This window comes from Equus przewalskii, chromosome 21 (genome assembly GCF_037783145.1).
Source record: "Equus przewalskii isolate Varuska chromosome 21, EquPr2, whole genome shotgun sequence".
Classification (NCBI taxonomy): domain Eukaryota; kingdom Metazoa; phylum Chordata; class Mammalia; order Perissodactyla; family Equidae; genus Equus; species Equus przewalskii.
The window spans coordinates 40,908,924-40,981,012 of NC_091851.1; the positions used below are offsets into that span (position 1 = coordinate 40,908,924).

General features: G+C 43.3%; 1 protein-coding gene across 10 annotated transcripts; it reads right to left on the bottom strand.

The window, feature by feature from the left end:
- Positions 1-7,970: 7,970 nt before the first annotated feature.
- On the bottom strand, positions 7,971-45,923 carry ZNF217 (zinc finger protein 217). Of its 10 annotated transcripts, none has more exons than XR_011531210.1 (8): positions 45,806-45,921; positions 44,331-44,423; positions 35,539-35,632; positions 19,623-21,387; positions 16,148-16,264; positions 13,433-15,381; positions 12,055-12,187; positions 7,971-10,151 (listed from the first exon to the last, which is right to left on the bottom strand). XR_011531210.1 is itself a non-coding variant. In XM_070589588.1 (8 exons), the coding sequence occupies exons 4-7, from the start codon at positions 21,013-21,015 to the stop codon at positions 12,078-12,080; spliced, it is 3,096 nt and encodes a 1,031-aa protein (XP_070445689.1). In that variant the 5' UTR covers positions 21,016-21,387; positions 35,539-35,632; positions 44,331-44,423; positions 45,806-45,921; the 3' UTR covers positions 7,971-10,151; positions 12,055-12,077. The 10 variants fall into 10 exon arrangements, 5 of the variants coding, with proteins under 5 accessions (XP_070445689.1, XP_070445691.1, XP_070445690.1 ...); XM_070589588.1 differs by having other exon boundaries at positions 13,906-15,381; XR_011531212.1 differs by lacking the exon at positions 35,539-35,632 and having other exon boundaries at positions 45,806-45,923.
- Positions 45,924-72,089: the final 26,166 nt, after the last annotated feature.

Sequence of the window (72,089 nt, forward strand, 5' to 3'; positions counted from 1 at the left end):
GGACCTTGAGAGAATTATGTTAAGTGAAATAAGCCAGCAAGAGAAGGATAATCTGTGTATGACTCCACTCATATGAGGAATTTAAAATTATGGACTAAGAACAGTTTAGTGGATACCAGGGGAAAGGTGGGGTGGGGGGTGGGCACAAAGGGTGAAGTGGTGCACCTACAACATGACTGACAAACATTAATGTACAACTGAAATTTCACAAGATTGTAACCTATCATTAACTCAATTTTTAAAAAAAAGTGTTCAGTTTTTCACTGTCTTAGAGAACATGCCTCTCGCATACAGTGTGGCAGAAGCTATTGTGCTCATCACCTCCCTCGTGACTAGAGACCACTTTGGTTCCAAATGTAATCAAATCCGCTTTAGCTAAATTCACAGAAAAGTCCACATTTTACAAAACTCACCTATAAACGGTAACAGCTGCCTGTCTATATGTTAAAAGCACAGACCTAGCTCAACCCCTTTACCAGTTATGGGCAAGTTAGCTAACTTCTCTGGCCTCAGTTTCCTCGTCTGTAAAATGGTGTGGATAAATTGGCCACCTTCAGATAAGGCAGGTACAATCTGCTCAGTGCACAGGAAACGCTCAGCACTTACCTATGAAGTTGGCGGGACGGAGCAATCTTCAGAAGGCTATACAATAACCCCATTTCTGGTAATAGCAATAGATAAATAGTATGGGCATAGAGAAAAATGAGAACACATAGATTCTGAGCTACTAAAGCTGGTTATCTTTAGAGGAGAGAAGTTTCACTTTCTGCACTATAGGTTGACTTGAGACTTGCTTTTTTATGAAGACATATTTGCTTGTCATTTTAAAATTAGGATTTTTTGTATTGTGATAAATACACACAACATGAAATTTACCATTTTAACCTTTTCTTTTCTTTTCTTTTTGCTGAGGAAGACTCACCCTGAGCTAACATCTGTTGCCAATCTTCCTGGGTTTTTTGTGTGTGTGTGTGAGGAAGATTAGCCCTGAGTTAACATCCGTACCAATCTTCCTCTATTTTTTGTATATGGGATGCCGCCACAGCATGGCTGATGAGTGGTGCGGGTCTGCGCCCGGGATCCAAATCTGCGAACCCAGGCCACCAAAGCGGAGCGCGCCGAACTTAACCACTAACCCTGGGGCCGGCCCCCCGTTTTAACCCTTTTAAGTGGAGAGGTCAGCGGCATTAAGTGCATTCGCATTGTTGTGCTACCATCTCCACGCTCCATCTCCAGAACTTTTTCATCTTCTCAAACTGAAATTCTGTCCCCATGAACCTCTTCGTCCTCCTTCCTCCATCCCTCATGCCTGGAAACCACCATCCTGCTTTCCGTCTCTGTGCCTTGGACTATTCTAGAGAAGTGGAATCGTACAATATTTGTCCTTTTGAGCAAAATTATGTTTTTTTAATGGAGCAAATAGGAGATGTTAAAGCAATTCATCTGTCGCCTGTGAAGCCCTCAACCGCTGTCCTGTTCCAGTTCTAACAGTGTGGTCCAGGGACCTCTGAGGGTCCAAGACCCCGCAGGGGGTCCACAGAGTCAAAAAGATCTAATTCTATGAAGTTATCTGACTTTTGCTCTCATTCTCTCACGAGTGGAGTTTTCCGGAGGCCACGTGATGTGTGATGTCACAAAAGACTGCAAGCGGGGCAGACAGGACCAGCCAGTTCCCTTTATTAATTAAGACACTAGCGACAGTTACAAAAACATGAAGCAATGCCACTCATCTCATAAACTATTTTGCTTTGGAAATTTTGTTATTCACCATGAAAAGATATATTATTTATATTAACATGTACTAGGTTTATTGTTGCTCCTCTTGAATTAATAAATGTTTTAATTCCACTTTAAATTCTAATATGGTAAATATCAATAGGCATAACCCACATAAACGAAAACTTTTGAGGACCCTGAATAATTTTTAAGGGTATAACAGGATTCTGAAGCCGAAAGTTTTAAGCATGGCCCTATTACGTTAACCTCTCCTCTGAGGAATGATGCTTGGGTTGGCACCGACCAAGAGAAGCTTTTTCTATACGTGGGTGACGTGTGAATGCCTAAAGTTCTCAGATGTGAATAACAGCGGTTTCCAGGCACCATCTTTAATCTCCTATAATCTGATTATCAAACTCTGCCCTCCAGCCGTCTCCACACTCTCCCCGACTCACACCTGGACAGCATCAGCCATTCAAACAGTCCAGAGCAAAACTCTCTTGATCCTGGGCTACCTTTCATTCTTCTAAAATACCTGCCCTACCCACACGTTATCCTCCGTAAAACCTTTACTCGGCACAATGAGGAATAAGAAATAATAAACTAACCAGTGCCGAGTGTGCATCACAGTTTTTGCTGCAGATAGATGGAAATGCTTATGTGGAGTAACTCAGTAAATAATCTCAAAAGTATGAGGCTATTCTGAGATAATTCTAGAAGAACACCTCTTTGTCATTAAAGGATTGCTGGGCTAGAATAAACTGTGTATAGATATTCTTTCATCCATCCACCCATGCATTCTAACAACAAATATTAATTGAGGGCCAAGGGTCTGGCCCCTGGCCGAGTGGTTAAGTTTGTGCGCTCTGCTTTGGCGGCCTGGGGTTTAGGGTTCAGATCCTGGGCACAGACCTACACACCACTCATCAAGCCATGCTGTGGCAGCATCCCACATAGAGGAACTAGAGTGACCTACAACTAGGATATACAACTATGTACTGGGGCTTTGGGGAGAAAAAAAGAAAAGAGGAAGATTGGCAACAGATGTCAGCTCAGGGCCAATCTTCCTCACCAAAAAAAAAAAAAAAAAAAAAAAAGCCTCCTGAAAGAGCACCAAGCTCTGCACCAGGCCTGGGGCTTACATTGACAAACAAAACAAATTTCTGCCCTCAGGGAGCTCATCTTCAAGTGGAGGAGACCGACAAACAAATGCACACCGTAATGGCAGGTAGTGCTGGTTCTCTGAAGAAAAATAATGCCAGATACAGAGATGGAGAAGGCTGGAAAGACTTTGGCCCAGGTGACGCTAAAGCACCTGAAGTCGGGGAGGAAGGCAGATTAGCTGAGATAAAAGTGTTACCAGGCATCGGACCTAAAAGAAGCTGCCTAGAAGTTTCCAGAAGGAAAACCAAGTCCTCTATGGCTGCAGTAATAAATGAGAGAAGGCTAGGGGAAGCCGGGATCAGGCCTTGTAAGCAAGCCAGGGCAAGAATTTGGGTTTTATTCTATGAATGATACAAAGTCAGTGGAGGTTTGAGCAAGGATGGGGGTAAAATTATCCCTATTTTAAAAGAGCTCTGGCAGCCATGTGCAGATTAGATTGAAGAAGAGCTTAAACAGGGAAGAAGGGAGACAGGAGGTGGTCGCTGTCATCTGGGCAAAAAGTAAATGGCTTGGTCTAGAGGGATAGCGATGGAGGTGATGGGAGAAGGCCGTATGTCTGGATACGTTTTGAAGGAGTAGAGACAACAGGTCTGCTCCTAGATTGGAGGGGACGTGAGAAAGAGGAGTCCTGGGTGACTGAGAGGGTCTGGTCCGTTCAGTGGAGTAGGGAAGACAGAGGCTGTGGCGGGCACCCGGGCGGAAAGCAGGCGGTGCGCTGCCTTCAGTTCTGGGCGAGTTGAGTTCAGACACCACTTAGGGACCCGGTGCAGATGTGGAGGAGGCAGCGGTGTGTGACACACCTGGGCTGGGGTGGGGGCGGGGCTTGAGCCAGTCCCGAGACTGGATGAATGACAGCTCTGAACCCTAGGGCCCTGACATTTTAGAGTCCATGGAAGAAAAAGGTCCATCTGTTCCTAAAAGCCCTACGTGGGGCCCATGGGGGTTAACGGGAAAATCCCTGGGGGACGGAGGATGGCAATTAGTCCATTGACAAACCAAGAAGATGCCTGTGAGCATGTAGCTCGGGGACATTTTAGTAATCAGTAAAATGAGATTACAGGTGCCGTGTGACGCTATCTTAGGTGACTTGGGATTCCAAATCGAACATCTAGGAAGCTGACGCGAGTCATTTCCCACTCTGAGTAAGTAAGAATGACCTGGTGTGCGTGTTAGAAATGCCCATTTCTCAGCCCTACTCCAGGGTCTGGGGAGGCTGCGGCTCGAAGCTGTGCCCGCTGATCCTGATGGGCACAGCCTATGACGCCTCTACGAGTTTGATGTGTGTGCAAAGGCGACTGTGAAATCTCACCGTGGTGAACAAGGGTGAAGGGCAGAAATGCAATTTTCTTCTTCTTTGACAGGACTTTCTATAAACTCACAGACTGGGAACCTTTTGTCACACCTGCCCCTCCAGTCTACTTCGCCCAGTTATCCTAAAACATAATCTGATCCCACCATCGGCCCCAACACCTTGCAAGGCCCCCAACTGTACGAAGACCAACCCCCAACCCTTACTGAGATCTCACGCAGCAGCTGACTCTCCCCCAGGCACTCCACACTCATCCCAGGTGCAGTGGTTCTCCAATGGGGACATTTTGGACCCCCGGGGACATCTGGATTGCCTGAAGACGCTTTGGGTTGTTACCACTGGGGGAGAAAGGCTGCTACTGACATCCAGTGAGTAGAGGCCAGAGATGTTGCTAAACATCCTACAGAGTACAGGACAGCCCAGCAGAGTGGTCTGGTCCCAGTGTCAGTAGTGCTGAGGTTGAGGCCTCTGCTCTGTAGCCCCGCTGGTCTCCATTCAGGTCTTCAAACACATGGAGCTCTTCCCAACCTCAGGGTCGTGTCCCAGGCCTTATTAAAGGACACTTACTCAAGGCTCAAGTGGCATTTGCACGGCCAACAACTTTCATCGTTTGGGTCTCTGCTTAGAACCTGGCCTGACTGTCCAGCTCCTGTGGATGCTCCATGTTATTCCCAGCCTCCTGCTGGATGCCTTCCACTGTTGTACTGTGTCCGAAGTGTCTGTTTGCCAGGTGTCCATCCATCTCCAGCGCCCCCCACGGAGAACGTCAGCTCCACGAGGGTCAGAATTGCACCTTCGGTTCACCAGCACCTGGCACTAGCACTAAGCACTTAGCTCCTGGTAAATGCTCGATAAACATGTGCTGAGTGAATAAAAACAGGCAGAGGCACCAACCTTCACCCTGCCAAATGAGGTTTTTTGAGTCACTTAATTTTCAGGAGAAACGTATGCTTTTTCATTCTTAAGAAAAAATTCATATAACAGCCCTAAAATCAGCCTGCACTGATGTGTATTGTTTGCTTCTTATATAAGAAAATGAATATACCTGCATGTATGCCTATCTTTTCAAAAAAGAACACTGGAAGGATAAATCAAAAACTAATTTTTAAAAAAGTTACTTTATACAAGGGAGGGACCAGGGTGAAAAGGATGGAAGGTCAGACTTCCTGAACATTCCTGGTTTTATAGTTTTGACTATGCAACTATGTTTTTACATAATAACAAAGTTATATTAAAAAGGGACAAAAGGGGGTGGTCCCAGGGCATAGTGGTTAAGTTCACGCACTCCACCTCTGCAGCCCAGGGTTTGCCGGGTCAGATCCTGGGCGCGGACCTACACATGACTCATCAAGCCATGCTGTGATGGCATCCCAAATAGAACTAAAAGGACTTACAAGTAGAACATACAGCCATGTGCTGGGGCTTTGGGGAGAGAACAAAAAAGGGCATAAAAAGCAAAGCAGCATCTAGAGCTGGAACACAGGAATCTAACAGCATAGTCATCGTTGTTGGCAGACCGCAGACAAGCAACGTCACACTCTGCAGTACAGTAACTGTGTTTCTTGAGTGGAATTCATCCAGTAAAGACCAGTGAACACTGGGCTCCACCCCCAGAATTCCCCATTCAGCAGGTCTGGGGTGAAAGCGCTAATTCACATTTCCAACAATTTCGCAGTGATGATGACTTTGCTAGTCTGGGACCACAAGTTGAGAAACACTACTATAAACGAGTGACACTATTTTAAAAAAAAGAAAAACTCTGAAAGCTTCACTTGGTGGTCATCTTGTGGGTCATACTGACAGACTTCACTGTCACACAGGATAAAGTAGGTAGGTCATTAATGTCATCAGGGACCCAGGGCTCAGAGAATCAAATCTAAAATCAAATAAGTAAACACACGACCTTAAATTTGAATTTGCAACAGCAGTATAATTCATTGAGGGTTTTTCTCCCCTTAAAAAAAGCGTCTATTGGGGCTGGCCCCGTGGCCGCGTGGTTAAGTTTGTGCGCTCCGCTGCAGGCGGCCCAGGGTTTCGTTGGTTCGAATCCTGGGCACGGACATGGCACTGCTCATCAAACCACGCTGAGGCAGCGTCCCACATGCCACAACTAGAAGGACCCACAGCGAAGAATATACAACTATGTACCGGGGGGCTTTGGGGAGAAAAAGGAAAAAATAAAAAGATAAATAAAACATTTTTAAAAATTTTAAAAAAAAAGCATCTATTTCCTTGTTCCCTACATCAAAATGGTCCAGGAGTTGAAGCAACCGTATAAAATGAGCACCCCTTACCCCCAAATCACCATTCCTATTTCCCATAAAAGGAACCCAGGAGCCTCAGAGAAATCCTGTCTCCAGGGCTGGGTCAGGAAATGTTCAAGATGAGCTCGGAACATCTTGTCATGGCAAAGAGCTAAGAAGCCTTCAGACTGTTGTCCAAAATACTCCGAGCCAACCTGAAGGAGCCCCGTCGGCCCAAGCCAGGGGACTCGGCATCAAAATGACACCTGCAACTGCTTCAAACACATCACGTATCTAATGAGCTTCTAACAAAAAATGCAGAGGTCCATTCACCAGTCATGTCTGGAAGATGCTGGGCACCAACTCATTCTCAAAGCTGGTTAATCCAGAGGGAGAATCATTTATCCTTTTCTGTTCAAGCTGTATTTCAGGGTAACCAAATAATCACAAGTGAGGTCACCTTTATAGAATTCTCACTAATAAATGCAGAAGGAATGATAAAACTTTTTTAAAAATCACTTAATTGCAACATTCCTAATGTTCACCAATGGCTGCAAAATCCAAAGAAGGTTGATGGGGACTTCCTAACGGCTGGCTCCTCTGACACACTGCTCAAACTTCACGTGACTACAGGTGGGAAAACCAAACATTCTGTGTCCAGAGGTGATGCAATAGGAAGGACAGAGCCCCCTGCTCCCCGGAACTGAGCTCAAATCTAGTTTAAACCTCTAGATTTAATTTACCACTTTACAGGCCATACAGAGGCTGGAGAAACAGGTTAGATGAAACCACAAATATGCAATAAACCCAAACAAGAACGTGAGAACTTCTATAGGACAAATGACCCAGTTTCTTCAGTAAATACAGTATCATGAAGGCGAATGGGGGTTTGATTAAAATAGGCTTAATTAACAAACCTATCAACTAAACCGAATAAGGGGGTCTTGTTTGGAGCCTGAGTGCACCTTTCCAACTGTAAGAAGTCACTTGTGAGATAACCATGAAGGCTGGCTATGAGAAACCACTGTCCACGTCAATGGTCAGTGAATCAGGAAAAGCCCTGATCTGTTAGAGTACATACTGAAGGATTTTAGGGATCAATTAAATCATGTCTGAGATTTGCTTTAAAATCATCAGGGGGTGGCGGCCGGCCCCGTGGCCGAGTGGTTAAGTTCTCGCGTTCTTCTTCAGCAGCCCAGGGTTTCGCCAGTTTGGATCCTGGGCGCAGACACGGCACCGCTCATCAGGCCATGCTGAGGCGGCATCCCGCATGCCACAACTAGAAGGACCCACAGCTAAAAACACACAACTACATACCGGGGGGCTTTGGGGAGAAAAAGGAAAAATAAAAATCTTTAGAATCCTGAGGGGAAAGCAGTGGGGAGTCTGAAAAAGATGGGCAAAATGTTGCTGATGAGCACATGGGAATTAATTATACTAATCTCTCAACTCTTGTGTATGTTTAAAATTGTGTTTATAAAAAGATAAATGGAACAAAATCAGAAACCAGGAACACAATAAAGACCAAGACCCGAGACTGCAAAACACCAAATCTATATTTACATCCACATATAATAACATAACTTTAAGCTGAAATATATCATAAATAAAACAAGTAATGTCTACGGTTTGACAACTTAAGTATCAACAATTAAAATAAATCAAACTGGAATGAAATAAATACACAAACAAAAGTCCAACGGATTGTACCTCTATTATATATGCACTGTTGTCACAAAGGAAAAAAACATACAAAACCAGTAGTATCCCAATAGTTAATACTGATGGACAAAAAAAATATATTTTGGAGTACAAGGGCTGTGGGACAAAAACTGATATTTTTATGCATTCAGAAATGTGGTTAGAAAGGAGAAATATGAAAGCCCCCAAAATTTCAGCATAACACAAACTGACTTGTTTTCAAATAGATTTGGTGATTTTTTTTAAAGACAGGTTTAGATTTCAGCCCTCTGTTGTCACACGTCCCCTTTGAAGATTTACGGTTACACTCACAGCGAGCTCTCTGAAACACTCATCGGATTAGACAAAGATCAAGTCAATCATCTTGCAAATGTGTTAATCTTCAAAAATAGGCTATAAAAGTGCAAAACTAGGAAAACAAAAATCTAGATTATGTACATATGGCTCAGCTTGTGAACAGGAAAACAGGTAAATAGTGTACACTTTCCTGATACAAAGCACTTCATTGCAATGCCAGCAGACTGATCTCAAATTAGGTCTCCCTTCAACCCAGGAGTTAAGACTTCTCTGTCAAGTACGCTTCATGTTGCATAATGAAAAGAAAGCAAAGGGAAAACAAAATCAGGATTCTTTTAGGACTTCAACCTTGCTCTAATGGAGAAGGGCAGGGCAAGAAAAATTAACAGTGCAAATTTATTGTTGAAACAGTTTTCTTAATAAAATATCTTGTGGTTGCTAAACCCACGTACTGCTGAATAAACTCAGCCACGGACAGGCAGCACATTAAGGGAACAAAAGTTTCAAACAGCTAGCAAGCCAGCTGGTGGCTGTCTTTGCTTAAAACCCAAATTGCATGTACACGGAGAAAAATGCTGCTCCTTCAAAACAACCAAAAATGGGAAGACGACCAAGGTCTGGAAACAGATGACCTCCTTCCCAGATCACCAGAAGGCTCAGCCACGCAGCTCCTTCCTCCGAATCAACGCGCCTGTAATCAACTTGAGTATGTCCACAGTTAACCCACATGCCAGACACACCAAGACTTCCAAATACAAACCTAAAATTCACCCAGAAACTTTCATTTCCTTTAAAATTGCTTCCAATATAAGTAACTCACACGTAGAATTTAGCGTTTACATTTTTATATACTAATTTACAAGAATGCCCAAAAAACTGAATTTTCCAACAAAAATGATTAATTTCATAGAAAACAAATTGAAGTAACTCTACATACAGTTTCGTACGTTTACTGGCTGTTTGGCTGTTCTACAGAGGAAATGCTTCTTTGTAGACACGTGCACTTAAAAATCCCACAAACCACCCTAGTCCCTAAGAAAAGCATCCAGAATCTGGAGTCTTCCACAGTCGACATGCCGAAATTTGCAATAAAAGGGCACCAAATTCAGGATGGTTGACCTCAATATATGCAGCATATATTTATAGAGGGTCAATACTTCCGCTAACAATTTTGTTAAGACAACAAATAGACTGCAGAGGATTTAACATAATACAAATCATTGAGAAATTTTTTTAAAAACATTTTAAATGAAAGAGCACAAATAGCAGAAACTGCTCAAAGTGATGAGCTACATGAGAGAAAAGAAATACACACAGGATTTAAACAAGCAGGTTTACAACTTACGTATTTACACTTTACCTGAGGTGCAAGCGTTATATACTTTCTCCCCACCCCACCCCCAACCCCAATGATTTCTTTTCAGCAGCGCTCAAGTATGCAAAAACTCCACTTCTTATTTGGTCAATTCTAAAAAAAATATTATTCAGGGACAAAATAGAGATTTCCAGTCTCTATTTGTGTATACCCCAACTGTTCCAACTATAGTTTTTATTGCTATTTGGTACAAAAGTTAACAGAACAACTTTACAAAACTGTAGTGTTCCTCATCTGTTGTATGTACAGTACAATCACAGCTTATTTCAGTAGCTTTCACCATTTGCCTTCTCAAAGGATGAACTAATTTATTTCATGGAGAGTACACACTTGTATCCATCAGGACCTACGGGGGGAAAAAAAAGTGATTAAGATAAAACTGAACACAATTTTTAAAAATCTTTAAAATACAGAATAGTAAACAAATAAATAAAACCGAAGGGCTCTAGAAATGCAATGGGTTCCATTTAAGCTTGAGTTGTGCAATGAAAGTCCTGGGAGACTAAAGGAAGGATGCTGGTGCACCACTCAGGAGATGCTACTATATACTTCAGGGTGCATTAACGAGACAACTTAACCAAGAATCAGAATTTCTATCAGTTACACTAAGTCTGGCAAAGGGAACTGCCACCTCCAAGAAACTCTGACAGTTGCTACCTTATGAAAGGAAATGTATGGAGTGGACCAGGAGTATTTAACAAAACAAATATAACCTCTCCCCATGAGGGTGCCTCAAACTTAAACATTTGCGGAGCCGACATCTATCGAGGTACCGATGCTATTCGTGGCACAGGGCTAGGTGCTGAACGCAGGTGATCTCCCAGGCTCAGCTAGGAGTGGAAGACAGACACGCAGCTGGGATGGCTGAAAATGGGTATGAACCACACGTGCAAAGGGAACATCAATGCGGAAGCCGCCAGCTCCTGGCAAACATTTTGCAGAAACGACATGTGAGCTGGTCCTGAAGTGTCAGAGGGAAGTTGTTAGGGAAAGAGGGAGCTGGAAGATGTTCCGATAGAGGGAAATGCAAGCAGAGAAGCCCAAAGGTTGCAGCAAGAGGCCAGAGCTGGACAAATAGCACAGTTACTATTTGCTATCTGCTGTGACTTGTATGGTGCATGGAATCTGTTAACTAATAATCTACTCCTTTTAACCCATAAACTATTTATTTTTATGTTTTAATGTAGGATAGATTTAATCTCACTGCCGAGATTAAATTAATCTCACTTTACTCCCTCTCATTTCTGAGTGGGAGAGAAGAATGTAGAACTGCATAAGGCTTTTGACCCATGTGTGTCCCAGTGGAAACGGGAAGGAGAGATTCCGCCCTGGACCATGAGCACTTCATCTCTGTATCTAGGGCAGCGGGCACTCAGTCAACAGACCACTCCATGACTACATGGTGGTGGTCTGACAGGACAAGAGTTATCCAAGAGAACGAAATTCTGCCCATGCGCTCCAATCTTTTCATTCAATTTATTGGTAAATGAGTCCTAGTGTAACTCAGACATCACACTCCCTGCCCTAACTTGGAATAAACTAAACAAACGTGCATACAACTGAGTGTTTTGCAGTTACTCGTCAGTTAGACACATTTGCCATGTGAACCAAAAAGTTAAAATAATCCTTCTATTTGCTCCTGTCTCCTCTCCTCCCCCAAGAGAGAAAGATTTACAAAGGCTTGGAACAAGCTCTTAATCTGGAGGGGCGGGACACAGGCTTGGGATCACGCAGATCTAGGACAAAAACCAGGAAAAATGCAGCCTCCGGCAGTTACATAATTCAAGTTGGTCTCCTCATCTGTGAAGTGTGCACAGGACCTCCCAACCCAGGGGTCAGGAAACGCTTTCCGTATGGGGCCAGACCATAAACAATCCCAGCTTTGCAGACCATGCGGTCCCTGTCACAAGTACCCAACTCTCCTCTTGTAGCACAGAAGCAGCCAAGACAACACATAAATGAATGGATGTGGCTCTGTGCCAACAAAACTTTATTGACAAAAACAGAGGACAGTGTGCTAATCCATGGCCTAAACCCCCTGCTTGTAAGGATTAAATGAGGTCAGATTTATAAAATACTTCGTCCAATGCCTGGCACAAAATGCTTAGCAAATTCCAGTTGCTATTATTATTTTTACCCTGAGAGCTCTGTTTTTAAACACCTAAAAAAAGTTAAACTAAAAGCAATTTTACTTTATATTAGATAAGTTATTTTCAATTAAATAAAAGAGATACGTTATATTTGCTCACCTTTCTTCCCCCAAAATAGGAAATCAAGTTTTTTTGTCATTTGGTCGATAATGTGCATTCCCAATAAAATTCTCATAGTTTCTCTTCTGTAGCATGCTGCTAGATAAGTGTTGATATGACACAGGCCTTTTTCCTGGTTGAAAAAAAAAAGCATAAAAGGGCATTCAGAATTAAGTTCAAGCAATTAGGTAAGACGTGTGTGGGCTGTTAGACGTCAATTTTTCAAAATTCCTAACCGTTATTGAGATCAGGACCCACGTGGTACCCATGTTCTAAAGTTACAGCTGCAATGTTTCTAAGTGCCCTGAAGGCATTTGTTAGCACAAAACTTTAAGTCACTAAAGCTAAAATTATCTAAGTAGTAGGTCGTCATTACTAAGAACTAAAAAGCCAAAAGAAAATGGCAGCATAAAATATTTGGAACCTACATGCATCATGAACCCAAACTACACGGAAGGAAAGAAAAAATATCAATTCAAAACAGGATTTCACTCGCAACACACAGCCTTTTCTCTTCCAGTAGAGACAAAATTTTGACCCATGTCCATTTTAAGCACCACGGGAGGAAAATGGATGCTTTTAATCAAAAGGCAGCAAAAATTATTTCATCATAATTTTTATAAAATTCACTGGAGTGTGTGAAAGCAACTGTTTCCTAATTTGCTGTCTCTACCAGATCACCTGGCATCGAGCTATCCTTGATAGAGGGGTGTCACCACACAGAATCTTTAATTTGAAATTAATACAAACTGAGAGGTTTTAAATGGATTTGATTCTTTGGGCAACAGAAATCAGCAGTTTACACCCAACAGAGGAAGGCATGGTGCTTTAATCAAGTTTGCCAAGCAGACTTGTCCCAGGACACTCTGATCCACCTTTCCACGCACACGTCTATGTGCCACAGCCTCTACGAAATGCTGCCATGAGGAAGCAGGGGCTTTAAAAACATCCCACGGGGACCACCCCATGGCCGAGTGGTTAAAGTTCCAGGCACTCCACTTTCATGGACTGGGGTTCGCAGGTTCGGATCCCCGGTGTGGACCTACTCCACTTATCTGCCGTGCTGTGGAGGCATCCCACATACAAAGTAGAGGAAGACTGGCGCAGATGTTAGCTCAGGGCTAACCTTCCTCAAGCAAAAAAGAAACAAGAGTAGGACTGGCAACGGATGTTAGCTCAGGGCAAATCTTCCTCACAAAAAAAATTCCATGGGGAGGATGCCAAAGTAATCTACAAGCGCAACAATTTATATATATATGGGGAAATAACATTGCTTTTAAAATTCACTTCATGTTTAACAAAGGCTGAAAAAACGGTATAATTCTAGAAGCCCTAATATCAAAAGCGCTCAAAAGATTGTTTCACCAGCAGTTCTTACACTTTCTGGTCCTGACAGGTCAAGGGTCTTCATGTGGCCCTGACTGAGCAGCCCCTCACGGGGGCCATGTGACAGGGCTGCATGCAATTCCGAGTTATCTAAGGTGTCTTTCCCGCTCAGAAGGAGTTCAGTCTAGCGGGGGTGGTAAGACACGGATGCAAGCCCCCGAATGCCCACTCCTGAGCGAGGCTGGGACTGAGCGTGGGCACACCACAGCATGCAAAGGAGAAAACAAGACGCGAGGAAGGCAAGTGAGCTGGGCCACATGACACTCGAAATTTCAACAGCAAGGACGAGAAGGGATCAGACCCGTGGTCCTCTGCCAGTCTGTCCATTATCACCCCACAAGGGAGAAAAGTTAGGGCAAGTTAGACACGCAGGAAGACGCCGCCATCCTGCGGGGCTGGCACGGCCGCGTCTAAGGCTGACTGTCTCGCCGCTCCCCCCGGGGAAGGCCCGCGCCAGCGCCGTACCTTCCAGCGCCGCGCCCGGGGCGCCCGCGGGGCCGCAGCCGTACAGCCCGGCGCCGCCGAAGGCCTTCGGGACCGGGAGCACGTGCGCGTCCGCGTCCCCGGAGCCCAGGAACCTCGGCTTGGGGGCCAGCACGGCGGGCGGCGGGCACACACAGTCCTGCGGCAGCAGCGACGTGATCCCGCGGACCACGTGGTACTTGGGCAGCTCGAAGCCGCGTCTGTAATTGGGCACGGGCTGCTCGTCGACGGCCGCGCCGCCCTTGGGCCGCTTGGGCAGCGGCTCCCCGAAGTCGGCCGCGCCCCGGCCGCAGAAGAAGTCCCTGGCGGCCGGCGCCCAGGGCCCGTCGGGCGGCGCGGGGAGCTCGGCGGGGCTGGAGCCCAGCGCGGGCGCCTTGGGCTTCGGCTCGGGCCGCTTCGTCTTCTCCGCGGCGGGAGAGGCGCTGGGCCTGCAGAAGATCTCGGCCGCCGGCCGGGCCGCGGGCCCCTGCGAGGGCCGGTGCGACTTCAGGTTACTTGGAGCTAAAGTGCTGGAGTCGATCCCTGAAGTGAGCGCGGCTTTGCCTGGCCCCGCGGGGCTCGGCTTCACCTTCTCCGCCGGCAGGGACTTGGGCTGCGCCGGGAAAGCAGGCTTGGCCTTGGGCTTCTGGAAATTCGACAAGGGAGGCACATCTTTTCCCAGTAAAGCTGGTGGGCATCCAGTACGTCTACTTCTAAGCAGAGACTTGCTCCTCGAGTTTTTGTGAATGTCGGGGTTGTACTTATGCTCCAGTCTCTGGTGCATCATTAAAACTTCTGGATAAAATGTCTTGAAGGTACAAAATGGGCAGGTGATACTTGGGATCAAACTTTTACTCAAGGAAATTGCTGGGCAACTGTGAAGAGCCCCAAGGGATAAATTTAAAGGTTTTTCTTGACAGTCCATGCTTGGCTTGTACTTGCAGTCCGGTGCGATCTCTACTTTCTTCTCTTGGTGGCCGACTTCCCCAGTGTGGGCAGTGCTGCTGTCTGCACGAGGAGTAACATCCACTTCTACCCTACAGAGAAGGTTATTTGCCTGAGGTTCAACTGCTGATTTCTTTTTTAACACGTCCAAGTAAGGAGGGGCAGGATTTTTGCTCATTTTGTCAGCACTGTCATCAGTTGCATTTTTATGGAAATCCTGAGTATCTCTGTGGACTGGTGAGAGGACAGCACTGCCCAGAACGTTCTGAAAGGCAGGGGCCATCCCCTTAAGCTGCTTTGCAGGTGGGCTGCCTTTAACATCTTTGGCACCATCAAAAAATCTTTTCAAATTTTTGGTTTGCGCACTGTCGGCGGTCAGGAGCGCCTCTTCGGTCTCCTGGTTCTTCCCATCGTTCTTGACTTCGGTGGCAATATCGATGTGCTTATCCTTGTGATGTCTCTCCAGGTGATACCGCAGAGAGGTCTTCTGGGCTGCAGCATAGTCACAAAATTCACATTTGTATGGTTTTTCACCTAAAACAAGAAATGTCACTATTTTACAGAAGTTTATGAAAAGCATCAAAATAGATCTTTGGAAACTAGAATCTAAGAGAGAGCGAACACAGGACTCTCTCCTTTTCTCGTCTCTATCTACTAATTTCACATCCAGGATTACCTGTGAGTTCTTTGCTTTAAACCCTTACTATGTGAGTATCTGAAAACATGAATACATCTTTAATTAAAAAAATAAAAGCGCACACTTTAGACTTAGTCTCATTTAATCTTCAGAATAGTCCTGTAGAAGTGAGTATTATTATCCTACTTTTACAGCTAAGGAAACTAGGTTGCTGACAGGTTCAATAACTTGCCCCAAGTTGCACAGCTCATGAGTGGAAGAGAAGAAATTCGAGTGCACACAGCCCCCGAAACCGTTATGCAGACTACAGCTGCTTCTACCATCCAAAGAAAAGACTATTGAATATAGTCTCATTTTATTCTAAATCATAAAAGTTAACACAAAAAAGCTGTGGCATTAAAAAATATTAAAGAGGTTTTTAATAAGATGAGTCAGGATACATTAGTCAGAAACTAAACAAGAAACCGACTTCAAAACACAAACAGTTCGCATTGCAGTGACACTGAAAGAATTAAAATGACAGCTGCAATCTGCACGCTACACATTTATTCTGCAGCTAGTCCAAGGATCTAGCAGAATCTCTGAACCAAAAAAAAAAAGACACAGAACCACATCATAATTCTTTGAACTAATACATGCTTTAAAAAAACCTAAGTTCCTTACCTGTATGCGTTCTGAGATGAATATTGAGGTAATAATTGGAACGGAAAAACTTTCCACAATAACCACATTCTCTCGAGGATGTTAGATGCTTTGTTTTTCCTCCGTCATCATTTTTATCTTAAAGCAGAAACAAAAATATTTATGTAAGGCAGCTCAAGTACACGAACAAGGCAAGCTGACAAATATTCTTGATAGAAGCATTTTTGGAAAGCATAAAATAATTTTTATGTTAGTGTTGGGGTAAACTAAAAAGGCTAAAAACACACCAAATGTTGTTTTGAGATTGTTTGAAGTTTTCTAACAAGTGTGCATTTTTTTTTCCTGAGTATTGCAGAATTTGCTGTTAAAGATTCAGCTCTTTGCCTTAATCACAAGAAAAGATCATTTTATACAGTGAAATGCACGGGCAGCTTTCTGTCCTCCCAACATGTCTGAGCCGAGCAGGACCTGGCAAACTACGCCGGACCTGCATGCCCTGGCTAGGACGGCCAGCTTCTTCAAAGAAGTAATTTAGAAAACGGAGCCAATGTAAATTGCCAATTTTCCCAACCACCAGGGAAGAATAAGGTTTTTTTATCTTAAGATCAGACAAGTGACCACTAGAGGGTAGCAAGCACAACTTAATCTTTACAGAAACTAAGTTTGGCACTGGGCAATCACCTAGGAAAGTTTGTCAAAATTTAGCAACGTTTTAGAAAGCAGATTGTATTGTCCACCAACACTCACAGGGGCAAAATATACCTGACAAACCAAAATTTGTCCCCAAATGACTATGCATTAAACTTTAAGCTTCCATCTCTGCAGGACGATCAGGACAGTGTATCTCGTGTGCAACAGAGTAAAGGTCCATTGGGACACTAATTAAAGGACGATGATACCACAAACACCAGCCTCCAAGAGACAATTAGATCCACTACAGTCGAGATACCTGCTCCCCAAAAGCGAATACTTAAGTTCTAGATAAACTTCCTCTTATCAGACTACATACATTACAGTATGACTACAACAGAAGGCAGGTCATCTGTGAAAATGCAGCATTACTAAGCTGGTCATTTTGCCTTGAAAACTGTTATTTCCAACTAAAAGGCCTCTTCCCTGCTCCTTCCACATTTTGCATTCTAGATCATTTACAGTTTACCGATTTTAAAAAGCAGCTTATGCGTGAACCTTGGCGAGCCTCCCCGTGCAGTAAAGAAAGGACTGCACCTTCTGTCCCCTAGACCCCTCTGAGGAAAATGTATCCGCCTTGCCACCTCTACGCCCCTCTGGACATTCTAAAACAGCAGGGACAGCCCTTGATCTCAAAAGGTATCATGAAGACTTTAAAAAATAATTTACATCAACAACCATCATTAAACCTATTTATACAAGTTGAAAAAAATAAAAAATACATTATTCTCTTTGCTTTTTGATCTTAAAAGGCAATCTAAAAATAGCCAGGTTGATAGTAAATAACACCGAGATACATCATAATCTAAATTTAGGAAAATCAATTCCCTAATACAGAAGGCGCAGCTTTCTTTCTGACAGCCACACCCAACTAGCTAGTTTATAGCTGGGCCTCCTCTTAGTGCAATTTCCTACTTCCAGCTATGTGTCAGGATTTATGGTATGTTGCATCATATCCAAAAAGTTGTGAAATGCCTTTCTTCTAACACAAAGGCCATGAAACATCCGCATCTACCTGCTTCCTGCTCCTTTGACATCACCTTTGCCTTTACAGTGCTGTTCTTTAGAAGACTGTGAACTTGTTAGAAATAGGCTGTGGAAATTATCCTTGGGAGGTGGAAGACAAGGGTCATGAGCCAATTTTGCAAAGAGGGAAATGAGGACAAAGAAAGGTTAAGCAACATGTACTCAAGAACACAGTGGTAGAACCAGACTAAACCCAAGACTTGGCGCTCCCAGCTCGTACCAGGTATTCTACGTGCCTGGTGACCAAGTCTTGTGCCCACACCACCTACTGGCAGAATGTGACTGACCATTTCTTGGAGGGCACTGAGGCATCTCCTGGGCCTCATTATCTCCCCATTATGCCCCTGAACAGTCCTGACACTAAAAGGAAATCACTTAGAAGACTAGAGGTCTGTGTTTAAAGCCTTTTTTATGATGTCATCAGGACACCATAATGTGTTTTCTAGACTTCTGAAAACTGAAGACTGCAGTTCGCTAATAAGCACTAGGGTTCCTGTGTCCCAGGAACCAAAACATTCTAAATATTTGATATGAAAACTACTACTCTCATATCCATCACATGATCAGAGAAAGAACTGGGCACTGGCTTAAGAGAAGAGTCCACTGTGTTATCTGGTCACACAGAGTTCTCAGAAGATACCAACACACAATCAAGTTACAATGAAAGGAGCAGGCACTTGTTTTAACTGAAGACCACTTTTGTAAATGATAATGTTTCTCTAAGACTAATTCACATTCTCATCATTCACTTGTTGATGAAGCAGGGGTTTGTTAACTCTTTTCAAGCAGCAGAATCCTTTATTCAAACAAAATCTTAAGTAGATATGAGAAGCTCTGGTTGAAGTGAGGGTGGGCAAGACGTGAACCCTCTGCCCTAGATGATGCCAACTGTGACTCAAGAAATAATACGTCAACAGGCCTTCAGTGATGGCTTCTGTTTCCTATAAAGCCCTGAGTACCTTAAAAATTTGACTGAGCAAATGAGATTTCTTAACATCTTTGGTGTGTTCACATTCCCTCTATTTCACAGACTTAGTTACTGAGCTAATTGTTAATGAATACCAGCCCCCCAGACATAAAGGACAGGGGAAAAGGCAGCAGCAGAGGGTGTCTCTAACAGTAATTTCTTGCTCTGGTTGATAATCACTCCCAGGAGCTCTTGTGACCACTAAAAATCCATGTGGAATAAATATATGAGAGCTGGGCCTTGACAGAGAGGGAAGCTCATTGCCTAGAAGGGTAACTTTGTTTTTATAGATAAGATCAGGAATGCCAGAAAAACTTAACTGAAGGCCAGGGTCTCTCAACCCTGATGCTACTGACATTTGTGGCCAGACCATTCTCTGTGGTGAGGCTGTCCTGTGCACTGTAGGATGTTTAGCAGCATCCCTGGCCTCTACCCACTGGGTGCCAGCAGCACACACACCCACACAGCTGTGACAACCCTAAATATCTCCGACATTGCCCAATGTCCACTGGGGGCACAACCATCTCAGTTAAGAAGCACTGCCTTAGACTGATGTGTAAGTTGAAATAATGTGTGTCCTTTGTTAGCAAAATAGAAAATCACAGCATTTTCAGAACAAGAAGAAACCTTTAAGCCTTTTAACTCAACCCTATTGTTACAGAAATGAGAAAATTAAGCCCAGAGAGGTTAACTGACTGACCACAGGGTGGTACCCAGAAGAGCCTGGACTCAAACCCAGCTCTCCAAACCCCCCAACCTGCCCGCCTTCTCTGGGATGCAGAGGAGGGAACGGCATGCGGTGGAGCAGCTTACCCAAATGGAGCCCTTCTGGAAGTCCATCCTCAGATCCATCTTCAGAGCCAACTTCACGATCGATGGCTCCATTTTCATCCAGGGTGGTGGTTAGGTCTGGAGAACACGTCCTAGGCTGCCTTCCATCGACTGCCATGGTTGGCGACTCAGCATCCGCCCTCCTGTCCTTCTTGTGTACTCTGGAGTGCAGGACCAGCTGGTGGTAGGTTCTGAAAGCTTTGCCACATTCGAAGCAATGAGTGGGCTTATCTTTGTTACTGGCTAACTTGGGGTCAGCATCCACGGAAGGCACTTCACCGTTAGAGTGTCTAGGCTTCTCCTTATCTTGTGAGAGGCCTGTACAACCACTTTTACTTGTTTTGGACTTTCCAGAACCTTCAGAATGGCTTTTACTCGCATTCCAAATTTCGCCGAGCTCTTCTTTTTCTGAACACGAGTCGTCGTTGTCGGTGCTTCCTTCCTGCCCGGGCTGTTCCTTCACTTCTCGGCAAACGGCAACTTTTCCCTTGGTGGCCAGCTGCCAAGCCTGATAGGTGGTGAACGGATCGAGCTGAGGTATCCATTTTGCGGGCTTCTTCATGGTTTCGGGGTGAGATTTTGGTCTTAAGTTAAAAAACTGCAGGAACTCTTCCCCCGGAGATGGCCTTCCCTCCTGCTGAGAGTCTGTTTGTGTACTGCTGGTACCGGAAGCAGTTTCTTTGGTGTGCATCTTCCTGTGATCAATTAGACTTTCTTTATTTGGAAATAGGAAGCCACAAACCATGCAGATTTTGTAAGGCGATGAGATGCTCTCGGCTGCGTGCTCCTGGACGACCTCGTTGATTGTGACTGGACTCTCCAAGCCCTGCTGCAGTTTGCTCTTGGCCCCCGATTTGCCAGTGTGTGTTCGCATGTGATTTTTAAGAAACCACGGCTCCTTGAATCTTCTTCCGCACACATTACACCCGTAAGTGAAAGAGTCCTTATGTTTCTTCATGTGGATCTCAACATCAAAAGCGACTCTAAATGTCTGCCCGCATACTTCACAGCTAAATTCTTCATTTTCTTTGCAATTCTTGTCCTTTGGAGCTTCTGTTCTCACTTGACTTTTATCAAGAGGGCTAAGATACTCTGCTTCAACACGCAAAACGGCCGGTTCACAAAGGGTAGGCCGATGCTGCACTAAGACATGTTTATTAAGATCTTCTGAATGTGTGAAGGTCTGGCTGCAAAACATGCAGTCCAAGGGCGCACAGCCTTCCATCCGGGCTACGTCTCTCTCTTGGGTAGCTCTGAAAGGAACAACCGCAGTCCCTTTGATTGACACGGCATCATCGATCTCCATTTGGGTGCCAAGAGAATTGCCAATAACTTCTGGTCCGTCCATATACACTAAGAGGGACTGAGTTGGCATGTTTCCTGTCACGGAAGGATTGTATATAAAACAAGAATCCGGCTGAGGAATTTCTGGAGTTGGAATAAGGCCACTTGTAAGACTTGTCACTCACACCCCCAGCAGCCCTGGGCTTCAAAACTAGAGCAAATATTTGTTATAAAAGTTCAAAAGAAAGTGTATATTCCTCCAACTTCTTCTCCTCAGAAGTCTTAGGAAGCTCAGTGATAGAGACGATCACCGGTTCTTTCCACAAAGCGGACAGACTCCTCAAGGCTTTGATTCAAACATGAGTCAGCACAAAGCATTAGTTCTCTTTGTCTCCATTGAGCGAGTGATTCAGTTGAGCAAGAAGTCAATTCCAGCAACCTGGAGACAAGGGATTTCCAAAACCTAGAGGAGGGAAAAAATAGCAACTGTTAGCTAGTCAGAGGAGACAGAAGGCTGGGGCAGATGACTCACAGTGGGCTTTTCCATGGAGCAGAGAAGGAACTTAATGCAACTGCTTCACTTTTAACTAATAAGGTGCGTCCTGTTAAACACGCGTTAATGAAATCATGAGCATTTTATCCCATCAGTACACTTCGCAAATCACCAGAATTTCATCCGGTCGAGAAACTTCAAACATGCCGCTTTAATGATTTAAATCTAAAATGTCAAGTTTCAGGACACAAATTGTTAAATTCAGATGACTATGTTTTAAATGCCTACTAAAATGCACACATGTATTCTTATAAACAGCCTCTACAAAGCTAGAGACTAAAAGAATTGTTAAAAATAAGATGACAATTAAAGCACTTCAGGTAAAATTTTAAAAGCCAGAGCTTCAAACTTCTTATATACAAACAAACACACAAGAAACACAAATGCCTAAAAGCACACTTGAAGATTACACACACACACACACACACACACACACACACACACACACAGGTCAACAACGTAAGCACACAAAAACAGGAACCTCTCCTGGTTCAGGAAATACAGACCACCACAGAACGGGTGCTCAGCTTGGCTGAGGGGAACCCTGATATATGTTGGTTCACTGGATATTCTAAACCTCCATCCACTGCCCAAATTCCAGTGTTCTTCTAACAACTTTCTGCCTTGGACAAACGTTGAGTAGGGCCTTCCTTGTCCAAGCAATAAATAAGGAAGTACAGACACAATTCACTTGTGAATGCACACATCTGAAATAAAATCTGCAACACAGCTGATTCAACACGGCTGAGTCTTTAATCAGAAAATGGACCCCCTCATTTTTTAATCCACCTTTCACATTATGCCTTGGCCAGGTGAAAAATGGATTACTTTATTTAGCTCTGCAGGCTCTGATTTAGAAGCTAATTTTCACTCGGAGAAGAATTAACCTCTGAAGCCAGTACCCGCCACCTCTATGGCAAGCCTAGGAATTGTTTCTAAACAGTCCCAACTCCTTTAACTGAAGTCAGTTAATTCCACCCAAGAAAACAAAAAGACAGGCAAACCACTCCCACCACAGTCAACGTTAAAACACACACTGCTTTACTTTCCTTCTCTCCACTTCCTCAAAGAGCAAGGGCCTGCAGGCTCAGAGAGGAGGGGGAAACATTTTCTTCCCCTTCTTTACACTTACGAAAAAAGAAAATTCTCATACTACTTGTTATCTGTAGTTTTGAAAAACTAGATCTTTAAGCTTTTCTAAATAAAACTGCAGATCAAAGATTAGGGTAAAGAAAGAAGGTACTGAGGTGTTTTATCTTAATGTCTTAGTCTTTTGTGGCAGTCACAATGGAGGGTAAACACATGGGCTGCCTACCAGCTTGGTGGGACATAATGGAACACTCTCCAGCGACCGGAGTTCTAGTCCCGACTAGACTAAGGCACAACCTTAAAGTCGCCAGCACACACCTCCCCTTTCTCTATCGCCTTAATGCAGACAGTAGAATTACAGGATCGCCCTCAATGTTCCAAAATTCTCTGGTTCCGGGGGTAGATTTATGGATAGACATACTCAAAAGAACATTTAACGACTATGCTAATCAAGATAATAAATGATATTTGGATATGTGACTGATAATTTAGGTTTCTATGTAGTCATTCACTCACTCAACAAATATTTACTGAATGCCAGTGTCCTGGGTAATATTTTAACTGAAGAATTAACAGCAAATATTCTGGAAAAGCAGTTAAACTCTGACAGCTCTGTTTTCACTGGCCAACAGCTAAATGAGAAATAGGGAAACAACTCAATGAATTCGACACAAAGCCACATGGGTTAATTTCAATTTGAATAAAGTTTGTCCTTCATTTGAAGTCCTTTCTACTTTTTGGTGCCAAAATACCCTTTTTTTAAAAAATGAAAGAGTAGCAATAGCAAATAGAGGGGGTTTTTTAATGTCCCAATTTGGCAAAATCAAAATTAGTCCCCCCTTTGCCAGACTTCATTATTATTATTAGAAATTTGACTAGTCTGTGACATTCTTAAATTTGGGAGAAGTCGACTTTTCCATAAATAATCTTTCCCAAGAAAACACTAACCCTAAACTCAATCTCTGGATTAGAAACATGATGTGGGGACATCCCTGTTATTTCGCACCCAGAGGAACAACCTGTACAGAAACGCCCGTCTTAGAAACAGTTTCGCTTCAATTTTTAGCTCTGAAATGTTCCAGTATCTGAGTTAATACACCATCAGCTTCGAACCCGAGACCCAAAGGATTGGTAAAGGGGGCACAGTGGGAAATCAGGAGAAAAAAGAGCTTCAGTTTTGCCCAGGAGAGTGACTAGGATGCAGGCCCGAAGATGAGAAGCATGTCCCAGGCCAGGAGTCTTCCTGCGTGGACAGATGGGGAAGACCACCCTCCCAGGCCAAAGCAAAGTGTTTCTTCCTGTAGGGAAGCTTCTGGGACAGATTCTGGCAGCCGTTAACTGTGCCCAACTGTCCTGAGCACGAGACTACCTCGGGTCACAGCAGTCATTACTACTCATCCAAAAGAGATGAAAACCCTAGTCAGATCCTAGGAGCAGAGACGCTGTCAGCCTGGCTCACCACTGCCCCCTAGTGCCTAAACGGGTCCCTAGCACAGGGCTGGCCGTCAATAAACACCTGGTGAATACACGCACAAATACTAAACAACTAGTACAGGTGTAGAATCAGCATGCATATCTCTGGCCACAGTCACCAACCATAACTGATCTGGTATTAAAATTAACTTGAATTTTCATCAAAACTTCTACATGGCTATCTATGGCTGCCATCTAACTACCATTCTCTGCAATTTCAAGAGTGTAATAAAAAAATGAATCATATTTAATCATACCATAAAGGTGACCAGCACAGGAAAACTGCATCCCTTGGATGTATAACCACTCTCTTTATTGACTCAACAAAACAAAAATGCGGGCCTGCTAGAAAATCTCTGCTAGCAAGGCCCTCAACTCTTGCCTTAGAAACTAGAATGGATGTAGACTAAAGACTTCCTTATACTATAAATCACTAACTGCATTGCTTAAAAACAATCTGCTAAACAAAAATCAAAAATCTTTAGAGTGATTGTAATAATAAAGACTTTAATAACAGAACTTACAGAAAATAGACATTCTAATTACTGATAACAAGTCACCATTCCAATCGAGTGAAGTGTGCACACGCGCACACAGCCTCCCCCGAACCTTCAGCCTTCTAGGCGCAGTGCACACGAGACCGACAGGACACCGATGGCACTGCTGATAACGTACACGTCTTGACAAAGAAGTGAAGGGGGAAAGGAGGAGGACATGATAATCCAACACCTACAGTCTAAGTGCTTTTAGTTTGCAGAAAAGTGAGCCTCTGAACACACACAGTTTCCCGAAAGGCACTTTGCAAAAATGTTTTTCAATGTCTAAAAAAAATTAAACCTTTACTCAGGTAAACAAGAGCACTTAAGCTTCAGCCATACACCCCAAGGCACCTAAGGCAACAGGTTATTTGGTACAATCTTCTATTTTAAGAAAATACTAGGGCTTCATTTATATTGTGATTAAGTAGAGACTGGTTTTTTTTAATTTACCACAATATAATCTTTGGGAAAAAAAAAAGTAGGAATCATATTGCTATAACCGTCTGAAGTGTGAGTCTGATGTTCTTGAGGCCATTTCTTGTTTTTGAAAAAAAGTAGACATTCGTTTGTGACTAAAGCTACCGTGAATTCCGCCACTACCTGTAAATCTTGAAATGAGCAAATATTACACATTTTACAATGCTTAGGGAAAAGCACAATAGTCTGTGCTTAAGCACACCAAATGAGAGGCAAGGACCCCTTGCTGACAATGGCCGTAACCTGGAAAGACTGCTCTGTATGTACAGATGGACTCGAACAGTTAACCTAGAGACAGCACCTCTCTACTTGAGCTGAACAGGTTATCTCACATCTCTTGATACGGAAAATTTATTACCATAGTATGGAGTGATAAGGGATTCAAAGTCCTCAAAAACTGTCAAAAACCCATAAAAATTCTATTTATAGCCAAGTAATTTGTAGCATTCCTGCAAATCTACTTTTTCCCCAAGTCACTTAAGTGTTGAAATAAATGATCATTAAAACATCCAACCTAAACTGCCGGCCTATGGGCAACTCACGTGCATCCTTTAAACTGCAAATTTATCTCCAAGACCGAGGAGGAAACCTAACAGTTTTTCTATAAATTTTCCTTCTATATTTTACACAAACTGTTTTTTCCTTCATCTGACAAGTGAAGAGAACTCTACATGGTAATCTACAGTAGGAATCAAAACCCGTAACTTTAAACCCTTCAACACCACTTCAAGGAAATCACCAAGCTCATGCCCAGGAGCTAAATAGGCAACACAAGTTTCCTGATAGAGCTGTGGAAAGATGCTGAAAAGTTCAGTGAAACACAAAGATTAAAATTTACAGTCAGTAACACAACTTCAACTCTTCAAAAACAAATGATCATTCAAAGGCAGTTTGGGAAGATCCTTACAGGACAAGAGTCTTATTTTCTTGAAACTGTATGTAAGTGCTCAGTTCTAAAAGGACAAGAGACCAAAGCACCATAAAAATATAATCCTATGAGCATATTTGAGTGTCATGATTAAAAACTCTGCCTGATTCATTCCAAATCAGACCAGGTCAGTTAAAGGATCTTACTGTGAACTTAAGGCACCACATATTAGCTTCAGTTTCAATATTAGAATCAATATTAACAGACACGGTGGCCTGTACACTGGCTTTTAAAATTTTCATCTTACCCTGAAAAGAGAACTATTTAAGGGAAATGAATTAAAAAAGAATCTTAATTAAGCAAGATCAAGCATTCTATCCATGAATTTCTAATATTACTGCTTAGCCAGTACTACCTTAAATATTTTGAAAGGATTTTAGACAGGACTAACTTCAGAGAGAAAGAGAGAGAAATAAAGATTTCAGCAAACTAAAAAACTGTTCTATCCTTATGGGTATTCTTTAACTCTCTACAAAGAAAACACTGAATGTGTCTATGCACACACGAATAACTGTATATATATAGATATACAAATAACTATAACCATTAGACATCACTGCCCTACTCACCTACACCTCTTTTTCCACAAGGCCAAACGATGAGTGTTCTTAATTAGGCCCAACTTAACTCACTTCAGATTAAATAGAAACATGGGCAACGCCTGTGAAGGCAGAGGTCCTTCTTTAGCCACATTCAAATACCCTCTCCCCTTCGCTGTGTTGAGTAAATACTAAAGTTGTACGGCTGGCCCTTTCAAGTCACCTCTTTGCTTTCAAAATTGAGGGGAAAAAGTCTCCTTTCAACTAACACATTAAAAATCACTATTCAGTAGATTTCTATACTGAACTGAAAAAAATGTATCCATTGGCTCAAAAAAAAAATTCTGGTATAACTCAACTGTTTTGAAGTTACCCTGATTTGATACAGGCAGGAAAAATAAAAATAAGTATTTCTCCTAATGCTGATTCAAGAACAAAACATACCTGGACTCTCCATCTCCAGTCCATATAACTATGTTTTAAATTCAGACAGTTTCCTGACACTAGAAACTAATGAACACCGACACACAAAACACCACACACACCCATCAAAACACCAGCATCTCACTCCAGGGCAGCTTTTCTATACGAAATGGAGGAATGTGTAGGTCAAGAACAACTTTGGTAAAGCTTAAGAACAAAGGCTAAGGAATTACACTAATTCCCTCATACAACTTACTCAGCTGTCTTTTCAGGTTTAGTAATTTTATTTCTCAACTTTATCATAAAATTACCAAACTGGCCCCAAATTTCCAGTAACTCAGTAATGTTGTTACACGGGACAGGAAGTAATGGGGATGTTAAGAACAGTCAGCCAACAAGTGTTCAAATGTAAAGTTTTTTAATGAGCATTCCAATGGTAAGCATAAAAGGGCAATTTGTGGTGGCAGCTGGCTGACAGGGGCTGCCCTGGATTTATCTGGAAGATAGATTTATACAAGAATTGAGTTTGCTCATCACGAGCTGCAAATTTTAGGAAAGAATGGCCCAGTCCCCCCACTTCCTCAAAGTCAGATTTCTATCTGCCCTCCTGGTCTCAATTCAAAATCCTTTGCCCCACATACCACACTGCAAATTTGCCTACCTATATTATCAGTTGGAAAAAAGAACCCAAATCACCTTATTCCTAAAAGCCAGCATTTCAGGAAAGTTTTTATATTGTGCCCAAAATGAGGCCATTAAGTTACAATGATCAAGTTTCCCTCGCCAGAATTTAAGAAATTTCCTGCTGTCTTTGTGTAATTCATTCTTTCTTCCATGTGCATTTAAACTCAACACCCCTCCCCCCAAAATCTGGAGATGAGGTGTACAAACCAAGACTCCTCCACTGTCACGAGGCCAATTTACATGCTGTAACTAACCTCTTCCCTATTTAGAATATTTAATATGATTAGGAGTCCTTTAATTCCAATTCAGGAGCTGTTCGGTAAACACCTTCTAGGTTTTTATTTTGTAATACCTCAGTTAATTTGAAAACTATTCTACATCCTCCAATTGTAGTCATTTACTTTAAAACCTCATTACATTTATTTTATGCTACTGGAATACTCATCAGTTTCTACAACTGTCTCATATTTTTCATTCCTACTCTGTAATTCTAAAGCTTGAAAATATACAGCCATTGCTCAGTACTTTGGCTTCATCTTCCAATTCATTTATTAAGTATACTATTTATTAAGCATTTATTAAGATTAAACTGAAATAGGAAATTAGGAATGAACCATTTAAAATAAGTCACATCCAGTAACCTCAAAAACCCTAACACACAGGCCATACTGGCATACACGAGACGGAACAATCTGAACCGAAAATTTTGTTGAGCAAATGGAAACAAAGCTTCATGTAAAACATAAAAAAAGGTGCAACCATTCATGGCCCTAAGAGAGTCAGATAAAAGTACATCTTTTTTTTAAAGTAGTAGCTTATAGGCAGTCAAGAGTCATTAAAACTACTCGAAAGTTCTTATCAACCAATATCATGTTTGCGACAACTGTGAGAAAAGAATGTAATTTTATAAAGTGGGAAAACAGCACATCTTTGGGGACCCCTGAGGCTCTAATCAAGCGATTCAGAATGAAGAGTGCTCTGGGGCTGGGGAAAGGCCTCCCTGCTGTGGCAAAAACATGCCATTTCATCATAAATGCTGTTAAGAGAGAGAAAAGTGATTAGCATTTATCTGAAGTGAGGAGGCGGAGGGACTCAGTCCTCGCCAGGCCATTATATTCCTTAATTATTTCATCAGTTTGTAAGTGACTTGATGATTAAGTCTTATTTTCAGATTTCCTCTTTGAAAGGACCACTGGAAGCACACACGGGCTGCGATTCCTCCCTGAGGTTTCACTGCCAAAAATGGAGGATCACAAAGAGAATGCAAATGCACCTCCACCTTAAAAGCAAGGCAAAGCCAAACCCTCCAGCCCTCTCTTAGTCCCCTACTACCTGGGGGAAGAAAAAAATCAAGTTATAATCAAAACAGATCCTTCAGGGTGAAGGGGGGAAATATTTTCAACAAATTTTATCCAACTGGTGTATTAGTTCCTTTTTTTGATTAAGAAGTGAAAGGGAATAATATGAACCCAAGACAACTGCTAAACTTCGATCTCACAAGTTATAAAAAACAGCCAAGGTCAGACTGCAGAGTGTTAGAAGGCACTGTGAAGATGGAAGGACTAAAAGAAGTGGACACAGAAGAAAAGTATGTGTTCTTTCCCCAGAAAAGTCATAATCTTTTCCTCTACTTCCTCCTCCAGCATGTAAATCAATGTGCAGTCCTGAAGGAGCAGCCTTTCTCCTCGCATCAAATCATTCAAATTCCACACAATCAGATGATTAACCCTATTCCAACAAGCCAAACAAACTATCAATTTGTCTGGTAGCTACTGACTTTGGGATTTTTAAATAAGTCACTGCCTCTTGAATTTCATACTTACATAACTGCTTAAAAATGGCAGCAATGGGGGGGGGGGCCTTCGACTAAAACACCAGGATTAAAAAAACACACACGGCTAGAGTCTTTGGAATACTTAACAAAACAGTATCTAAAATAAACAGGACTTCTCAGAAAAAGTCATCTACCATTAAGGACACACCTTAAAAGTTCTTAGCACACATTAACTAAGCAAGCACAAACTAGTGGTTTGACTGTTAGATTCTTCAGACAAAAAGTAATTAGGTTATTACTCTACACTTGTCACTACAGACACTGAAGAATTTTTAGAAACTCTAGATCTATTACTCAGTCTCAAAGTATGATAAAATTTAGTATTTTAAGTCTTATTTGTTATTAACCAAGGCAATCCATCCATCCCGGGGGGGGGGGGGGAGTACAGTAAGAAAACATTTTCAGTGTCCTTCTTGACACATACAAGAGAAGGTGAAAGGCCCAAGACCCCTACCTAGCCGCCAGGCCTGGCCGGCAGCTGTGGGTACCCGGCCTGCTCTTTTGTTGAGCTTAATCTCATGTCAACTCATTCAACCAACTCAGAAGCGATGAAGACATAATTGAATCAACCTGAACTAAATCAGACCGAGGCTTCTTAAAACATACAGCTTAATGGTTCCAAACGGTCTAGAAACCCAGCTAGGCTGTAGTATGTACATGGTCAATACCACACGACCCCAAACTGACCAAAGGACCACTGCAACCGCCATCTATTTAATACACGTTTAGGAATGTTCGACGCTTCAAGCCCTATAGGCTGATTCGGAAAGATAAATTGAGGCTCAAGGAATTTCAAAGGGGAACAGACCATTGCCTTCAACTGTGAAGGGGCTATCCTTTTCTTGGAAAACAAAACAAAACAAACCAAGAGAAAAAAAAAAAAAAGAAAAGTTTCTGCTGCTCCGAGTTTGAACTGGCTAGCGGGGTCCCAGAAGTGGCCACTGGTGGCTCTTTCCTGCTTCTGGAACTAAACCTTGTGGGAAAATTCCCCGCCTGCCCACCCCACCCCCACCCCACCCGCCCAAGAATGCGGCTTTCCGTCCTCGGTGGCCCTACCCTGAATCCTAAAATATGGGTTCCAATCCGGGACGGAACGCCTGTCCCGATCCCCAGGGTGCAGGTACCGGCCGCGCACCCCACAGGCCAGGTCTGCCCCCTCGGAGCAGCACCGCCCAGGCCGCCCCAAATCCTGCCTCCCGGGCCCCCAGCAGCGCCCTCCCCGCCCCATCCCGTGCCGCCCGCATTTTGGGGCAAATCAAAAGTGAAGAGGGCTCTACATCTGAAACTGCGCGGTTTCGCCACTCAGCGCCTCCTGGGAGAAACTTCCCTTTTAAAAAAAAGAAAGAAACACTTTTAGGCTAACATTTCAATCCCTCCTGCCCTTCATAGAGCTAGTTGTGCTTCCAGCTGGCTCCGGGTCTCCCACTAGAGCTGAGAGTTATAAAGATATTCTTCAAGCGTTTAGCGGTTATTTACAAAGTTTCAAAAAAAAAATCTTGAAAATTAAAAGGTGGAAAAAAAAAAAAACCTTATCACACACATCCAGGAAACGCAGCCCCGTGCACCGCCTGCTCCGGGATGGGCAGAAGACCGGGGCTCCGGGGGATGGATTTGGGGGCGCCCGGGGGGCTCCCCGGGTGTGAGTCGGGGTCCGCGGCGAGGCCAATCCCCTCCCTTGACCCCTATGGACGCGCCCTCCGCCCGGCCCGTGTGGACGGTCCCGGCCATTGTTTGCGGGGGACGCCTGTTAGGACGCATTGTTTTGGCTGTTTCCAACTTGCCCTGGCCCCTCCCGGGCCATCGCAGGGGACCTCGCGCCGGTCCCCTCCCCTCCGCCCGCCCCCCACGGGCGACGCCGCAGACCGGGGGACCTGCCCGGCAGAGCCACCAACTTTTCAGGAACAGCCCCCCACCCCCGCAGCCCCCGGGCTCCCTCCGGCCGGCCCCCCGCTGCCGAGCCAGAGGAGGGGACTCCCCGCCCCCGGCCATCCTGACTGCTCCAGGAGTGAGTGTGATGGTACAACACTGTGCACACCGGGGCTCGCCCGGCACCTCCTCGCGGGCGGAATGGCCCTGCAGAGGGTGGGGAGGGGGCGCCCGAGAGGAGCGGAACAGAGTGGGGACGGGGGGGGGGGGGCGGCCGGCGGGCGGGGATCGCCCGGGGAGAGGGCGAGGTACCGCGCCGGAGACTCGGGGCGGGCTCGGGGGGCCTCGGGAGGGGCGAGGCGGGGCGCCCCCTGGGGCCCGGCGCGGGCGGGGGCGCGCCCCCTTTACCTGCGGCTCCGGCTCCTCGGCCATTTCCTCGCTCGGCGGCGGCCGGGACTGAACTGACACCACACGAGCGAGCCGGGGTTTGAATGAGGAGGGAGCAGGCGAGGAGGGGAGGGGGCGGGGAAGGCGGAGGGAGGGGAGGCGACGGGGAGTTTCTCTCGGCCTTTTGTGCGGACACCTCCCGATTCCGCGCTCGCACCGGCCCCCCAAAAGGGACGGGGGCCACGGGGCCAGGAGCGAAGCCATGCCCCGGGGCGCCTCAGGGCCTCGCGCCTTGAAGACCCCCCCCCAAGAGGAGCGCCCCTCACCCCTCCCCACCCCCGCCCCCGCCCGGAGGATTTGGGGGCCGGGCTCACCTCGCGCGCGGGGCTAAGGTGAGCGGGGCGGGGGTGCGCACGGGGGGCAAAGGCGCGGGCGCCCCCTACTCGTCCGCGCGGGGACAGTGCAGGCGCGGGGGGTCCCTAGAGCCGCAGGGGCGCGGCGCGTCCGGCGCAGGGGGACTGTTGGGTCAGAAAGTGCTCAGGGAGCAGCTGTTGCGCCCTCCCTCGGCCCAGCGGCGCGGAGACGCCCCGCCTCCTGCCTTCACCGGCCGTGCGGCCCCGCCCCCCGAGGCCCCGCCCCGCGCCCATGTGACCCGCGCAGGCGCGCCCCTGCCCCGCCCACCGCCGCGGACCCCGCCTCCGGGACGCGAGCGAGCGGACGAGCGCGCGCCCTCCGTGCTCTCGCCTTGCGACTCCCGCGCACGCGCGCGCCTCTCACCGCCCCCGCACCCCCCGCCTCCCGCCATCCGGCTTAACGTGGCCCGCGCGCGCCCCGGCCGTTCCAGTGACAGGTACGCGGGGAGGGGGCCACGAGGGCGGCGCGCAGGCGCAGATCCAGGCCTCTGCCTCGCCGCCTCCCCCTCCTTGCAAGGTGTGCCCGGGCGAGGGGAGGGGCTGGGAGCCAGAACTCCTGGATCATCCAGAATTTCCAACAAAAAGGTTTTACCCCCGTTTGGGTAGGTTAGAAGGCAGCCGTGCACAAACAACATTTTTTCAGATTTCCTTCAAGTGTGAGGAAGGCCGATGAGATAAGATGATTAAAATTTTTTTAATTAGTGTCTCCATAAAGCTATCCTTTAATTGTTGTTGTTTTTCTCAAAGGGCTGGGCTTGCGCTGCTACGATAACTTGAGATTTCTAAACTTGGCCTAGGTTCCAAGAATCCACTTGGCTTTGATAGAAATCCACGCGGATGAAACGGACTTAAACTGGGGACAAAAAAAAAAAAAAAGAAACTAGCATTGCCCCCTCCGCCCCACGCCCAACTCATTTAGTTTCCCAACTGTTCTTTTCCTTGCTCACAAAAAAAGAAAGGGTTATGATTCGGAAACCCTGTGATATTTCCCCATTTTAAGTATGCGCCAAGGAGGGACCAAAGAAGCAACAATCACATCCACAAGTTTTCTGCCCCAAGATGCAAACGAATGCAAATATAAACGGTGCTATGCAAGTCACCACAAACAAAACAGCCAAGTATTTGTTTTATTGGCCTTTGGTGATTCCAAAATGGAAAAACTTAAAACATATCAAGAAAGGCACTTAAAGTATATATTTAATGAGTCGGGAATTGGGGGAAAGCACTACATAAACGCTCCGCTCGTGAGCAATGCAATCCTTAATAAATAGGAAATGTAACTTGCAAGACAGCTTCTTAGCAAAGGGGAAGAGTTTGCCAAGTGTGATGTTTTGCTGTCATTTTGTATATAACTACTAACCCCACATATGGTCTGGTTAGTCTTTTTTAAAAGGAAGTGAACCAATTACTTACCCACACTTAATTAATTAGCAGTGCCAGAAGTAGACTCTTAGGCCAGAATTCTTTTTTTCTCACTCAGGCACACTGATATTGATCACTTCTAGGACTGGGTTTCCTTTTCTCAAGTTAAAATGAATGCCTTTGTTTAAAATATTTTTTAAAGCCTTATAAATAGTCACATCCTAAAACACAGTCCAAAAACATGCTCTTCATAAACAAGTAACTTCATTTAACTTATCAAAACAAATGGCTTGGAGTATGGCTACAAAACAAAGAAACTATGCACAAGCGGAACCAGGTTGAGTCTTAACACAAGTGTAGTCTCACTCTACATGTTAATGGATAACCTTTGAACTCTGAAACCTTGAATGCTGTAAACACAATAGCACCGATAGTTAAAAATCCTAGTGTCAAAATTGAGCAAAAAGAAAAGTCCAAACTTTTCAGTAGGAATAGGGAAACAATCAAATGTTTTGACAAATAATCGTTTCACTAAGAACAATGAGGCTCCTGGCTCTCAGACCTTGTTGCTACGGAATTATTTTCTGAGCAAAGACGGTTGTGCTTTTCTCTATGCCTTCACAAAGCTACCACTTTGTTAGCATAATAGCATCATATGGTTTGTTAGTCACTGTTTCTCTCCCCCCCCCAAAAAAACCCTTATTATGTTGTAGCTTTTCAAATTGAAAGATAACTGTATTAACTGATCTATCTGCTAAGAGTTTTATCTATGATCCCTGTGTCTGAGCAAAGAAATTACAAAGAACCTTATTCCTGGAGACGAGCCAACAAAACTGGGAAATCGTTGCAAAATTCTGCCAGTGACTGAGCGCTGGGTTGCAAACACATACTGCGTTTTTAAATGGACACAGAGTGATCTGAATTTGCTGTAAGGCTTCTCTGAGACACGTTCTCCCCTCTGAATGTAGAGGCTCATACTTAAGATTTATTTGGAAAGCATGTATAGTTAAAACAATTAAAAATGGAAACTTCAAAAGTAACAAGAGAACACTAGGAAGATTTGGTTTTGTAGTAAAAGCTAAGAACTCATTATTATTGTATGAAATGAAAATTGAAAATCGAACGTTGATCTACATATACTTAGCTCCACCCACGCGCAATCCTGTTTTGCCATCACCCCCTAGCTAGACTCTCTCTCAAGGAGTCAGGTGCTGCAGAGGCGCAGGCGACACAAAGAAAGAATGGAACCCGAAATGTCCCTTCAAATGTGAGCTCAGGCTCTACATATGTTACTCCGGGAAAGGGCGAAAAAGCCCCACTTCACCTCTTTTTAATGTGACAAACATCAGCTACACCTCATTTCCACAATTATCCAAACAGACCAGCCCTCCTTAAGATGCGTTTCCCAGTGAACGCTTATAAAAATCATACCATTATCTCTGATTTAATCCTAGTGAGATGAGACCTCTTCGTTTAGCTAACTTCTGACTTTCCAGATCCTGCCTGCCACAGCAGTGTCAGAGCTAATAACAAAACAAAAAAACCCTTCTCATTTGCTATCTTTAACATTTATTGGAATCATCTTTTGAGACTTAGCCTTAATTAGAAGAACAGAATGCAATACGATCTTCTTATTTCGCAAGTATTTATTTTACTGTGGAACTATTACAGAAAAACGATTTGGAAACCGTATGGAAGTCCCTGGAGCTGAACTAAAGCCAACATAGATACTCGCCTTAAAAGAAGTCAGTGTTCAGAGCAAGAAAACCTGAAAAACTGCAGTGAGGAGTTAGCAGGAAAAGAAAATTGAAAAGTTAGGCAAACCTGCCAGCTTTTGCAAACTACAAAGGACATTTGAGAAGCCACCGGGAGGGGCCCTTTTAACACGACTGAATGCACTAAATTAAGTAGGGAGCTCCAACAACTCCAGGAAACCCCACACTTCTCTTTTCTATTCAGTTTCTTGATCCCACTCAATTCATCTCACAATTTAAACCCGCTATAAAACATAGGCTAATCTAGGATAAAAATAAATAGCAGAAATTACCTTTCAGAAGTGGAGGCAGTCTCTGGAACCTGGAGACTCTCTCTGAGCTTGCCAGTCCACCTGGCTCGAAACAATACTGGAAGAGATGGGCTTGCTGGTTTTTACAAGCAAACCAAAAAGGGAGGGGCCAAGAATAAGGCTCAATTTAAATAGAGGTTTAGATACAATCCCGACTTGATTAAATCAATCAATCTTGATAATGTGCCAAGAACACCGTTTATTTTAACTGCGTTTGTCCCATTGGCAAGTTTTGATGGTGCCCTCCCCCCTCTTCAAGCACACTTACTTATGTCTTCCTCTAATATTCTAGATGGTTTTCCAAGGTTGAGTTCACTTAACATGTCAATGTAAATTTTCTTTAAAAATTACGTGTGTCACAGAACTTTCAGAGCGCCTCTTTAAAGCTTTTTGCACTCATCTGATACTCCAAATGGGGAGTTTGGGGATAAGGAAGGAGGGAAGAGGAAGGTAGCTAACAGTTATTGAAATCCCGTCCCCATCCTCATCTCAGTAGATGGAACCATCTTCCATCCACCCACTGAAGCCAAAACCTAGCCGTCAAATTATAATAATCTCATCTCCAGCCCCCTCACACACACACACACCCACCCCACCTTTAATCCATCAACAAACCCTATACAGTGTAATTTCTATTTTAATATATCTCAACTTTGCCCACTTCATCTCTAACACAAGCTCTTATTCTCTGCTGTAAATATATTGAGTGTGCCAGGTGTCTCCAAGATTCTTCCTTTCCAAGTTTGCCTTACATTCTCCACCCATAGCCCAAGAGATCTTTTACAGTGTAAATCAGATCATGTCACCGCCCAGCTTAATGGCTTCCTATCGCCTCAGGAAAAAAGAACAAACTCCTGAGCTCGCCTCACCAGCCCTGAAGATCTGGCCCGGCCTAACTCCCCAGCCTCAAGTCTTGGCAAGCCCTTAGGATTCTAAGCTTCAGCCATCAGGCCTTCTCTCTGACCCACAGCCTTCAGACCTGTGGTTGCCTTTGCCTGGTACTCCCTTCCCTTCCCACTCTTTGGGGAAATGAGCTTCTCTTCTTCCCAAAAGTGGTTAAACCTGTGCTCTCTGGTGGGGGGGGGCTCTGACAAGGTGCCGGAATGTCTTCTCTCTGATCCCTTGGGCTCAGATACTCCTTTTCTGCCTCTTGAAAACCGCATTAATCCTAGAATATTATTTAATCTCTCTGGGTTTCACTTTCCTCATCCACAAAATGGGGTGATGAAGAAGAAGAAGAAGAGGAGGAAGAGGAAGAAGAAAATCTTGAAAGTTCTCATCACAAGGAAGTAAAATTTGTAACTATGTAAGGTGATGGATGTTAACTAAACTTACTGTGGTAATCATTTCACAATATATACATATATCAAATCATTATGTTGTACACCTCAAAGTTATACAGTGTTATATGTAAATTATATCTCAATAAAACTGGAAAAAGAAGAAATATATATAATTATTTATGTAAATAGTAATGTATTTTTTTGGTGAGGAAGATTGGCCCTGAGCTAACATCTGTTGCCAATCTTCCTCTTTTTTGCTTGAGAAAGATTGTTGCTGAGCTAACATCTGTGTCAGTCTTCCTCTGTTTTGTATGTGGGACACCGCCAGAGAATGGCCTGATGAGTGGTGTGTAGGTCCGCGCCCGGGATCCAAACCTGAGAACCCCAGGCCACCAAAGCAGAGCACGCGAACTCAACCGCTACACCACTGGGCTGGCCCCAATATTTGTTTTTATATAAGACTCTTTGGAGAATTAAATGAGACACACCGTGCAAAGTTCGAAGCCCAGATTTTTGGGGGGCCTGGCACTGTTCCAGGCACGGGAGACAGAGCTTACAGTAAGGAACCCACAAAGTCCTTGTCCTTTTAGAATTTATCTTTTAGAGGGAAACAGACAACAGACAGGTATATTTGCAAATGAGAGTCACTGGAGAGGGGGAGATGCCTGCTGTTCTAGATTGGGCCCCCTGAGAGCAGCGGCCTCAGGAAGTCAGGTGGCAGGACTGGGCTAGAGTAGAGGAAGGCTCAGAGCACAAGAGAGCCTGGCTTAGGGAAAGAACTGCAAGGAGCCCAGTGCGTCTGGGGCCCAGCAAGTGAGGACAGGGAGCAGAGAAATAAGGCAGGCCCTCGTAAGGACAGTGGCAAGGACTGGTCTCCGACTCTAATTGAGGGAGCATTTCAGAGACGGTCAGTTCTCCGTCCTCACTGTATTGGCCACACTTGCAGCACTTGCTGGAGTCGGTCCCTTCCTCTTCTGTGAAACACTTCTTCCCTCAATTTGGGACACCTTGTCCTCCTGACTCCCACCCTGGCTGCTCCTTCTCAGTCCATGGGGCTGGTTCTTTCTCCTCTCCCTGACCTCCAGACTTTGAAGGGCCCCAGGGCCCCATGCTGGTGCCTTGTCTTCTTGCTCTTATTCAATCCCCAGGTGATGTGACCCAGCCCAACGGCTCAAAATACCACCTATATGTGGAGGACTCCTAAATTTATATATTTCCCACCCAGACTTCTCCCGCAAGTCCCAAAACATATTTCCAATGGCCTACTCCACCTCCATTTAGCTGTCCAGTAATGAACTGTATAGATTCCACTCTCAGACCCCCTCCTCCTGCAATCCTCCACCACTGAGGGATGCTTAATCTCGTGGAATTGATGAGACTCGGGAAGTGAATGCGGATGGAAAAGAAAGGGTGGGTAGTGAGGCGGGTTAGCCACTGACATTAGATCATGCACACCTCCCTGCCAGGTACCCCCAAAGCTTAAACCCATGCAGTTACATGCATTACCCATTATAGTAATTATTTGTTCCTGCCTGGCCTCCTCCTACTGGACTCTAAACTCCATAAAAATAGTTGACTCTGTGTCTTGTTCTCTGCTGCATCCCCAAACCTAGCATGATGTCTGCCTATAGCCGTCATCAGTAAATGTGTTCAAAACAAATGAATATGGAACTGAATAATGATACCCAGAACTCAGCTGCAGTGAGTTCCGGTGGGAAGGGAATTGACATTTGGGTCTTCAGGCCAGTCACTGGGGTCTTGGCTCAGTTTCCTCATCTGTAAATTGGGGATAACCTCGACTTGGCCTGCCTCATTGGACAGTGGGTTTGCCCCATGTCATACCGCAGGGGAAGCTCTGTGTTGTACAAGAGCAAAGAGTTGTTTTTATGATGACTCGTGAATACTGAGAATCCACTCCACACAGGCCTCCACTTGTGTGTAGGGCTCGTCTTTGAATATACCTGGCACTCCAGTCTCGGCTCCCCCGACGACATTACATTAGACCCGAAACCCGACGCCTTCCGCAGTTGGCTGGGAAGAGCATTCAGTCTGTGACCTCGCTTTTCTCCATTCCTTCTTCTCCCCCTTTCAGATGAGATAAATGGTGTAGGAAGTGGTTTGTATTGTTGGTTGGTTAGGAACTTTATTTTGTCTTTTGATCTGAATCAGAGGGTTAACTCCATCAAGAGTGGAGACTTGTCCAGGCTCACATGTGGAAGTGCCTCCTGCATTTCTCTGCCTGGGGATGGGTTGGGTGGACTAGAGCACTGATATTCCAAAAAGCGTCTATGCCAAATGCAGAGCCACCACGCCCAGAGGCTAGCAGGTAAGCGCGAACATTTACTGGGTTCTCAGTGTGTGCTTTCCACTTTGTAACTCCTTTAATGCTCCTAACAACCGTGTGAGGCAGCACCTATGTTTTTCTATGTTTTAGATGAAGAACCTGGGCACAGAGGGATTAACTCAAGGCCACTGCTCTGGGAGTCTAAACTCAGCCCCTGCCTCTAGGGGCTTTGTCCTTATCCACGGATACAGGGCCTCCCTCACGTCATGGTCCCCTGCCTGGGTCTCCAACCTCAGCTCCTATCTCCCCATCTCTCCCCTCACTGTCCTTCACCACAAGGGCCTCCTTTCCTGCAGGAAGTGGCCAAGCCCCACCCCTCCACCCCCTGGATATCCCTGGGACCTTGAACCATGCCTAGCTCATAGTAGATGCTCATTAAATACTAGATGAAAAATGACTAAATGATTCCTGTGTGCCGGACACTTCACATCCATTATCTCATTACATTCTCCTAGTAACACAATGAAACGGCTATTTTTGGTCTTGCTTTCAATGCAGAGAGGTTCAGTATGCATTCAACCAACAGAAGGCACACCTACTACGTGAGGTGCCTGGCATTTTTCCCACATGCCAGGGATACAACTGTAAAGAAAGTGAAGTCTGTGTTTACACAGCTACCATTCCAGCAGAAGCGCACACTCACACCTCAGTCACACTGATCCTTCCAAAAGTTAAATCTGAATAGGTCAGGGCCCTGCCTAAAACTCTAATGTCTCTTAGAATAACAACAAAATTCCTGGTAACATGGATGGCAGGATCTGGGGAAGCTTGAGAAGACTGGATTTTATTCTAAGAGCCCGGGGAAGCCAGGAAAGCAACTGGAAGTAAAACTGACAGAACTATGAACTTCAAATAAGTGGTTCTTTCTTGAGATTATCTCCTGAAAGATCTCAGCCTTGTGAAACAAGGAGGACGTGTCAAACTTTAAGAAGTTGTCGTCCTTTTTCTTCAAGCTGACGTTTTCCTCTCCTTGTATCCCCAAACGATCGTAGAATCAGAGCTGTTCCTGATAAGCATGCTGGCACTGGGCTAGCTATAATCTTATTAATCTTCACTCCTTTAGTTATTACGGTCTTTTCTTTAAAAAGAGGGAACTGAGGCTCGGGATGGATAAGCAGCCTGCCTGAGGTCCCACAGCTAAAAGTTTGTTTCCCTACCTTCCAGAGGACACGGAGGCCAATGGGCCATTTGAATGCAAGGTCAAACCCCAGCTCTGTCACTGACCTAAATTTCCTCACTTCTAAAAATCTCCACTGATGCACATTTCTCGACACTCTATTTCCTGAATGTTCACCAGTCAGCCATGTGTGGCTCTCGGGCAAGGTTGAAACATCCTCACGCAACATTCCGCCCCTCCCCCCATTCTGGAAAGGCAGTATTGCACTTGCTCGCCCCAGGGCTCGTCTCCTCCCGCCTGTCACTCCCTTGCGTTCTTGGTGTACCTGCTTTGTGCAGCTCCGTCTTCCCCGATAGACTGCAAACTTCCTTTGAAGGTAGGGAAGGAAAGTCATGCAAATTTATGTCCCAACAGCAATTAGCAGAGTGCTTTTTGCACAGAACTGGGAGGCAATGAATGTTTGTAAAATGAAAATGTCCTAGATGAGGGCTCAGCTTTCCATGCCTTCCTTTCCATTGCCCCTCGGAGCTGATCAGTTAGCGAATCTTACAGACCCTGTCATCCTGATCTCTTTCAAATGCGCCCTTTCCTTTCTCTTCCCATCATCCTCACTTCTTGTTTCCTTCGGATCCCTGGAATAATCTCTGAACCAGTCCTCATGTACCTGTGCCTCCTAGCCCAGAATACTTTTTCCTCAACGCCACAAATAAGCATCCTGCGACTGCCCTGTGCAAAAATCTCCAATTTTACCAAAATAAGTCATAGTTCCCTCTCTTGGATGGAAGACTACACCATGGCCCTAGCCAACCTTTCAGCCAGATTCAGTCCGTAAACACTGACGGACCACTTCCTTGTCCCGGGCACTTGGCTAGACAGTAATTAACGAGTGAGGTACAAAACAAACTGGATTCCTGCCCTCGTGGAGCTTAAGTTTTAATAGGAGAAATAGACATTAAACAAACTAAAACATAAATAAATAGATAAGCATATAATTACGGTACCTATCCTAGAGAAATAACCAGTGAGGTACACAAAGAAACATACACAAGGATGTTCACAGCAGCATTGTTTATAACAGTGAAAAGCTAGAAACAACCTACATGTCCATCAAAAAGAAAATGGCCACATAAACTATGGTATATCCAAATTTAATAGAGACAGCAGTTGGAAAGAATGAAGTAGTTACTGCCACATGAACTCACGTAGCTAGATCACCAAGACATTGTGAAGTAAAAAAAAAAAAAAAATCAAGCTGCAAAAAGGTATGCCATTTTTCTTTAAAATGGTATATTTTGATATATGATATATTTTTCTAAAGAAATGATATATTTTCTAAAGAAAATAATGTATATGTGTATAATATATAGGATGTATGTATGTGTATACATACACACAGATCATAAGAAATATATATGCTGATCATTTCACCATATATACAAATATTGAATCAGTATGTTGTGCACCCGAAACTAATATCCTTAGTGTTATGTGTCAATTATATCTTGATAAATAAATAAATAAATAAGAAATGTACATGCAAATACATGAATAAAAGTTGGGAAGATCCATACCAAATGTGGTTAATTCTCAACTGTGGGCAAGGAGCAGGATAGTTTGGTGGTAACTAAATATTCTGATCTTTTTTTTCTTGCTTGCTTGCTTTTTTTGGTGAGGAAGATTGTCCCCAAGATAACATCTTCCTCTATTTTGTATATGAGACACTGCCACAGCATGGCTTGATGAGCAGTGTGTAGGTCCACACCCAGGATCAGAACCTGTGAACCCTGGGCCACCAAAGCAGAGCATGTGAACTTAACCACTATACCACCCGGCCCCAACTCTAAATATTCTGATCTTTTTACATGTAAAGCATATTCATATTTTACCTGTATAATTAAACATTAGTTGCCTGTTAACATAGATTCCAAATTGTGTTAAATACCCTGGGGAATAAAAAATGGGGAAGAAGACTTAGGATTTCCATATACTGCTTTTGGATAAACCATTCTCTACTTACCCACCTCTTTGTTCTATTCATGCTGCCTGTCCCACCCTGACTTTGAATGTCCCCAAACCCGCGTGCCATGTATATGCAAAAATCAACCTACAGACATCCTACCCATGCCCCAAGGTCCACTCTAAACGCCACCACTCCCTCCTCATTCAGTCACTTTTTGCTCAATGCCTCCTTTATGATACTTCTGGATTATGCCTAGCCCTGGATATGTGTGTTTGTCTTCCCACCTGAATGGACTGCAGAGTCCTCAAAAGGAAGGCCAATTTCCTCCACGTCGTGGAATAGTGGCTGGCACATAGGCAGTATCCCAATATTTAGCTACTCTACTTAATTAAATAATCTCCCTGGATTCTTTCATTCACTCATTCATTTCCTCTCTCACTCAGCCAATATTTATGAAGCACCTACTATGTACTAGGCACTGTTGTAGGTGCTGGGGATGCAGTAGGAAAGCAAACCAATCAAAATGCCTATCCTCATGGAGTTAACATTTAATGTGATGGTGTATTAAATGATAAGTGCTATGGAGAAAAATAAGGGGGGAGGGCCAGGGGGTCAGGGAGGGGAGGGGATAAGTGGGGGCTATTCCATGACGTCTTCACAGGTGGAGACATCTGAGTAAAGATCTGAAGGAGGTGACAGTGGGAGCCATGTGGAGTTCTGGGGAAAGACCATTCCAGGTTAAGGGATGGCATGCAAAGACCTGCATCACTGTGCCCAGCAAAGAAGTCAGCATGGATTGTGACTGGTGTGGGATAATAAGACCAGTCAGAAAATGAGGATGGAGGAGACGCATACTGATTGCTTGGGCCTTTGGGGCATTTTAAAGACCGCATTTACTCTGAATGAACCTGACAGCCACTGAGGGATGATAACCTGGCTTGGGTATTAAGAGGCTTATTAAACCAAGATAAAACTAAGAGTAAGACAGCCTCCTTTGCTGAAATCACTCAGATATTTAAGTGTGTCCATATTTTCAGATTACTTTTACAACAACAACAACAGCGATAATAGTAATAGAAGAGATAAGAAGGGTAAGAAGAGGGAAAAATAAAACAATTTCTTGAGCCCCTGCCAAGTGCCAGAGTCTTAAGTGCACTCACCAAGACAGACCCGTTGAGTTCGTTCCCATTAACTCCACATCCGATTTATCTAATCATGGTGTTATTTAGTTCTCCTGGTAACCTATATATTTAAATTAATGTGGCAGATGAGGAAACTGTGGCCATCAGAGATGAACTCACTTTCTCACTTACTAACCTCTAACTTACTGGAGGTTCTACAAGAATAAAGTGGAATTCTAGCCTGATCTAATTCCAAAGTCCATGCTGACTCATGCCATTCTTTTCTGGACTAAGTGGTTGACCTTGGCCTTAGGAGAACAGGGAATGATAGCAATCATTGATTAAGTACTTACAGGCCAAGCACATTATCTGCACCATTTCTGGATACCCAGGCAGAGTCAGTACCCCCACTGCCCAGGTTAGAAAGCTGCATCTCTCGACGGTGATATGGGGCGTGGGTGAAGGGCTGAGCTCTTGAATCTGGCTTTCTGGGTTCCAACCGAGACTCTGGGCTACCCAGCGGTGTGGCCTTTGCCGCCTCTCTGGCGCTCCCTTTGCCTGTGTTCTCCTCATTTTACAGATGGAGGTCAGACTACTCACTGACAGGTGTATTTGGGAGGAATAAAGAAGTCCTCGCTTGTAAAATGCTTTGGGGAGAATCTGGCACATAGTAAGTGCTCAATTAAGACATGCCATTATTATAAAGACCATTGCCCATGGTCACAGAAGCTGGCCAGCACACAAAACCAGGTCTGTCCCTAACCAGTGCAGGGCCTGGCAGGGTACTTACTCATGGGTTGGAAAAGAGAAGCAAGTGTGTTTATAGCAGGCGAGGGAGACAGTCAGATTTGGACCTGGATTTGTCCACTCCAGAACCTGGGTAGCTCTCTATCATCAGCTAGACCACCTAGTGTAGACAAAGCAAGTGGTATTCTTGGAAGAAACATACCTGGATCTGGGTGATCCTCACAGAAGTTGAGAGACGGCCTGCCTTTCAGTGTTCCTCCGGCATCTTCTCCAAACGGGAGGTCAAGGGAGACCCCTAAAGGAGACAGAGTCAGAGGTGAGTGGCAGCAGGAAAGGACATGGAATTGATGAGCTCCAAGTCTCCTGCCTATAGGTGTGCCCTCTTAAGCCACACCCTCAAACAGGATACTGGGGTTTAGGGAAAATGCTGGAGAGGGGATTAAGGTCAGAGCCACACCCTAATGGGCGTAGAGTAACCAAAAATTCACAAGTCTAGACTAAAGATGGACAGCTGCCCTAAAGTTCAGTGGGGTAACTGATCCAAAGCCATGTTAGTTGGCTACTTCACTGCAGCTGATGAGCGGATGCCCAGCAGCTCCCAAGATAACATAGCAGATTTCGCAGAAACTGGAACCGAATAAAATGTCGCCCTCAGAGTCTGCCTGGATTCAAATCCTGCCTCCCCTGCTCAGCTGCTGGGAGGCCTCAGCCCGATGACTTAACCTCTGCCTCGCCTGTAAAATGGGAGTAACAATGTCACCCAGTGCGTCGGGCGCTTTTGAGGGTTAAATGAGCTAATGGCAGCGAAACCTTAAAACTGTGCCTGGCACGTGGCAATCACCCAATAAACATCAGCCAAAATGGCATTAGCCATTATTCTCTCTGGATGTCTCCCTGTTCTGAAGCAGCCTTTTGACTTAACTAATCCCTTTGGCTTCTTTGACAACTTTTTAAAAAACGTTGTTAGCACATTTTGTTGACATATTTTTAGGAATACCAAGCCTGCATGTCCTCCCCAAAATACTTTAAGAGATTATGTTTTGTTCCCACTTGTCTTGAGGAACGAGACTTCAGTATCTTTGAGTAGGATGGAAACAGTAAAAAGCAAATGGTAGTGGAACCATCTTTCCTGAAGTTCTTACAAAAAAAAAAAGAAAAGAATTAAAGATTCAGATGCTGGGCTTTTAAAAATCACCTTGCTAAGTATTTTCTTATCAAGTTTCTTTTGCTCTCTCTCTCCCATAAACACGACAGTAATGAGATAGTTTTTCTTTCCCCCTGCCTCCAAAAAAAAAAATCTGTCACACAAATTTCTCCAAACCAATACAACTGAATTTGCTACAAGGATTTGTAACTGATACGTTATATTCTTTAAACAAAATAAGAACGCTATGAACAGAAAGAAACCGTTTCTGAAGCAGTTTTATTTGTAGTCAACAAATAAGAACAACGTGTCCCCAAGGAAACAAAGTAGAATTTGGACTCGAAGCTAAAATGGCTCTGCCTTAATCCTCTGTTACCCAGTTCTATGGGGCTGCGTTTACAGGAAATGCCTGCCACCAGCAGTTTTCTGCTAGTTTTCAACCGTATTTTTGCATCATCAACTCAGCCATATAGAAATAAATAAAATACTCAGCTTTAAAAAAAAACCGTAAAGGAAAGGAAGAGAATGCTGACCTGTTCATTCCTACCCTCTTCAGGATGGGTAGAGAGGCAAGAAGGAAGCAGGCTCCCCGCCCCCTGCAGGACTGGCTTCCCGGCTGTGTGGAAACTCTCTCATTACCACATTTTCAACAAGTAGACCGGTTTCGTCGTTTAATCAAAGTTAGTTTGTGGTTGTTTGGCAGTCTGCGCATGCCGTGTTTTTACAGCTATAGAAAATGTGTATTTATTTATTTTGAAATGGCTGTGACTGTATGACAAACATAAGCCAGCCTTAGCCAATGATTTATAAGAGCTCTGAAAAGCACTGCCTTTAAACATTTTAATAGAGGCTCTCTCATCCTTTGTAAGTGGAAGTGTAAATTGGTACAGTCCTTTTGTAAACATCTCAGTGAGACAAGTCAAGGGCCTTACAAATGTTCATACATTTGGGTGCAGCAATAACACTCCTGGAATCAATCCTAAGAAAATAGCCCTAATCAGGGAAAAGGTGTTATGAACAAAGATATTCATGGCAACAAGATTTACTGTAAGAGAAAGAAAAATACACACACACTCTTTCTCTCCACATATATGTGGATCACACACATAGAAGAAGGGTTAATCATTCAAGTTATTCTCTACTCTTGCACACAGCCATTTCCAAATTAGAAAGTTTTGAAAAATATGCCAGTGAGAAATAGCTATAATAGCAAATGGAAAAATCATGATGCAAAGCTGTACTTTTAATAAACTATAAATCTTTATATTAATAAGCAAAAAGGGAGGATATAGGTATACATAAAGATATTAAAATTGATTTTAATACAGACTGGGTATTAGGTGATACCAAGAACTCACTATTCATTCATTAGCTGTGATAATGGCATCATGGCTTATTAGAAAAAATGAGTATATTTTTTAGAGATAGATACTGAAGCCTACAGGAGAAGAATGACATGATATGTTGGAATTTGGAATACTTTAGCAAATGTATAAAACAGGAAAATTGAAGCAAAGTGGTTATATATCTTGAAACAGCACAACTGGGTGTTGGGTATGGGGGGTTCATTTTCCTATTTTCTCTACTTTTGCATACATTTCAAAATTTTTATTAAAAATTTTTAAACGGTTGTTTAATAATGGGATATGCATGACCTCTTTCTACCTCCCATTTTTTCTCAAGGTATTTTCTATAATATCCCTGTATTACCTTTGAAATAAAACAAATGAACATGTATTTTACCAAAAGAAAGTAAACATAAGAGTTGAGAATCCCACAGAGATGTTTTCATTGCTGTGTGTTAGTAGAGAAGCCTCAGAATGCTGTGATAAGCCTGTGTACCTTAAAATGTGAGCTCATAAATGGTCCAAACCCTCTCTGTGGGACAGCACCGTGCCATCTGAGACTATGCTGTAAATATGATCAGCTGATAAGAAGGCCAGCTGCGACGAGCCATTTTAGAGATTAGAAACCATTTAAAAACACACACACACCTCCTCTTGCCTCTTAAATGTTAAGTGGCAAGATACTCCGGTTTTATTTCTCAAGTTTCATGCAATAATCATGTAAGCAGCAAGCAGCACAGAGTTCCACATACCGCCAAGCTGACTCAGAAGGAAGGGTTCCACATTCCTTAATTAGCAGCATCAGAAAAGCACCACTTCCTGCCGTGGAGTTTCCCATTTCATCCAGCTACTCAGTTGGCTCAGCACACCCCACAAGTTCATGTAGAGGATTTCCATCAAGTCTGGAAACAAAGATAGTGTTAGTTACGCTACAATTCTTTATTAATTTACTTTACTTTGTTTTTGTTTTATTTTATTTTGTTCTATTATACTCCATTCTATTGTATTCTAATTTTTGCAGATTGAAGATGTCTGTGATGACATTATGCATCTTCTTCTTTGTTTCCAGACCTCCTGGACACCCTGCATATATTGAGACCACAGTTGGGAGCAGAATAAACGCTTCACCAACTTGAAAGTATAGTTCTTTCGGTTATTAACAGTCAAACAGATTCAAAAGTCCTGGGCCAGAAGTTTCTTTTTTAGTACCAATTACTTAAATTAAGTTTCTGATTTGTATTAAAGTTCTCTGGAAAAACTCACACAGGATGCAAGAGCACGAGGAAGATTTCCAAACAAGATTACACGGTTTTCCAATGTGACATATTTGATCATCTTTGAAAAGGCAACATTAATGGAAATGTCAAAGTCTCAGGAAACATTCTCCTTGTAAATATTGGATTTAACTGTTGCAACAATTATTTACTTTGAACTTCAGAGGTTTTAAAGAAATGTAAAATAACCTTAAGGAGGTGATTGGCAGATTTGACAGATACTTTAAAAAAAACTATTTGGAAAACATTATTTTTGCTTTTCGAGGGATTCTAAATCGGTTCTGCGACGCATTATCCCCTTTTCCCCTTTTAGTCCTCATCCTTAAACTACATCTTTTCTTTTTCTCTTTGACCACCAGTTTGATAGATTTATATTTGGTTTTTAATTAAGTACCATAGCTGCAAGTACGAGGATAGATAAGAAAAGCCCATAGTCTTAAGCCCCAAGAAAAAGCAAATGTTTGCCTTAGTGGCAAACTAGCCTTCTCAAGGACCTGAGAGAAGCAAAAAAGGTCTACTTTGGAATTTTATTTCTTCTGAAGACATCTTCTGGCGTTTGAGAACGTCTGAGGCTGTTTTGTGGGACAGACCAACCCTTGATTGGATCTCTTAAGAATGAAAGCCTTTCCTTTGGACCACAGAGAGTGATGAATTACTTCTAACACTACATGATATTTATGATGAAAAATATACTTTAAATTTCATTTCCTTTAAATAACAATTATGTCAAGTTGAGTCCAGAGCCAAGGGCACTGGCTTAAATTAAACAGACCTTGGGCCTTTGGTGTTCTTGGGTCATGCAAGAGCCACAGATGGACTCTAGCCTGACTCAGTTTCCCTCCTTATGTCACAAGACACTCTGAGGGTGCATGTTAAGGGCCCCATGACTATGATATCATCTTTATGGAGATATAACGATGTCATAGATGTTTTTCTTGAAAATAATGTTTATAAAAAAGTACACTGTAAGATATAATACTGATCCCAAGAAGCTGTCTTCTCTCACCTTCAAAGAAATCAAGATAGAAATAAAATTGTTCTTATTAATATTTGTGGATATTATTCATATCTAAGTGAGAGTTTTGCTTGTGAAAAAGGATGATATCTGAATTCACTCTAAAGTTTTAGATTTCTGCCCTGTTTACTTTTCCAAGTTATTAAAGATTTTATGTCTCTCTTAGTTTTCAAGTATGCAGCAAAATATTGTAAATCCATCAGAAAAACACTGGAATTTTAACCTGTAGTAATTCAAAGCTGCTCCTTTGAATGCAGGGTACCACCATTCACAGTATAGTCTATTGTGTTCTGTTTACATAGAATGCAGTGTGAATGGTGCCCACCTGGAGTTGGTCAATGGACTGAAATAATCTTAGCAAACTCGTAATAGTTTGGGCACAACCACTGCTCCTTCATCATCCAGCTGGGCCTGCTGCTGGTGCCACGGTCTGTTAGATAGTGACCTACGAGACCTCCTGGCCTTGTTGATATTTCTTCACTTATCAGTGGATCATTAGTTGGAGTATTTCCTTAGTCATAGAGACTGGCAGTTTATTGAGATGTTCTCAGTAGGAACTACATTTGAAGATAACCAAATGCTGACTTAAACATGAATGTGAAAAAAATATACTCTTTCTTCTTGAGGATTTAAGATTGTTTTGGTATTTTGTGATTCTTAAACTTTTAGCTGTTTTTAAGAGTGGTGATCTGATTTTTTAAAAAAATCTTTCCTATAACATTTGAATGTTTAATTCTTTTGAAAACATTTACGTTTTTCTGACCAGCCAACAACACTTAATATCTTCAGTAGTTTCTAAGATTAAGAAAATAGGAGACAGCTAGAGAGATTTGGCAAACAAGTATGTAATAATCTGGCAAGGAGATTCTTGGGCAAGAGTATATGGGTTTGAGTTTATTGCAACACTTGAAAGCAATTAAAATGAGTTTTTTTCCCCCTCAAACTTATTTTTGTCCTTTGTATTTAAGCACATACAGGCATACAACTGAAAAATAACATTACAAGAATAAATGCATCCTTAAGCTGATCACGTCAAGAAGCTACTGCCAGGGGGTCTTTAGGGACTATTAGGAATGTCTGTAATCCACTCCCAGGCTTATTGTAGGTGTCAAGACCAACCCTTTAAGAAAAACTAATCAGATCCTCACTATTCAAATTTAATTTATATTGTTGACTTGATATAGAATATCCTACATAGCGTTAAAAATACCATCTTCCAAACTGTGGGGACAGACACTGAAATGATATCTATGCGGTTAAACTATGGTAAATGTGTGTTGAACAAATGTAAATAGAATGTAGTAGCAGCTACTGTTGATGAAGCTGAATCATTCGGGATAATTCTGCAGTCAGCTAGAAGAATGCTGTTCTTAGTTCTATGTACCTGCCATATTTTAAACACAACAGTGGTCAAATTTTATAATATCACTTCAAAAAGGTTAGAGGATACACTCTACGATGCAATGTACAATCCTTAAAAAATACTTTTTGATTTTTATGGTTAGAAAACCTTTTCTCATTATAGGAAGTTTGAAAACTGCAGAAAACACCCATAAACCCAAGCTATAACACCCAGAAACAACCACAGTTCCTATGTTGGTCTGTTTCCTTGTAGCTTTTTAAAAATAGCCTAGTACGTGGTAGTATTCTCCTTTTTTTCATCTGATTGTTCACAGTGATGATTTTTCTCACGTTTTAAAAATAATATTAGCCTCGTAAATCACGTCTTGTTTTCTTTCTCTTATAAAAACTTACAAAGTACACACGCTGCACACACTCCTATCTCCCCTCACCACCCCCTACAACTCATTTTGGTTGGGCGGGATGGTGCAGAATCTCTCTGAAAAGTGAAACAGAAAAAAACAATGGTTTCACTGACAGTTGAATTAAAACCCTAACAGGTAAAGACTATCACACCACTGAAACTCCTTTTTTCTCTGCATCTTAAGAGATTTCAGAGCAAATTATCCAGGAATAAAGGCCACAAAAAGGATATTCACATTGTAAAGGAAAACTAAATTGACAGGGTAATTATCTCCTTTAAACAATCTTTGCTCTGGTCATAGTAGTGACCCCTAGGGAGGGGCCCTGGGAGGCTGGGGGACCACAGTAGGAGGGGGACTGGCTTTTTTCTGTGTCCCCCTTCTACCTCTTGAATTTGATATCAGAAGCAGGTATTAACTTCTCAAAAAAATACATATGTAGATTTTTTTAAGTAGAGTAATACATGTGTCTGCATTATCATCTTTAGGGACCAAGCTCATCAAGTAAGAAGCTTATCACCTCTGTTTCGCAATACATGAGGTCTTTTCACTCCTCTCTTCTCTCCTTTCCACTCCAGAATCAAAATTTGTTTGGGGTGAGGGGGAGAGGTGCACAATAACTAAAAATAGGACACCTGCTCCATTTCTTCCATGAGTAAATTGTCAGAAAAGCCTTGACAAGGCCCCCAAAACTAGATTATCTATCCACATAAGATATAAACACCTAAAGATATAAATATAAACACATAAATATATGAAATGAATCTTTACAGCATCTGTATGGTTTCTATTCCAAGCGTTTTTCACGCATTCGCCGGCAGATCGGGCCTCGGAGATGGTGAATCGGCTGCCACAGGTGAACTGATGTCCGATTCGCCGCAACCCGGAGGGAGGTGCCATGCGCTGCCACGCGAGCGCTGCTTCCGGGCACCTGCGTGCGGATGCGCTGTCTCGACTCCCTCCTACTTTACCGCGGGTGTGATTAATTTAGACATTTTCTGAAGCATTTCTTTAAATCCATTCTCTTCCTGAGTCAATATGGGCTTTCCTCATCCTATTTCCTTGAAATATTTCCACCTCACGTGGATGAGCAATTGCGCTGGAGCACAGTTTCTTCCGGAACACACAATGAATAATAGGTGCTTACATAGATGTGAAAAGATGTACAATGTGAGCTTCCCTTCCAAAATGACAAGTGATTCTGGTTTAATTCGCAGTATTAAATGTTGCAAGATTTGTAATGTGACATAAAACGTGAGAATCTACTATAGGGCACCTCGTACGTATTTGTCTTTCTCTATTCTATTTCAATCTGACTGTCTGTCTGGCTTGGAGAACTAGCCAGGGACCCAGGAAGTCATCAACACCACAGGCAAGCAGGGCAGACTCCTGAAACCGGAGTAGTAACAGAATCGGTCCTGACCGAACACACCAGACTTGAGTGACAAAAAGTTTGATTGTGTAATTTTCTCAGTAAGGTGAGGCTGGTCCCATGTTTGCTTATTACATTCTAGAAAACGTTTTTAATGCGTTTTAGATTTTTCCCCACTAAGTACTTTTGGCTTGTTAACACGGCTTGAACCGTTGCGCCTTATTATGAGGTTGTATTTTGAGAACGTGTGGTGAAAGTTGGGATTTTTTTCTTCCTCCTCCTTTTTTTCCCTACTGCTTTAAAAACAAGATAAGCCTGTATGCAAATAGAGTCCGTGGTAACCACAGTAACATTCTCGACTTTATTTATTGAATAGAATTGCAGTCTTCCTTCACCCGATTAAGCTCTATTTGCATACCTTTAACATTAGAAACATTTATTCCAGCAATGAGTCATTTGAGACATCTTCTGGGTTTATAGCTCTGAGGCTGGATTCAACAGTACGAATGCCAGAAGAACGGATGTCTTCTGTATTAAAACTTCAGGATCGTTTATGTGCAGGGAGAGACAGAAAGAGAGCCTTTTTTTTAATTCTAAAATTGAAATGTGCCCAAATGAACGAAAGATAATATTTGAAACATATCCGGTTATGTATTTCATACACTAAAGAAATAAACTATATGAAAGTCTCATTCTATAAAGAGATAAATGACAGGCTCTTCTCTTCTTGTGCTAAATATAACTAGTTTCTTAAAGAAGAGTGATAGCTGTATATTTTGAATATTTTCTCTGACTTTACTGAGCTATAGTTGACATATAACATCGTGTAGGTTTGAGCTGTACAGCATGTTGGTTTGATACATTATATTTCGAATATGTTTAAATGGAAAAAAAAAAAGGAAAGAGAGAGAGAAAGAGAAAGAACCTCAATGCTTTTCTCAGAAAGAACAGGAAGCCTGAAGGAGGAAGTATGTGACAGTTTATTTTTCAACAAGTACATGTTATCAAGTGAATGAAATTCCTCTGGAAACTATAAAAATGAAGATTGGAGGACAGCTGTGCTCAGATAGCACAGAAGCCTCCTCAATATTTAGAACCTTTTTTCAAAGCTGAGTTATTAATGAAAGCCAATTATTGCACTTTTCCAAAAGGAAACACTGAGTCATTCATGAAATGATCTAAGATTTCGAAACTTGCTTACACCATTTTTTTTTCTCCTCCTTCCCTACCTGTGCCAAAGGCTCAGAAACCAACCAGTAACCGTGGCCTAAATCCAGGGAGCCGGCACCAAATTAGCTCGACTGCACAAGTAATTCAACAAAGACTCCTGATGCCCCAGAGGGTCACTGTCCCACCAGGATGCCAGCCTCAGGAGCGCCTCCACCACCAGCCTGGGCCCAGAGTCCTGGGGCCTCTGTTTCCCCTCTGGGGGGTCTGTGATTAACTAGTTCTGGCACAATGATTATTTGGCCATACTCCTGGCCTGCCTCCAAGTTTCATGTGGAACAGCAAATGGGTGTGGGCCCACAGATAGGCAGGCCTGTGTTCCTAGGAGGTATTACATATTTATGGCCAGAACCCTGCAGAATTTGGCCAGAGATGGGACACAGATGAGAATGTGTTTGGCGAGGAAATACAGATTTCTTGATCCATTTATCGAGCATGCTTAAGCTTAGGCCATTAAATTATGTCCAAAGACAGTCAACAAATATTTGGGTCGGGAATAAACTGTGAGTGAGGTGGTTTTAATCTCGGGACAGCTTCACTTTGTCTCTTTCTAGATGAGGAAAGGTATTTCTAGGTACTTATTTTTGAAAGCATGATTTTAGATAAATTCACCAAAAGTTAAACCACCAAAGTTCCTGAGTAGGCCCAGTGGAAGCAAGTTATTTCATCCTTACAAACAACCGTAAGTTCATGTACATAAATAATGTAGACAAGGAAACAATGTTTGGATCCAAACAATAGAGGAACGCTTGAAATCCTGCCTCCTTAACATAACACCTAACGTTTGCATTGCACTATTAGAAGGATGTTACGAATACATGATCTTAATATGACTCTGCAAGGTAGAGAAGGGAAGTGTACTGTCCCATTTCACAGATTAGGAAGCCATGGCTCAGAGAGACTGACCTTTCTAAGGTCACAAAGTCAGTGAGTTACAGAGCTCAAACTGAGGTCCAGGACTCCTGATGAAGGGCTGGGCCTTCCCCTCACCCCATGTCCCTTGGAACTCAAGTCTCAATGGTCTCTTCTGTATATCTGGACTCTGTGACCCATTATATCCGTCGTTTTTACATTAAGCCTGTGTTATTCAACTCGTAGAATTCCAAGGAATATTCAAGTCTTCTTTGTACTCCCTACCTTGAAGATCCTGGTCCTTTTTCGTAACGGGGCATGTACCTATTTGAGAAGGAAGTGGTCTAGATTCTGGTGTTACTGTAGAATGGCTTCCTCTTTTTCTTCTTGAATTTATTTTGGTATTATTTTATTCTGACACCTAAAAAAATCCCAGATTCTGTACTACATATGAGGGATTTTTTTAAAAACCCTTTCTCATCCACTAAGATGTTACTAATAATCACCGGTGATTTTTAATTTCCTATTGTGTGTTTATTTTTCACATTTTTTACAAAGATTTTTTTTTTTTGGTCATTTAGGAAAGAAATTATTTTTAAAAACTATCTTATCGTTTTTGTGTAACTCACATGGTGTAATTCACACAGTGGGTGGTTATTACTAACTTGGGTAGAAAAAACTATCGCAGTTTCATGACAACCCGTTAGCCAGTTTTTAGGTCTCACTTACTCACGATATGCCCGGTAAGCACCTGGTTAAAAATTGATGATTCTGGGGCAGCCTTTCTCAAGTGATTTTTGTAAAATACCTAGGAGACCTTGAACATTCTGTTACAGAGTTTACAATCACAGGGAGAAGGACGGAGGGCGGTGTTCACAAGGAATATTACTTTATTACTCAGCTAAAAGTCCCTTTGGCTCTAAAAGTACCTCCTCCTGGTGCCACAGGCTGGGAGAAGTCAGCATTTTCTCTCCCTTACTGGAATTTTTACTCTGCAGAAGACCTGTCTTCTGTGAACAATTCCATTTTCAGAAGACATAAAAGAAAACCTTGTTCTTTTAGTAAATGATTTCCCCCCAATGGTTACAGATCCCTCTCTCCTAATTAGACTCTTATTTGCAGAATAGTAGCCACTGGGGGCGGGGGAACTGTCACCAACACACATGGTAATAATGGCAAACATTTTTATATCTTGCTCACCACGTCTCAAGCACTATTCTAAGCGTTTTATATATACTAGCTCAGTGAATCCTTGTTACCCTATGGATGGAACAGATGCCATTTTCCAGAGGAGGAAACTGAGGCACAGAAATGTAAACTAGCCTGCCCAAGATCACACAGCTAAGCGCCACGCTCTGACCCATTGTTTTTAGCTGCCTCCGGGCAAGTACTGCAGCCTGCAAATCTTCAACAAAGTTAGCTCACTGACCTCTGTCCCAGAGGCAGAACTTTTGTGAATGTCACAGGTGAACATCGGAGAGTGTCACTAGGGAGACCTGGATGGAACAGAGAGCTGGAGCCCACTGAGAAAGAGAGGTGTGTGACATTGATCCGGGTCAACACTTTATTTCTCCCCATGGATGTTTCCTTTAAATCTCTGAGCCAACTCAGTTGTTGCAACACACATAGTGGTTCCCTAGCTGGGTCAGGTCAGCTAGAAAATATGACATGTGTTTAAGAGAAAGTGCTAGATCTTTTAGCTTGGAACAAGCAGATTCATTTCAATTTGTTTAAAATGCTTATAAAACTTCAGTTGTAACATGTTAAAGCTTGGAGGATTTTTTTACTGGCTGAAGGACTGATAGGTACTATCTTAAAAAACAGTAATCAATAAGCAAACTAGAAACTTGGAAACAAAAAAGAAAAACCCAAAAACAGAACCTGGCAAACAAACCATAAATTAGATTTAGGTATAATGCTTGAGAAGATCTATTTTTTGCTTAGTTCTTTGTTCTAGTTACTCAAATGTCCACAGATAAAAGTTTTGTTTCATCTTTTATATATTTTGATACATATTATAAATATATTTATATATACATATACATAGCCTATGTATACAAAAATGTATACATTTAAAAATATACAGGAAATACTTTTCAATTTCTAAACCTGTAACATGGTAAATATGTCACCTTTTCTGAAACAAGGTTGGATATCAATCAATTAATCCACGAGTAGAAAACAAATATCATTTTTCTTGGATAATTCAGAATTCTTCAATGCCCTCATTCTGAACTGAATAATCATACAGGATGAAATAGAAAGAAAGTCAAGTTTTACCTACATGGATTCGTAACCTTCCCTGGAAGCTTGTTTTTGTGGACTGAATTCCTAATATCAGTTTTGTTCTCATGATTTCTCTCTTCCTCCTTCTAAAGGGGAAGTGAAAAAATAAAAGAGCTCAATTATTACACATACACACATTTTTAAATGCAGCACGCAGTATATAAATATTGCCATGCAATTTTAACAAGAGAAAGAAAAGCTACGTCTGGGACACAATGAAGTACACAGAACTTAGACGGGTCATTAAAACTTGTCTTTATTATCAAGTTGCTAAACACTAAGGAACACATACAAACGTTATGACAAGTATGATTTAAGTGGGCTTTCCATTTGGTGTCTGATGAAAAGACCTGAAGGCTCGCATTTTAAAGTGAACTCCACGTCAGCCCCACAAGAGAAAGCTGAAATGATTTCGTTGCAGGAAAAAAAATTCAGTGAACTTTTTAGTTCTTATCGAGTCAAATAGATTTATTCTGATAAAGCCAAACACCATGAATGCTAAAGGCTGTGCCAGTCCCTTCTCCATGGAGAAGCAGCCTCCTCACGACCACATACAGGATGTTTTCCACTCACTCAAACTTTATCTAAAGGAAAATATAGGGGTCGGACTGATGGCACAGCGCTTAAGTTCAAGTGCTCTGCCTCGGCGGCCCAGGGTTTGCTGGTTTGGATCCCGGGCACAGACCTAGCACCGCTTATTAAGCCATGCTGCAGTGGCGTCCCACATATAAAATACAGGAAGATAGGCATGGATGTTAGCTCAGGGCCAGTCTTCCTCAGCAAAAAAGAGGAGGATCAGCTGCACATGTTAGCTGAGGGCCAACCTTCCTTAAAAAAAAAAAGAAAGAAAGAAAGAAAAAATATAGTAAGCAAACACAGTCAAATGTGTCATCTATGTAAAATCCATGGATTTCTGATGTCTCTGCATTACAAATTTCGGATTCAAATAGATAAAGAGATTTATGAAATGATTACTCTGTAATCTGAGTGAAATCTTGATGGTGTGCAATGCATGAAAACCTTACACCCACCGACAGCCATTAAACAACACGTTTCTATTGCAGACCTAGTGTAGCAGGGACTATTTTAGGGACAGAAGACATTGATGGATAAGACTCACAAGGTCCTTGAAAACAGAGTTACTTTCCTACAGCCATGACACAATGGGAGTGTTTCAAAATATGCCAGGCACCTTCCTTTTCTTTTTCTTTTCTTTTTTTTTTTTTTGAGGAAGATCAGCCCTGAGCTAACATCTGCTGCCAATCCTCCTCTTTTTTGCTGAGGAAGACTGGCTCTGAGCTAACATCCGTGCCCATCTTCCTCTACTTTATGTGTGGGATGCCTGCCACAGCATGGCTTGCCAAGAGGTGCCATGTCCGCACCCGGGATCCGAACCCGTTAACCCGGGGCTGCCAAAGCAGAACCGGCAAACTTGACCTCTGCGCCACTGGCCCAGGCCCTCTTTTTCATATTCACTGAAAATTTGCTGAGCTCCCCTATGTGCCTGCACCTGTGTTGGTGCAGAAATGCAGAACTGATGAATAAGCCTGGTCCTAACTGGAGCCAAAGTTTTAGTCAGGTAAACAAACAGACATTGAACAGCAAATTCTGGTGGATTGCAACCATGTGTAAGTGGTAGAATTACCAAGCGCTTGATTAAAAATGCAGGTTGGCGGGGCCTCGCCTAGAAGACGACCGGGCTCTCACGCTCCGAGTGGCCCCCAGCGATTCAGGGCAGGTGTTCGCCCACACCTTACACACAGTATTTCCCTACCACTGGAATAAGTGCTCCGTAGAAAAATCACACAGTGCTCTGAGGCCGGCTTTTCCACGAGGAATAAGAGGGACAGTACCCGGGTCCCAGCATGCTTTTAGGGGCCCCCCAAAATGTTTTTATTTTAATTTCTTTTAAAACCAAAAGAATAAAATTAATAATAGCAAATATAGAATAATAAATCCAGCCCAGATTATTCGTCTTTCTGCCAATGTAGCAGCGAAATATAATTTTTAATATCCTTTGACGGAAGAAGGAGCCCACAAAGGCAAATAATACCTTGGGCCCACAACAGTCATGATTTGGCCCTAGTGCTGTGGGAAGATATATACAAGGGACCTGGCCCTGGAGGTGGTGGGAGAGGGACAAGTCTTCCAGGAAGAAGAGACAGTTAGCTGAGACCTGCAGGGAGATGAGAAATCAACCATGCTAAAGGCAGGGTAGGAAGGAATGAGCAGGGAGAAGTTAGAAAAAGGAAGAGACTTCTAAGCAGTGGGAACAGGATGTGCAAAGGGCCTGGGGTAGGAAGGAGAATGAAAATGTGAGGAACTCAAAGACAACAATAAGGTTAGAGAAACTCTGGCATGGGGAAAAACAGCGTGAACAGAGGCATGGGCTGGTCAAGGTTGGGCTTACAGACAACAAAGAAAAATATGGATCTGGTTTTTTTCCCTCCTTTGTCTGATTCCTAGTTTGTTTCCAAGAGGAGATCAATGTGTCAGATATATTGATTTCTGTCTTACTGATTTGCAAAGTATGCACGAGAATCTCCTTTTAATTATTATCTTTTCAATGCTAACAACCATATAGATTTTGTTTGTTAGGGTTTGAGGGTACGTCTGACGAAAGAGAGAAGAAAACTTTCATTGTTTCTGCCTAGAGAACGAACCAACTTCATTTCCCAGAAGTTTTCTTGGTTTCTTTGATACTAAGATTTGATAACCAGGCAAGATAGTCAAAGTCTCATCACTGATACTACAATTTGGAAAGTTCTCCAAGGCTTTATGTCTGATTGTAAGAATATTCACGAAGATTTTAGTTTCAAGATACTTACTCTGTTCTGGCAACTGGGAGGGGAGGGGAGAAATAAAACCGCGAACACTGTGATTTTCACTTATCATCACAGTCCGCATCGGCAGCACGAGGCCCATGAAACTGACCGCCCCATCACGGCGTCGGGGCCTCCTGCAGCCGCATGCCCCTCCTGATGTGAAGGAGAGCTGGGATTCTGAAGGAGGCAGCCAGGTTCAGCTTGAGCCAGATGCCGAGATGTGGAAATGCTGGTCTAATATGAACGAATATTCCACTTTCTCAAAAGAAACCAGAAATCTGGGTTTTTATGTAAAATCACTCAACTTTCAACACCACAGACCAACCAAAATGCATCTGTGGCCACATTCAGCCTGGGAGCCTTCAGTTCCGGGTCCCCGCTGTGGCTTTGCACAATGCCGGGGGGCTCATTCACACAGCAGTACCTTGAGTTGTGCAACAGGGCAGCCTTGCCTCTGAATCACAACGTGCTCATTCTTAGCATCCACTAGACCTGGCCTCGTGCTTTTCCTGTCCCAGCCGGAACGGTGCGTGACCCATGGCAAACACTCAGCGAATATCTGTTGAGTGAATCAAGATCTTGTCTTCTTTACGAAGATTTGCCAGCTGGCTCAAGCCCTTTCTCTCCTTCCAACACCTTCCTAAGCAATGCCATCTGTCCGTCTCATCTCCACAGCTTATAAGCTGTCTGACCTTGGACAAGTTACCTGACCTCTCTGTGCTTCTGTTTTCTCACTTGTAAGTGGGAATGATAATAACTCTTAAGCTTGTTGTGAGGACTAAATTAGTTAATATGTGTCAAGTGTTTAAAACAACGCCTGGCAAGTAGTAAGTACTCAATACAGGCTAGCTAGTAGTATTGTTTAATCATATCTTAATTAATCATCTCATATTTTGTGTATGTTTCTCTCAATTAAGTTAAAAAATCCTTTCTGTGCTGATTCTACAACTTTTTTCTTGTTTTTCTCTCAGTAATTAGCATGATACAACCTACAGAGTAGATATTCCCTAAATAAATATTAGGGAATTGATAAAAATAAATTTTAGCAACTATATTAATTGAGACCAGAATCAGTTGTAAATATCAGAAAAGCAGAAGAGAAGAATTTATTTCTCCCTCATGAAAAATAGACTTGGAGGTAGTCAGTCTAGGGCTGTGTGGCACTTCATCATGTCAGGAACTGGGCTCTTTCTATCTTACTGTTCCACCATCCTTTCATGTGGCTTCTGCCTCATGAGCCATCATGGCTGCTCAAGCTCCAGCCGTCAGACCACATTCCAGCTAGCAGGAGGAATGAGGGGAGGTCAGAAAAGGAGACATGCCTCTTTTAAGACACTTCCAGGAAGCCATATATACCACTTCCCCTTACAAACCGTTGGTCAGAATGTAGACACATAGCTACCCTCACGTGCAAAGGATTCTGGGAAACATGCCCTTTTATCTGGGTGGCCATGCACCAACTAAAAGTTGGGGATTTTATTGCTGAGGGAGAAGGGGAGACAGATCTCAGGGCAACTCGTGGTCCGGGTCCTGGCAGTTCAGTTTGATATGTGAATACCACAAAGAATGGGGTGGTTCCAGCCCTCCTTAAGGCAGCTGGTAACGTGGGCCTGGCTGTGATTTGTGTAAAAGGCACTGCTTTATCTTCCGCTTAAAACTCTCATAATACTTTTAGAATTGATGGCTTTTCATTGATAAATGTCAGCGTTCGCTTATAAGGGAACTCCCTAAGGAAGAGAGATATCGACATAGAAGCGGTTGCTTTACAAAAGTTTTCTTATTACGGACAATTTCAAACCAAACCCAAAGTGGGGAGAGGACTCTCTAACCCTCCACCTACCCATTACACAGCTCCAACAGGCCTCAACTCCTGAGCCTCTTGTATCTTCTCCCTCACTTCCTCCACTATTTTGATGCAAACCCTACATACCAAATAATGTCATCTATTGATATTTTAGTATCTCTAAAAGATAAAGACTTCCTTAAAAAGTACAACCACAATATCATTGTCATACCTTACAATCTTAGCAACAAATCGTTAATATCATCAAAGATTTTTGGCACTATTTAAATTTCCCTCGTCTCACCAATTTTTTTTTTCTTTTTAGGAAGATTGGCCCTGAGCTAACATCTGTGTCCATCTTCCTCTATTTTGTATGTGGGGTGCCGCCACTGCGTGAGCAGTGCTAAGTCCACACCCAGGATTCAAACCTGCAAACCCCGGGCCGCCCAAGCAGAGGGCACGAACTTAACCACTATGCCCCTGGGCTGGTCCCTCACAGGTTTTTTTTTAGTTTATTTGTTTGCCTAAGAGACCCAACAGGGTCTTCCCAGTGCAGCTGGCTGACGTGTCTCTAAGTCCCTGTTAATTGACAGCTGCAGAGTTCAGCACAATAGCCGTGGGCCACATGGGGCTATTTAAATAAATTAATACTATAAAATTAAAAATTCAGTCCTTCAGCCGCACAAGCCACATTTCAAGTGTTTACTAGCCACATACGGCTAGTGCCTTCCAGGGCAGACAGAACACTCCCATCATCCCAGAAAGCTCTACTGGACAGCTCTGCTCTGGTAAGATGCCCCTGATTCGTTTTTTTCCTTGCAACTTATTTGTTGAAGAACGCGGGGCATTTGTGCTGTCGAGGGCCCACATTTTGAACCCTGCTGATTCTACCCCCCCCCCGAGTCATTTCATGTGTTTCTCCATTCTCCGTCCTCCCTGCGGACCAGGAGTCAGACCTCGGGCCTTGATCAGACACAGGGGCAATTCTTATTGCAGTTTAAGATGACAGGCAACCCCGTTCTCGGTACTGTGTTAAAAAGCACACAGAAAGATCAAAGTGTGCAAGGATGTACACCAGAACATGATCATAGTTATTCTGGGGAACTAGAATGACCTTCTTTGGTCGATCCGTATTTCACTATTTATCCACTGTGAGCATGCCTTTCTAATGAACAGTAAATAATAGCTGCTATTCATTGCAACCATGTGCCAGGCCCAGTGCTGGGAGCTGCACTCACATGAGCTCATGGAATTCTATGCGGTAACTGTCATCTCCCCTCGGCAGTCAACACTCAGGAGACTGAGGGACTTGTGCAACGTCTTACGGGCGGTATTTGCTGGAGTCTGGATTTCATCTCTCAGTTGCCTGACACTCAAAGGATTCTGATTCTGGGAAGTGTGGCGTGCGGCCTGAGAGGCTTGATTTCTGGAAAACTCGGTTAGGTTGTTCTGAGGCAGACCCAGGTCTGGGAAGTGAGGTCCAGCCCTGCTCACCACACTGCATCACCCTCAGCAAACATCTGGTCTCCCTGGGCTGAATCTTGCTCTCAGCTCAGAAGTCTTCTCCATCCGGCCCGGCGGAAGCCTGGAGCCCGGCGCCTGCGCAGAGCGTGCGCAGCCCGTGCACCTGCCTGGCTGCCCTGGTCCTGGGAGGCAGGCGGAGGGTGGGTGCCGGCCTGCCTCCCCGCAGCCTCCGCTCAGGGCCGCCTGCCCTCCCGCCCCGGCTTGGTGTTGAGCTCCGCCGTGTGCCAGGCACCTTGGGGACGTCAGCACCCAGTGCACCAGACAGCTCCAAATCCCTGCCCTCCTGGGGCTTACACTTGGAGGTTTGGGAGGAGAGAGAGAAAAAATAAACAAGATAGTAAATTAAAAATAGAGAAAGCCAGATGGTGATAAGCTGTTAAAAAAGGATATGAAAAATAGGGATTGCGCGTGTGTGTGTGTGTGTGTGTGTGGCATGGTATGTGGGCGTTCATAGAATTTTTGAAAGAAGGGCCACGGAAGGGCTCTCTCAGGCAGATGTTGACCCCCGAGGAACTGAGGGCCACGTCCAGCCCCTCCTGTTTTTGTCTAGCTGTGAGGTAAAAATGGTTTTCCATTTTTAACTCATTAGAATAAAAGTCAAAAGAACTACATTTTGTAACACATGAAAATTAGAGGAAATCCCATTTCCGTGTCCATAACTAAAGTTTTATTGGAACACAGCTCTGCTTGTTTGTTTATTGTCTCTGGCTGCTTTTGCATGACATCGGCAGAGTCGAGTATTGCCAAGGAGACCGTGTGGCCCATGATGCCTAAAATATTTACTCCCTTCCTTCCCATAAAGGTTTGCCAAGCCTGCCTTAAGGTGTCATTTGAAGAAGGACCTGAGGTAGGTGAGGGAGCAAGTCCTATATTTATCCGAGGGAATATCCAAGCAGATGTCACAGTACATGCAAAGGTCCTGAGGTAGGGTCGTGTCTGGTGTGGTCTTGGCAAGACAAGGAACTCACTGGGACAGGAGCAGAGTGAATGAGGGCAGAAAGCAAAGGGGACCCGATTGTGTGCAGTCCATCAAAAGGACTTTGTCTCCTAGCCGGAGAAAGATGGAAGCCACAGCTTAGTTTGGGTTGTACTAAATTTGAGATGGTTTCAGACATCCAAGGGGAGATGAGTAAGTTGCTGCATCTGGGAGGCGGGAGCCAGGGGGAAGCTCAGGTTTGAGATCTATATTTAGGTGTCATCACTCTACGGCCACTGTGAGATCTAGATGACATCACTGACGCAGTGTGTAAAGACAGAAAGAATGAAATACAACTTGCTGGACGCGCCCCATCCCCACCACACAGACAGCCTCCCCAGCGGGCTCTCATCGTTTTCATAATCAAATCCAAAGTTGCTATCGTGTTAACCCATTCTGACCTCAACTCCTGCCAACTTTCTCCTCGTCCTAGCAGCTCTGACTGCGTTGTTCTTGCCTTTCCTCCAACGGATCCAGTTCATCCAGTCCTGCGCCCCATGTCTGTTTAGGCACAGTCCATTTGTTTTAGGCACACTCCATTTATAGGCTTTTGCATGGCTTGCTGGCCCACTCCATTCATGGCTCCATTCAAATCCAGCTCTTCAGGAACCTTACCTGGCTGCCTAATCAAATAGCCCCTCCTCATCTCCATCCCACGGGCCTGTGTCATTTCCTCTCTGTCTGTCAATTCCTGTGTTCATTATTGTCTTCTCCCTGGAGACAGTAAGCTCCCTGAGGGCAGAGACTGACACATGATAGGCACTCAAAGATCTGTCAAATAACTTACTAAAGGAATGGGTAAGGTATGGTAATTTTCTACTTTTTACATTCTGCATTCTCTACCCAAAATCCTAGCAATCTACCACGGAAACTCTCAGTTTAGCTGTCTCAATAGGTGACTTCAGAGCTCAACCTTAGATGTGCACACAGTCACGGAGAGGACTTGTGAGCAAGAGGTCACATCAGCAGGAGGAGGGCAGGGAACAATCCTGTGTTTGGGCAGCTTAATAAGATCATCAGGATGGGACGCTATAAAATCAGGTGAGTCGAGGGGAGGGGCAGGCAGTCGTCGGATACACCCCTTCCGGTTCCCTTCGTGTTTGCTCCATCATTTCTGGAAAAGGGGTTTCCTCGTGGGTGTTTGGCAAAGCAAGTTTTAGTATTTTCCTGCATGGGCAAAAAGACAAATACCAGGAGAGGAGATTTTCCAGGGATATGCAAGTTGCAGCCAAATAAAGTGACTTTCGGTGGGTCTCTGCCAAAAAGGAGAATCAGCTTTCATCTATTCCTAAAATAAAAGCCGTTGGAGAAGGAAAAGAAGGGAAAAAAATAGCAGTTACGTTGAAAATACAGAATTTAGAATGGCTGCTTGCTGGAACAAAAAGGGGGTGTTTTAGGGCAGAGAAACTATTCTGTATGATACTGTAATGGTGGATACATGTCATCATGCATTTTTCAAAACCCATAGAATGTACAACATAAAGAATGAAACAATGGAAACTACAGACTTTATCAATATTGGTTCATCAGTTTATTTAAATGTAGCACATTAAGGCAAGATGTTGACAGGAAAATGGTATGGGGGAGTGGGGAGGGCAGAAGGGAACCCTTGGTACTATCTGTTCAATTTTCCTGTATACCCAAAACTACTCTAAAAGCAAAATCTATTAATTACAAAAAAAAATAAAAGCTTAAAAGACACTTTTTAATGAGTGCCAAACTCGTGAAGATAACCCTTCATTTCACGATTGTATGAATGGGAGATAGAAACATCTTTAAGCATATGTAGCTCTTGAGAGAGTGAAGCGGAAAACGATGCCAGCCACCATTCATTCATTTGGAATCGATCCACCGTTCTTGAGTTTGAACCGCGTGGCTGTGCTTTGGCTGTTGTTTGCTTTTAAATGTCAGTATTTTGTCATCCAAAAAAAGCCCTCAGAGTTCGGAGACTTTTAAAAGACAATATCAAATGTTTCAACAACTGACAAACCTCAGACTTCCTGTATTTCTGTAACTTGTAGTTTTCCCTTCCTTCTTCTTTTAATTTGTTAATGATCTCTCAGGCTACAGGCTCTCTCTGTCACACGTCCCTAACTAGATCAGTAGATCAAAGGTGAGGCTTTGCTAAGTAATCAGTGTAATTTCACCCATGTAGCAAGCTATTAAAAACAGACCGCTGGGGTTTTTCAAGGACAACCGAGGTATTGATTTGGCAACCAAAAACTCCTGCACAGCAAGCAGTAATATACAAGGGCCAGTGTTTCCGCGCCATCACTATTCCTTACTCACGCCATCCCTGGTGAAATCCTGCAAGGCTCAGCAAATGCAGCACACCCAGCCCCCGCCATCCCCTCGCTGCTTTCAGAAAGGAATGCCACTGTTATAAATTAGAGAAGGAAAGAGAAACCTCCTCTTTTCTCTGACAAGCTTTTTCTCCCCCCAGAGATTTGTTTGCTCATGCATAATTTTTCCTCCCAGTCATTACACCTTTATGTGGATTTCTTTTTAAAAAGGACACTTTAATTATGTAATTTGTTTAGCATTTCTGGAATGAGGAAACTTTTCTGCTGGTATTGTTGTGAAAATCTAGACAAGGCACCCGTGTGATAGATCACTCTGAGCCTTAGAAGGAAATGATTCACCACAATACTGTAACCGAAAGTGTCCTAACGCCAGGGAAGAAGGCAGGCATTAACAAAGCAGCTATTGGAGGCACCAGAGCCTCCTCGGCTCAGCCTCACCTGCAGGGGTTCCCTGTGCCCAGTTTAGCTGCTCCCATCAGCTTTGTTCCTGTTCTCGCTTTCCTGTGTCCAAACACAAATAATTGATGCTGGGAACTCAGTCTCCTTTTTTTTTTTTTTCTTTTTGGTGGCAAAGATTGGCCCTGAGTGAACACCTGTTGCCAATCTTCCTCTTTTTGCTTGAGGAAGATTGTCTCTGAGCTAACATCTGTGCCAATCTTCCTCTATTTCATATGTGTGACACCACCACAGCATGGCTTGATGAGAGGTGTGCAGGTCCCTGCCTGAGATCCGAACCTGCCAAACCCCAGGCCACCAAAGGCATGGGGAGTGCATGAACTTAATCACTATGCCACCAGGCTGGCACCCTCATCCTCCATTTTTAATTTTTAAAACAAATCTACAAATGTCTGATTCTTAATAATCCCCATCTGTCCACCTGCTGCCACATAGGCCTTCCCAGGCTCTACCATCTTCTAATTTTGCACTGAAATTTGCACTTAAATTGGTTGGGTGAATGAACAGATAAAATCAAAAATGTTCAGAATAAACCCAAAGTTATAAAAATAAAATATATCTTTAAAAAATAAAATAAATGTTTATTTAAACAAAAAACATGCACAAAAGCAATGTGTGGAAGAGGTGAACACTGGCCACAACTATTTCTAATAAAAAGATGTCAAACAACAAAAACAAAACAGCAGGGAAACTAAAAGATGAAAAATGTATATTAAGAAAAAATGGGGAGGGCTGACCCCGTGGCCGAGTGGTTAAGTTCGCACGCTTCGCTGCAGGTGGCCCAGTGTTTCGTTGGTTCCAATCCTGGGTGCGGACATGGCACTGCTCATCAAACCACGCTGAGGCGGCGTCCCACATGCCACAACTAGAAGGACCCACAACGAAGAATATACAACTATGTACCGGGGGGGCTTTGGGGAGAAAAAGGAAAAAATAAAATCTTAAAAAAAAAAATGTGTATTCCCCTCTGAATGTTTTGGTGAAGGCAGATCACAGACATAGCCGTGCTGTAAACGATGAGGTGCATTATTCTTTATGCAAAGTCATGTGAAATATTTCTCATCTTCCTTTATTTAGTTACATTTCAAAACTGAAAGCTGATCACTATGGATGGAAAGTTACCCGAATATCTTACACGTTGAAATTCAAGTTGCTACTTTCAATCCACTTACTCCACATGGAAGCAACCGGATTTGATCCATGTACTTTGAACAAATAGGCTAAAAACCAGGCAGGATCACAATACGACTTTCACGGGTCTCTTACTCTATAAAAAAGTAAAATAAATTGTATTTTATAACTGCATTGGTATACAATGAATATATTAGTATTAAATATTAAAACACTTTCATCAACCTAAAAAGTCACTTTTTTCTTCTGATTTTAAAAGACATTAAAGCTTTTTTGTAGGCCCACTGTGTCTAATGGAGAAGTCTGCCCTGGAAGAAGGTCATTTTATAGAAACACAGATGAAATAATCTCAAACCTAATGGCAGAAGACATTTTTTAACATTAAAAAAAAAATCTGTCAGTGAATTGTCACAATTATGAAAAATATTTGTGTTCATTTAGAAAAGGAAAAACTTCAATACAAAATAAAAATCATGGGACCTGCCTGGTGGCGCGGCAGTTAAGTTCACACGTTCGGCTTCCACAGCCCAAGGTTCACTGGCTCAGATCCCGGGTGCAGACATGGCACTGCTTGGCAAGCCATGCTGTGGCAGGCGTCCCACGTATAAAGTAGAGGAAGATGGACATGGATGTTAGCTCAGGGCTAGTCTTCCTCAGCAAAAAGAGCAGGATTGGCAACAGATGTTAGCTCAGGGCTAATCTTCCTCAAAAAATAAATAAAATACACAGCAAAATAAAAATCAACTTGAGTGCTCAACATCAGGGGAATATAAATAAATTATGGTACCTCTATTCAACAGAACATTATTCCATCACTAAAAACCAACAGTTTTCAACAAACGGACAATCATCTTTTTATATATTTGAAGTGCAAAAAATATTTGGATGAGTTTTTTTCCTTAGACTTAGTGAAGGTGTGTGGAAATGGGCACTCATACATTTAGTGGGTAAACTAGCACTGACTTTTTGGAAGACAGTGGATGATATCTATTGAAATGCCAACTGTGCCTACTCTTTAATTCACAAATTCCACTTCTAGGCATTTATTGTACAAATTCACTCCCACAAATGTGTCAATATATAAAGGCATAGATATTCATGGTAACATTGCAACAGCAGAAATCAAAAAAGAACTTAATATCCATCAGATTGGTTATATAAATGATGGTCTATTTTCACCATGGAATACTACATAGTCATTAAGAAGAATAACATAGACATGTAATAATATGGCTCATCGGCCAAAATTGTATTACCTGCTGATTCATAAGCTGGTGGTTCCCAGTCAAGTGAATTTTTGCTCTCTAGGGCACATTTGGCAATTTCTAGAGACATTTTGGGTTGTCACATCTGGGGTGCAAGAGGGATGTTACTGCTACTGGCATCTAGTGGGCAGAGGCCAGGGGCGCTGTTAGACATCCTACAATGCACAGGACAGCACCCCGCAGCAAAGAACTATCCAGCTCCACACGCCAAAAGTTCTGAGGTTAGGAAATCCTGTTTTAAACTGATCATTGTCAAGGAGAATGGAACGTCCAGACTTGTGTGTTAATCGAGTTCTACCTTCTGGAACAAGGGAGGGTCCAGCCTCCCCTCTGAAGGATAATATCTGGAAAGAGTCAAGAGTTCTGTGAACAAGGGAGAATAGAATGATTGTCGTATTATGCAAGCAGCCAACAGTCTCAGCCACAAACATAGAAAATAGAGTCCGCAAACAAGACAGAGAGAGAATAACATAAAAACAAAGAATATTTTCATAGGTATGTAAAAGATTGAAAGGATATACACCGAACTATCATTCAGCCACAAAAGAGAAGAAAATCCTGCCATTTGTGACAATGTGGATGAACCTGGGGGGCATGATGCTAAGTGAAATAAGTCAGACAGAGAGAGACAAATACTATATGGTATCACTTACATGTAGATTTTTTTTTTAAGCTGAACTCATAGAAACAGAGTCGAATGGTGGTTGCCAGGGTGGGGTGGGGTAGAAGAAATGGAGATGTGTCAGTCAAAAGATACAGACTTTCAGTTTAAGATGAATAAATTCTGAGGGTTCAATGCATAGCATGGTGACCACAGCTAGTAACCCTATGTTAGATACTTGAAATGTGCTAAGAGGACAGATCCTAAGTGTGCTCACACACACACAAAAGGTAGCTGTGAGCTGATGGACGTGTCAATTAACCTGACTGTGGGAATCATTTGGCAATGTATACAAGATCAAATCATCGCTTCTTACACTTTAACTACGTTATAATTTTATCAAGCATACCTCAATAAAGCTGGGGGAAAATAACAATAGCAAACACCTGCCTAGAACCTACCGTGTGCTGGGCACCGCTCTGTGTGCTTTCCAACCGTTAGCTCACGGCGTCCTCACAGCTACTGGATCTTCATTTCACACAAGTGGACACAGAGCCCTGGCACATTTCTCACGGTCACAGTGCTAAGTGGCGAGTTGGGGATTTGAACCCAGGCATTCTGGGCCCAGAGCTCAGACTCTGGGTCACTATGTCATCAGGCTAGGCTGAGTTACTACACTGGCCTCCGAATTCGTCATCTACTCAGAATCTTGGTGCCCATGATTCCATCCCATCCTTTTCTTGTCATGAGTCATTTTTCTAAAACACAGTTCCTGTCACTCATCTCTCGGGGCCTCCCAGTAGCTTCTTCTTCATGCTTTGGGGACACAGACTTTCAGGCCCAGGAGCCACAGCACTGCAAGGCCGGTCCCCGGGCAGCCCTCAAGGCTGAATTCAGCCTGCAGACAGGTGCAGTTTGTCCTACACAATGATTTCATTTTTAAAAAATTACTTTTTAACATCTAAAATCCTGGAGAATGAGGAAGTAGCCAGACAAATCCCCAAAAGGAAGCATTGGGTAGGACAACTGGCCCGGCCTATTTCAAAAGTCAAGGAGAAGGAAAAAAGGGACTGTGCTAGATTAGAAAAGGCTTGAGTGCATAACAAGCCAGTTTCACGCCTAGGCCCGGATTGCATCTTGGTTCAGATAAACCAGCTACAAAGGACATTTTGTGAGTCAGTGGGGAAATTTGAATATGGAGTGGGATTAGATAAGAAAAAAATGCATTGCAATGGAAGGGTGCAGATCGCTAACTCAATAAATCAGGCATGATCTTCTTCTGGTAAAAAATACATGGATGTTTACGCACACAGAAAAAGATCTGGAAGCGTAAAGTGTGAACAGAGGTTGGAGTTGGATGCCTTTCTTTTTTCATTATTGTCTAGCTCTATTTCTTAACTTTCTACAAAATGCATGTATAGGGGCCAGCCCAGAGGCGCAACAGTTAAGTACCCACATTCCGCTTCGGTGGCCCGGGGTTCGCCAGTTCAGATCCTGGGTGCAGGCATGGCACCACTTGGCAAGTCACACTGTGGTTGGCATCGCACATAGAAAGTGGAGGAAGACGGGCACAGATGTTAGCTCAGGGCCAGACTTCCTCAGCAAAAAGAAGAGGATTGGCAGCAGATGTTATCTCAGTGCTAATCTTCCTCAAAAAAAAAAAAAATGCATGTATACTTGTGCTTGAGACAACAAAAGGTTATTTTTGATAAAAATAAAAATAAAATAACCTGGAAAGTTAACATTACAAATCCAGAGTTTTGGCTTATCTTGACAAATTGCAGGAAGTTCCTTTATTCCCTTCTCGCTCCGTCCGGGCAGCACAGCATGAGGCGCCCCCTTGGATGGGACATGGACTCTAGTTCAGAAGCCCCCGGCCTACTTGTTCGTTCATTCATTCATTTATTCATTCAACAAATATTTCTTTTTTTTTTTTTCTGCTTTATCTCCCCAAACCCCCCCGTACATAGTTATATATCTTAGTTGCACGTCCTTCTAGTTGTGGGATTCAACAAATATTTCTTGAGGACTTCGTCTGTGCCCAGCACTGTTTCCAAGACAATAAATAGAACTAAGCCTCTGCCCTCATGTAACTTAGATTCTCATGAGAGTGAGCAGATAATAATCAAACAAATGATTGTTTAACATGCATTTCAAGTGGGACTAGAACTCTAAAGAAATATCGAGACTGGTGAGGGGAGTGGTTCCGTCTGAGTAGACAGATGGATGCACAAGCCTGAGATTCAGCCCAGTGGACTGAGCTCAACAGGGAATGGGTGAGTCCTTAGCAGTTAGATGGGACAGAAACCCAAAGGAACAGGTACCCTTGAGTTCTTCTGTACTTTTGAGCTCTCTGGGGTACAAAAGGACACCACATTCCTCGTCTCCATGGTGTCCTTTTGTACCCCAAAGAGCTCAAAAGTACAGAGGAACTCAACAGTACTCCTACGCCTTGACCCAAATGACAAATAAGGAGAAAAAAAAAAGACGAAAACAAATGAGCTAACCCAGCCCAGTTTTCCTTCTAAACTCAGCCATCAGATTAAACCACTCTGCCTACCTGGGGTAGGAGATGTGAGGGGTGAAGAGAGGTCAAGAGGTCAGGCTAGTGACATTCCTCCTACTTGGAAGGAAACACCAGGACTAGGGAAGCAGTGATCTCCTCCCGATGGCACCAATCCTCACCGACATTTCTCAGTTCTCTTCTTACTTGGCTCTGAGCAGGATGCCACCCTGTTGACCCTTCTTGCACTCACAACCACACTGCCTAATGCCTCCACATGCACCTTGTAATAATAATAGGTAACATTCATCCTTC

What these genes read in the sequence shown, in the direction of transcription:
- ZNF217 (XM_070589590.1), bottom strand. Translation starts at nt 21,015, where the DNA reads ATGCCAACTCAGTCCCTCTTAGTGTATATGGACGGACCAGAAGTTATT. An exon ending in TCCAGAAGGGCTCCATTTGG is followed by an intron (nt 16,265 to 19,622) that starts GTAAGCTGCTCC and finishes TTCTGCTTTAAG; the next exon opens with ATAAAAATGATGACGGAGGA. An exon ending in TCATCTCAGAACGCATACAG is followed by an intron (nt 15,382 to 16,147) that starts GTAAGGAACTTA and finishes TTCTTGTTTTAG; the next exon opens with GTGAAAAACCATACAAATGT.